The sequence below is a fragment of the Amia ocellicauda genome, chromosome 2 (genome assembly GCF_036373705.1).
Source record: "Amia ocellicauda isolate fAmiCal2 chromosome 2, fAmiCal2.hap1, whole genome shotgun sequence".
Lineage (NCBI taxonomy): Eukaryota > Metazoa > Chordata > Actinopteri > Amiiformes > Amiidae > Amia > Amia ocellicauda.
The window spans coordinates 21,844,097-21,916,185 of NC_089851.1; the positions used below are offsets into that span (position 1 = coordinate 21,844,097).

At 36.4% G+C, this 72,089-nt stretch overlaps 1 protein-coding gene across 1 annotated transcript; it reads left to right on the forward strand.

Moving 5' to 3' along the window:
* The first annotated feature begins 15,109 nt into the window (after nt 1-15,109).
* LOC136767392 (cysteine-rich secretory protein LCCL domain-containing 1) lies at nt 15,110-30,648 on the forward strand. The gene is made up of 15 exons (XM_066721155.1): nt 15,110-15,751; nt 17,263-17,579; nt 23,275-23,393; nt 23,798-23,930; nt 24,196-24,311; nt 24,609-24,709; nt 25,078-25,236; nt 25,805-25,865; nt 26,359-26,425; nt 26,685-26,815; nt 27,398-27,441; nt 27,547-27,619; nt 27,774-27,849; nt 28,487-28,620; nt 29,581-30,648. Exons 2-15 carry the CDS (start codon nt 17,322-17,324, stop codon nt 29,630-29,632), a joined length of 1,524 nt encoding a protein of 507 aa, XP_066577252.1. The 5' UTR covers nt 15,110-15,751; nt 17,263-17,321; the 3' UTR covers nt 29,633-30,648.
* The last annotated feature ends 41,441 nt before the right edge of the window (nt 30,649-72,089 follow it).

The window sequence follows — 72,089 nt, forward strand, 5'->3', positions numbered from 1 at the left end:
ACACCCACTGTGAGCCCAGGTTTGGCTCAGGTCATGTTTTCTGAGATATTCTCCATATAGATATACAACTGGCCCTCAGTCTGAAAGCTCACTTCTGTCTCTGGTAATGAATATCTGTGTTGTTAACTTGGCCATTTGTGCCTCTGCCCTGGAATTAGGTGCGATGACTTAAGAGAAGCCAAAGCGATCTTTCAGCATGACAGTAATGGCATTAAATTAAATCTAGAAGAATTTTAAATATGTTAGCAGATTGTAATTTATATCCAACACTGTTTCATTTAACAGTGACTTTTATTCATGATGCTTCTCTTCCTTGGATGTGCCAGTAGTAGGTACACATATAAAAACAAATGTTATTTTGCTTTTTAAAATCTGCCCTCTCTTAATTGCCAAATTCAGTGAATTATGAACTACACTGAACAGTCAATAACAACTTAACAATAATGATATGATGCAGTGTACTTTTTAAGCCATGTTAACCATTTGACAAGGGACTGGAAAGAGTTCCATTTGATCCATGGATTGGAAGCAATATGCTTAAAGCAGGATGTTTTAGAAACCATAGGCTAAGTACAGAAAATGATTGAAAATAACGAATGAAGAAAATACTTAAATGTAGAGGTCTATGTAATGAAGTGCTCGATTGAAATGAAAACCAGGAACAGTTAAGGCAAAAAGAGAAACATGAATGAATCAGTTCTTAAAAAAAGTCTGGTTGCCAACTGAAGTAGCAGGTAAGACCTCATGTATATGCTAAGTTACTAGAGGTGAGAGCAAGCTGGTCTCCAGTTTGTGTCAAAGGTGGCTTTTAGTAGGAGGGTGGTGTGCAATTGGCAGAGCACATCAGAGGGACGGTAGGTGAAAGCTGGCTAAGGATAACTTGGCTCTACAGTTGAGTGAGCCCTGTGGCTTCTCAGGCGCCTGCAGATTCAGGGGTTTGGTTCTGCATCAAATCTTCTGATTGGAACACTAGCTTGACTATTATTTTGATGACATGTGGGTCTAATTCCTCCTTAAGACTCACAACAGTTATTAGAATTATCATTTCGAAACTGAAGGCAGCTTCACCATCTGTCAACCAAAGTCCATCCTAAGGATCTAAGCATGCATGAGTATCACAGATGTAACTGAAAATGTAAAGAAGTGCACCCAGGAACTAATCAGAGTTGTTATCTGGATTTATTTTAATTGGAGAAACCTAAAACATTATGAAGACAGATGGATGTGCATTCCAGTGCAACCACACAACATCAGCTGAGTCTAACAACACTTAGGGATAAATGGCAACTTAATGCCTATGCCAAGTTTATCTCTAGACTGAAACAAAAATTAAACCTAGTTCTACTGTAGACGTGACTGCAAACTCCACCATTCATGTTTTGCTGGGCTAATTCCTCTTGTTGTATATTTTATGATTCTGTCCAATTTACAGCAAATATTGTTAATATTCAGTCATGGCTTTTTATGTACTGTGTGCAGTTCTGGGCTCCACACTTCAAGAAAGATATCACTGCTCTAGACACAGTTCAGTGGAGAGCAACCAGACTTATTCCAGGCCTGAAGGAAGGGAATGTCCTACTGAGAGACTGAGAAACTGAACCTTTTCACCCTGGAACAGAGGAGACTACGTGGGGACTTGATTCAAGTCTTCAAAATCATGAAAGGCATCGACCACATCAAACCAGAGGAGCTTTTCCAGATCAGCAGGGACACACGCACCCGGGGACACAAATAGAAATTGGGCTTCAAGGCATTCATGACGGAAAACAGGAGACACTTCTTCACACAGAGAGTCGTCACAATCTGAACAAACTCCCCAGCGATGTGGTAGAAGCTTAAAGTTTGGTAACATTTAAAGTCAGACTGGATAGTATCCTTGGATCACTTAGTTATTAATGGACACCAAATGAGCAAGATGGGTCGAATGGCCTCCTCTTGTTTGTTAACTTTCTTATGTTCTTATGTATAAAAAGCACCACCAGGAATTAAAACAAAATACACTTATATATACAATTTTTGAAATGAAAAACAAACAATGAAAAAGCCTGTTATTATGGACAGAAGTATTTTTCAAGCCAGTAATAGTTCTTTACCATTATTTAATTACTTTAAATGCATGGAAATGAGGGAGCCATTGTTGATGCCTCACACCAAAAAATTATAACTACTGTGCTGGTACACACTTTTTCTGAATTGAGGAAATTCAGCCTCTACCTCCATGGAAAAGAGGAAGGATGGGTTTTATTAATAAAACCTTACAGAACACAATGTACTAGGCGTCGAAAACATGTACTCCAGCCAAGTGCTATGCCACTCATGGAGAAACATAATAAAAAGGGATTCAGGTAGGCTTTAAAATGATTTGACACCAAGACAAACTAAAAAGGTTAAGGTGACAGGCTGTGTTGGCTTCAATGGGCTGATTTATTGACAGTGTCAGAATCCCACTTCTTAAACAGTTCTGACTAAATGGAGGGTGACTTAAACATAATGTCACATCCAGCATCTGGATGGCCAACCACATGATGTGGTCTGCTGAAAACAAAACAGATGAAGCTATTTAATGCAGCAAACACTTGTAACACCCCAATTAACATGATCATTAGATATTAGGAAGCTGCTTGTATGGATAGTGGTCACCAAAAGAGCAGGCATTTATGTCTTATTTCATAATTAACCCAATCATTTGACACATTGATTTTATATACCCACTTTTTACCAGGCCAGGAAGCCATTATTTAATGCCAAACGGTATAATTCAAGATTAAGGAAATATTAGGGAAGATTATGGTATTTTATTCTGACATGTTATAGAGCAACTGAATGCACCTGCATTTTTAATACACATCTGTTTGACAGATTTTTTTTTTCAGGTTAGAAACATGTTTTTGTGTTGGCCACAGGCAAGTAAATGGTAACTTTTGTAAAACGTTTCACTGCAGTAAATCTGATTGTTCTGTCAACCATTAATTAAATTTTGCTCCACACGGGACTCTTGTAAGTGCTCTATTTATAGAAAGAAAAAAATAGGCTCTAGTTAATCAAATTAATGGTTGACATAACAATCAATTATACTGCAGTCATTTTCTTTTTACAATAAATCTCCAAGGTCACAATGTTGACTTTATGACTGCAACTGTGTGATATATAAATAGTGGAAGAAAGAAAGAAACAAATTAGAATTTTCCAAACCATTAAATAAACTCCTGAGGTTAATCTTGTGTATCTATACTAATGTATACAACTTAAATGTCTAATACATAATTAATTAAAATCAACTGAAGGCTTAATTTGTCTTGTATGTTTATGATACAAGGCTCGTGGTGTATCAATTTAAGTTTATTATTGTACCCTATATACATGGAAGCGTCTCAGAGCCCTGCACAATTTAAAAACAACACAACATAAAAAGTGAACGGCATTTTAGCTGTACAACATCGTACTTACAATAGTTTTAAACTAAAAGCCTGATCAATGAGAACATTTTCAAATGAAATTTAGAGAGAGACAGGGTATGGATTGCTCTAATATCGCTTGGTAAGGAATTCCATAGAGTGACTAAAACAGCGAGATCCATAATATGAGTAACGGTGTGAAAATTCTTCACTGTAAGCAAACCTGCCTCAATGGACCACAACACCCAACTGAACAGGGGTAATGTGGAATTTGGTGCACTTCAACACTCGTGCTGGATTCTCCCGCTGTTACAACTCAAGATCACTGTATCCAGACTGTACTTCCTCTTTTGTCATTTCAACGCTTTGCTTGTGTGATTCCTAACAAGAGATTCATGCAATTATTTATTTCCCTATAACCCCCACGGTCTTACGACTGACAGTTGATGGCTGCCTCTTTCAGGGTGTGTTTTGCTGAGTTTCCTTGCAGATTCTGGAGTTTCACAGCCTATGGAGACCCAAGTAGCGGAGAGTTAAGGGCTCTGCACTCCCTGTTTTTGTCAGAGCGCACTCCAATGCCAGCCTGCGGCTGCTGGACAGATTCAAGGTGCTGTGTCTGCAAGAGGGAATGTGTTAGGTCTCTACCAGTTTCCCAAAGGCTTCTGTCTCAGCATTGTCTATCCAGTTGGATTGTGGATGACACTGCCTCATCATTTAGGTTGGCTGGCCTGCCTGTGCTGGAACGGATAGTAATGCATTCTACATGGGGGCGTGACAACTTCTTGGGCCCTTTTTCAAGATGTGCCCTTGTCCACAAGGTATGCTGTGGTGAGCTGGGCTATGCCGCACGATTTTATGAGATTCTACACGCTGACGTTTTGAGCTCAGCTCTGTGATTTGCTGTGCCTGAGTAAAGCTCTTCTTCATCTTCTGAGCTTGTTTAATTCTCTCTGCTCTTCTTGTTCTAATCTGTTGCTCATACTGGTCTCTTGGACATGGTGCTCCCACTGGTCCATCATGTGTCTCCTGTGAGTTTGTTGTTGTTTGTCCTCCCTTTTGACTTCTTGGTTATGCAGTATCCCATATTCCCATATTGGGAACTATTTTATTTTTTCATGTCACATATTGGCAAAAGAGTAAATGCAGTCTGGCAGCTTTGATTTGAAGCTTCAAACTTCCCACTCGAAGATCCACATATTGGGAACCATTTTCTCTTTCAGCAAACCAGGGCTGCATCCACAACCTAACATTATTCCATTCCCATATTTCCATTACTTTCTGTAAATATTTAGCCATAATGTGTGTTTTTCTTTACATGGTGTTCATTCTGTAGGTTTGTGATTAATAAATAATTATAGATAAGCATTGGGTACCGACTGTCATTAAGTTTTCCTTTTTTGGCAAAAAATTTACTGCAGCCTACAGTAAATATTAATTTCACTGATAATAAGAAACATGTCTAATACACACACTACATAGACTCTTGCATATGTATGAAATAAGTCCCTGAGGTACATGCAGCAGGAATAAAAACAATATTCAAAATGTTGTTTTAATATGTTATTTAAAAAATATAGAAACAATGTGTGATCCCTTGTGTTAACCTTTTCAATGTCTTTCTGCCTTCTTTGTTTTGAATTGGGTTTTTACCACTGAATTCCAAAGGGCTCTGGCTTTCATTGGGATAACATTGAACATTACCTCGTGCAAATGTACAAGCCAAGGACAATGTCAATGAAGAAATCCAATACTAAAAATATTATCTAAAACTCTGATCACTAGTTTCATGAATTTCAAAGTTGAAGAATGAATACATAATTAATAAAACATTGTCAATGATTATAATCAAGTACATTATTAAAAATGTACTCATTCGGTCTGTGATAATTTCTTCACAATATCACTTAGGAATAGAAAATATACTGTAATATATTATACCATATATACAAATGTATTGGTGTATATTCTATATGAAATATGTATGTATGTCATGTATAAAGATACCCATATAATTCAAAATATATCTAAATGTCATGGATATAATTTGGCATTTGGTGTGTTTGTGTAAGTATAGCATATAGGCATATCCATCTTGCTATCTCTATCTCTCTCTGTACTATAAATCTCTAGGAACAGGGCTGGAGACCCCTGTTGTTATAGTGGGGATTTTGAGAATAAAGAAACATTACATATATATATATATATATTTAGTCATTGATATTTTTAATTTACTTATTTCATTTTTGGATTTGTAAAACAAAAATGACTGTTAGAAATGGAGAGGCTATGATTAAAAGTTGAGGCAGCTACTGACTGAGCTACCCGGGCTATTGTGGTTTGGCTTTAGTATGTACCTCAGGCTTTAACATCTACATAGTACTGGACACAATAGCACTGAATAGTACTATAGTTAGTTCTATACAATTTGATATGTAATCAAAATAAGAGTAAAAAGTGGGATGAAGTGCATTTGGAAGAGGGCACACACACTATTGAAAGTCAATCTGCCCATTTGCCTCAAGAAAAAAGTATATGACCAATGCAACCTAACAGTGCTCACCTACGGCTTGAAAGTCTGGTCAATAAGTGCAAAAATGACACATACACTCCAAACAACACAATGTCTCAAAGAAATATGTATGCTTGGAAAAACAAGAATAGGTATTTGAGGACAAACAATGGTAAGTGACATCATTGAGAGAGTGAAGGAAAAATGGCAGCCATTGCAAGAAGAACAGATCAAGGAAGAACGAAGTTAGCTATAGAATGGATCCAAAGAAATAAAAAACAACCAAGAAGACCACATAGTAGAAGTAAAGATGAGATCAGAAGCTTTGCCCAGGGGCCGAATTTGCCCCACAGCCACACTTGGGTATGACATAAATAACCTATGCATGAAACACCTTGACAAATTATTTCCTTTAATTACTAGATTGTTAATAACATTACAACAATATATTTTCTTTCTTGAAAGTTGATAAATATATTTTAGGTGAGTGTTGTCACGGGGAGTGAGGGACACTCATCTGTGTGGATTCAACATGGACAGTGGGGCGAGAAAAGCATGTGGAGCACAGATAAGAGTAAATTTCAAGAAAAATCATGTGAACGCTGTTTTTTTAACTGAAGTTAAGGAAAGAGCCATATGCCTAATATGTCAAGAATCTATAGCACACTCAAAATATACAGATCTTATTCAGTAACCCAACATTTGTACCATGAGCTGGATATTATTTTGGCCCTCCTGTTTGAATGCAACCTGGTAATTTGCCCTCCAGGCATTACAATTCTGGCACCCCTGATCAAAACAAATGGAAACATCTTGGGGACCCAGCAATGGATCAGCAAAGGCTGCTGCTGCTGCTGCTGCTGATATATATAATCCTATAAATCACTACTTATGTGAATATCTTTGTGTATGATACCAGCTTTAGCAAGGTTGTTGTGATTCCAAAATATGTTGTACTTTATTAATATTTTCATGCATTAAAGGTATTTTATGATAAATGAATATGAAATTGTGGATTGTAATTAAAATATACGTGATTGGAATTGAAATTAACTGAAAATGCATTTGATTAGACTTTTGGTAAATTCAGGTAAAGTTTGTAAATGTACCGTATTGAATCCTTGGTTCAGAATGCTCTGAATGAATAATGCAAGGCTATTCCTCTTGGTATGTTTAGACTTTTTCATATGTCAGAAAAATGTTTTTTAGAAGAGCAAGTAAGTTATTAGTCTAACACAGAGTACAATATTACAACAATTATTAAACACTGCCATCTGCTGTTTTCATTATTGTAGAAATTTGAAATGTTTGAAGATGTATTGATATAAAGATTTTTTAATATTCTTATTTTCACAGTCCATATTAGTTCACATTTTATTTTGTAACTTTTTATAATAATTTATATATCATATTTTATATATAATTTATTTCAAACATATCTACCGGATACTGAACTAGAACATTTGTGAAGAAAATTGTCCCAATAGACTAACATTTATTTGTGAGCCATTTTAATAATAAGTTATTACAATTAGTCTCAGACTTTGACTGGAATAAAAAATAAACAAACAAACAAACAAGAAAACACTTCCCCACACATCCTCTAAACAAGATCAAAAGCTATACATATGTATTCATTTTGTATTTAATTTAATTTATATCCATTTCATTCTATGACACATTATATATATAATATATAAGTGTATATTGTATCTATACCAATTATTTGAAGATCCTCTCCTTGAAGACGATATTCCTACTGGCTATTGTGTCGGCTATGATGGTGGGGGATTTGCAAACACTTTCTGTGAATCTTTCTTGTCTGTGTTTTTCAGGTGACGGCTCAAGAGCCACCTGAGATCAAACCCTGTTTTCCTTTCAAAGGTTTTGTCTCTATTAAAAGGTCAGTGTAGTTGATGGCATTACATCCTCCCCCCTAATCTTCAGATGAGGGTCATTGTCTGCTTTTGCTTTGCCCTGTGTGGGCTTTGCAGTGCTATGTTGACAGGACATGATCTATACGCCAGAACAACCAAGTGTTTTTTGTCATGCTACATGCATCTTTGGGCCGGCCTTGTCTAAGCAACACCTGTTTAATTGGATTGCGGATGCCATTGTTTTGCATATGAGTCAGCTGGTCTCCAGGTGCCTGAGCGGCTAGTGTCTCATTCCATGCATGGTGTAGTAGCTTCTTGGGCACATTTATCTGAGGCCTATTATCTGAGGTTGTGCTGTGGTGAGTTGATTTTTTGAGTTGGATGTGCCGATCGCTGCTCCATCCCTTACTGTACCTGTATTGACTTCTGCTATGCTGTCTGAACAGGTCTGAGTTTCTCGCTGCTACCTTATGTCTGATGCTTGTTAGAGTTCCTTAGGTGTGGAGTCCAGTATCTTGTGAGTTTTCTGATGATTAGTCCTCCTTTGCAATGGTGTAGGTATACAGTAGCCCATACTCCCTTGGGGAGCTGTTTCATTGGGTTTGTAATGCAACCATAGACATCTGAAATGGAGAAACGGTTATCCTTTCAAGGTCACTCTCTTGGCCTTTATGCCTACATGCAGGCTGTAATAGGGGGTGGGCCACTGCACGCAGGGGCCTATTGGCAGATTTGCTAGGTTTCTCATATATTTTCTTATAAGGTGACTACCCACCCATACTCCCTTGGGGAACTGTTTTTCCATTTCAGATAACATCCACAACCCCATGTTTTAAAAGTGTGTGAATTGATATTATTTTGTGTTAGCTGTGTATTGGACTTTGTAGGCTATGTTCTAAAGGGCTTGTTTATTGGTAATAATCTCTCTCTATTCCGAATAAAATGACCTTGAAGGGTAAAGCTGACGATCAGTTATCAATGTACATGCTAAGTGCCTCATAGACCTACACTACATTCTAACTGTACTGATAGAAAAACACATAAACCACAGATCCAACTCTAAGGAGTTAATGTTTCGTGGCGAATGGGCTGTGCTTGCGTTGTTAGGCAACAAAATTAATTGGTTGGTAGCGTAATCATGTTTCCATGACATGTCCTTATGTTGCTTTGGGGTGTCATTTTGTGATGTAAAGTTTGACGCATTCGCTATCCTTATGCATGTGTCAGATTCCTCAATGGAGAAAAAAACCCAAAAAAAACAGTATAACTCCAGATACTAGAACAACACATAAATAATGAAGATCTTGCAAAAGAGAACAAGACTCTCTCATGCAGATGTATTACTGCTTTAGTACCAGGTACAGACAAGTTACAGAAATAAATGTTGAAACTAGGCAACAAACTCAGTATTTAAACTCTAGTGACAGCATTAACCTGATCGGGTAACAAGATAAAACTGCTGTGTAAATAACCCATTTTCTACATTTAACATTATGCATTTAATAGAAAAAATACCCAGATTTATTAAAAATTTGAAAATTAGTAAGAATTAAATTAGTATTTAATTTTTAAATTAAACAATGGTAGGATTAGATTTTCAGAAAAAATCTTAACACACTGCATTTCCACCAGAGGGTGCAGCATGACAATTTCTCAATTTATCCTTCTTTCCACCTGCCAAGTTTAATTTAGGAGTGTATAGGCTTCATGTGGGACCAGCATTTGAAATGCATACCATCTTCACTTTCTAAGCTTCTAGCAATTTTCAATTAGACAGTTAGAATTAATTTTATTGTAACTGGATAATTGAAAAATCCTGGAAGCTTATAAAGTTAAGATGGTATGCATTTCAAAGCCTATACACTATAATGTCATATGTCAGTGTGTATATAAAATGCAATTTAAATATTATTTTTTTTGTGGGGAAGGAGTTCTGTAATTAAGATCATAAACTAATAAACAAACATCTCATGTTCTTTTAAAATAATTTAGATAATCTGGCATACAAATGGGAATAAAAACAAAGCTGAAAGCTCATTTTAACAGTATTACAAAAAGCATATTTGAATCATTTAACTATCAATCTCATGGAAACAGCCATTGTCTCATTCTTATTATGTTGGGAAGTTCTGTTCAAAATGTATATCAGACTCTTCCTCTCTGTATATTTTTCCACATTGTCAGATGCAATGTACATTTATCTGGTTGTTTTATCTGGGGACACTGTATGTGACATGTGAATTCTTAAAGAAAATATATTACGTACATGTACTGTGCAAAAGCTTTAGGCAGGTGTGAAAAAATGCTGTAAAGCAGGGGTTCCCAAAGTGCAGCCAGGGGGACAAATGTGGCTCTTGAGGATGTTTGGTGCAGCCCCCCCAAAGCCAACCTTCAACCTCCCCTTTTCGGAACCTTTACTATATTTTTACACTTTCTGAAAATGTTCTGTTGCAAATTGCACATGTAATTTGGGGGAAAATAATGAAACAACAATTAAAGTTAATTAATGTTCCCTAACAGAAATGTGTAGGATATAAAAAGTTATGATTTAGGTCATATTTCGTTTTCATCTGTGGTTCATTTTCTGCTGCGGCCCCCCCATCCCATGCAACCTCCGGAAATTGGCCCTCCATCACCAGACATTGGGAACCCCTGCTATAAAGTAAGAATGCTATTCAAAAATAGATGTTAATAGATTATATTTATCAATTAACTAAATGCAAAGTGAGTGAACAGAAGTGTGACCACCCTTTGCCTTCAAAACAGCATAAATTCTTCTAGGTACACTTGCACAAAGTCAGGGATTTTCTAGGCATATAGTCAGGTGTGTGATTAAACAATAATACCAAAGAGGTGCTAATGTTCATCAATTCAATATGTAGGTTGAAACACAATCATTAACTGAAACAGAAACAGCTGTGTAGGAGGAATAAAACTGGGTGAGGAACAGCAAACTCAGCTAACAAGGTGAGGCTGCTGAAGACAGTTTACTGTCAAAAGTCATACACCATGACAAGACTGAGCACAGCAACAAGACACAAGCTAGTTATACTGCATCAGCAAGGTCTCTCCCAGGCAGACAGGGGTTTCCAGATGTGCTGTCCAAGCTCTTTTGAAGAAGCACAAAGAAACGGGCAATGTTGAGGACCATAGACGCAGTGGTCGGCCAAGGAAACTTACTGCAGCAGATGAAAGACACATCATGCTTACTTCCCTTCACAATCGGAAGATGTCCAGCAGTGCCATCATCTCAAAACTGGCAGAAAACAGTGGGACCCTGGTACACCCATCTACTGTCCGGAGAAGTCTGGTCAGAAGTGGCTTCATGGAAGACTTGCGGACAAAAAGCCATACCTCTGATGTGGAAACAAGGCCAAGAGACTCAACTATGCACGAAAACACAGGAACTGGGGTGCAGAAAAATGGCAGCAGGTGCTCTGGACTGATGAGTCAAAATGTGAAATATGTGGCTGTACCAGAAGGCAGTTTGTTGGATGAAGGGCTGGAGAGCGGTACACGAATGAGTGTCTGCAGGCAACAGTGAAGCATGGTGGCGGTTCCTTGCAAGTTTGGGGCTGAATTTCTGCAAATGGAGTTGGGGATTTGGTCAGAATTAGTGGTCTCCTCAACGCTGAAAAGTACAGGCAGATATTTATCCATCATGCAATACCATCAGGGAGGCATCTGATTGGCCCAAAATGTATTCTGCAGCATGACAATGACCCCGAAACATACAGCAAAAGTCATTAAGAACTATCTTCAGCGTGAAGAAGAACAAGGAGTCCTGGAAGTGATGGTATGGCCCCCACAGAGCCCTGATCTCAACATCATCGAGTCTGTCTGGGATTACATGAAGAGAGAGAAGCAACTGAGGCTGCCTAAATCCACAGAAGAACTGTGGTTAGTTCTCCAAGATGTTTGGGCCAACCTACCCACCAAGTTCCTTCAAAAACTGTTTGCAAGTGTACCTAGAAGAATTGATGCTGTTTTGAAGGCAAAGGGCGGTCACACCAAATATGGATTTGATGTAGATTTTTCTTCTGTTCACTCACTTTGCATTTTGTTAATTGATAAATATAATCCATTAACATCTATTTTTGAAAGCATTCTTACTTTACAACATTTTTTCACACCTGCTTTAAACTTTTGCACAGTACTATATGTATGAGAATTTTATGACTTTTACAAAATGCCTGCAAGATTATTGCATTTTTGTATGTAAATTAAATAAGATTTCTTATTAAGAGGAGACAATGCATAAGGTAAACACCCTACTGGTGCCACCAAGTACGACTTCATTCCGCTCCCTTCAGCAATCAATAACCCTTGAATAAAAACTCTCAAGATCATACCACCATGCCTAACTACAGTCATTTCTGTGCAGCAGTCTCCAGGTTGACAGAAGCACACTATATTTTTAAAGAGAAGGTGTGGGTGAGGGCAGCCCTAATTTCTACTGAAAGCATTTCCTATGAGAGGAGGGTTCAGCACGGGGAAGGCATGGCAAATGTCCACGGAGAGCTGAGGTACTGCTTGTGCTTTGAGGAAAGGATGACTACTTGGGAAAGAAGAGCAAACACTTACTGTACCACATGGCACACTCTTGCTCTGTAATGTATGCAAAGTACAAGTTCAAGCAGCAACATACATATGCAGAGAGCTTTCCTTTTCAGATGAAGCACTGTACTGTTTACGAGAGCCAGATCAGGTGCCTATGTTCTTCTTTGTAATGCCAACAACAAAAATAAAAACTGTAAATGTAGAAAAGTAAATATTTAATTGTGCTATCTATAGGATATAGCAATTTACTACATAACTTTGACCTTGTTTGTACAGGTTTTAAGTGTACTATGTGTATAATTAATCTGAAACTATCTGCTATTTTTCTCTTCTCTGTTTGATGTAAAAAGTGGTGTGCATATGTATCAATTTATAGGCATGAAGCCCACTGAACACATATGGGCTCTGCTTGATCGAACCTGCAAATGTGCTCTAGTAAACCCACTTCCACGGACTCCTTCATACAGATTCTGTGCCACAAATAGGCTGCAGTGCTGCAGAGCCGGATTGACCTCCTCTTCACATATAAGACGCATCAGGCGGATCTATAAAGTATTGACCCATTGCTCATTTTGTTAGTGCTGTGTCTGGCTTCGTTCTTTCCAAACTTGGTAATTTATTTTCTTATACCTCCTTTCTACATGAACCTAAACATGAACAGAATGTATTGTAAAGCAGTATGAAATTAAATACACACACATATATATATATATATATATATATATATAGTATTTGATTATTTTATAAACTGCTGTAAGTTGGTTATTTTATGCTGAACTGGTGAAACATCTTAACTATTATACATTCAAATTTTTGGTTAATCTTTAACTGGCTTAAAGATTTATATGAAGTATTTGTGTAATATGTAATAGGTTATATGTAGAACAGCAAAGGTAGTAAAAGTGTATGAATTACTGTATTGTGGTTATACTCCAGTGGGATTCTGGTTACATTGGTTGATGCTGTTTCAGCTGCAACACACAGTTTGCCTTCTTACCACAGAGCTACAAGCTTGATGGTTATGGTTAAGGCTTGCAGTTGGTGACCTAGAGAACAAACACTAACTCTTGGTTTATAGTTTTTTAAACGTGGTAGATCCCACTGAGCACCCAGGGCTAAAAAGTGAAAAATAAAGGTGTGTTTGGATTTGTATTAAATCAATGCTATAACTGATACTCACTTGTATTGTTAATGTCTAACACAATAAGGGGAAGAAAGATTATTGTTTGACAGAAATGTAAGAAAATACTTTTTTTATTTTGTGTCTATCTGTGGATTAATATAAGACACTGCATTTAAAAATAATGCTGTTCAATTATAGGTCAGATGTAGGAAACTGTGCAGGAGTCCAAAGTCTATACTATAATTGTTACAACTTTATAACAATTGTATAATAATTGTTGTTTATCGTTACTGTAGTGCTCTTAAAAGCACATTTCCTTTCAGATTAAATTAATTGCATCTGCAGTTTACAGGTTTTGTCTTTGACACAAACATTGCAATTAATTGTGTGTTAAGGTTGTACTGCTTTTCTTGGGGAGTAAATCTCAGTTTTCCTGAAAGCTATTATACAGCTATGTTTAAATTCCAGTGCCTTGTGAGGTGCTCCCTTGCTGGTATAAATACAAGGCTGCTGTGAAAAGTCCTAAGCTTATACTGAAGGGAATACTGCAGACCACTGTTGTTGAATTTACACATAGTGTTTAATATAGCTCATCAGCAAAGGCACACTATTCAAGATTGTTTTTCCATTTGCAGGTGGGTGATAATAGATGCATCACATGAAAAAAAAGCATGTATTGTGTTATTATTAAAGTTTGGGCTCTGGAGAAAAAATAACAACAACAAAAAAGTGTACGAATCCATGATAGAAGTGTCTAAAATGTAAACTCAGTAACTATTACAATGGTGTTTTTTCAACTATTGGGCACTTCAGACCTTCTCACAGATGTGGGGCCACAGATAACTATACTTGTATTATAATACTATATTTCTTAGCAGACACCCTTATGCATGGTGACATACAATTGTGACACTATAATACATTCACAATTAGCCATTTATACAGCTGGGTTTTTACTGGAGCAATCTAGGTTGCTTAATGGTACGTCAGTGTCCACCACCTGGGATTTAACCCATAATTCACCACTCAGGAGTCCTGAGCCCCAACCAGTACTGCTGCCCATACCACACCACCTTCTCCTTAACTCTTGGTCAAGCCATTAAAGAAAAGAAAGTGGCAAACAGCATTTATCGTAAATATTACATACAAGTACTACTATCAATTGCATGATTAAAAAATCATTCATGAACATCTGAAGTTTGAATTTCTGCTAGGGAATAAATCCCGGTTGATATTTGGTAGAGAAAGCTGAAGATTACTGTGCAGTTTTGTGGCCATGATACCAACAAGTATCAGTTTGACGTTGCGGGTGGCGCATCATCAGCTGCAACTCCTCATTACAATTATTTGTTGAAAAGGGCAAATGTGATTGATAATACATTGAAGCCATACCAGGGAACTGTTGTCAAGGCACTAACTCTGACATACATGGTACATGTAGGGATACATGTTAGGGAGTATTATTGCATAAAATTAACCTTCATGTTACTGATTTGTCTATAAAATCAGCTCAATAACTACCACAGGGAGATGCATCTGGCTTTCAAATGACAATAATTGAATGGATAAACCTGTTTGAAGTGTACATGTGACTGGCAAATACCAGCAGTTTCATTTTATTTATTTGACTACTTATCTCTAACAAGTAGGATGGGAACAATTAAACTGTTAGTTTTTTGCTAAACCTTGAAGAGGTGCTTCATATTTAGTGATGTATTTTACTTGAATGACCGTTGTCAAGCATGTGTTTTGGATAACAGGCTCTTTAAGGATTGCATATGTATAGTAAACGTTCAGAAAAAAAAAGAAAAAAGAAAAAAGAAAAAAAAAGCAAGCCTGTTGCTGCCCCTTACCACTGCAGGGACCTGGCTGCGGATAGGTTTCCCAGGTAGCACGAATAGCTGCTCACAGCCCTGAAACACGACCAGATGAGTAAACCGAACTAGAGAGGAGTGGTCTGGAGACATCACGATAAAAGTGCAAGATGTAGTTTCTGTGGTTTACTAAGGAAAGTTTAAATCACCGGAGCTCAACATGTGCTTGAAGTGATCCATGCGCTGAAGTTTTAAAGCCCCATGAAAGTCCGTTTAAAACTTCACGAGCTGCAGTAAAACAATATTACAGACGAGCCAGTGCTGCACAATAGTGTCTCCATCTAGGTCTACAAATATTGTTTTTTCCACATACTTGCAAACTATTAGCATTGTGCTACCAGCAAACTTTGGAGTTGAAAGGACTGGACGTGGTTTGATCCTTGCTGTGCGCAGTTCACGGACAGAAGCCAGAGGTAATAATTTATTCAATATGAACTAATAACTATTAGTTTGCTTACAGCGGGGAAGGGGCTGGGATGTCATTTTGTAATAATAGTTCACTGTTAATGTAGCAATATTATGTTTTCGATCTATAACAAGTGCATTGAGCATATAGATAAGAAGCCATTATGCGGTTATGTCAGCATTGCCGGCGACTTGCGGAGCGCTTGGAGGGGGGTACCGGGTGGCACGTTGTGGTACTAGAGTGCTCATCACGAAATGGTACGGACACTTTTGCGCTTGAAATTGGCCATGCACAAACACTTTCGGTATCTGAAAACAGGTGATGCTCATCATACACTTTTGTTAAGAGGGTAGATTTGAATGCAATTGATTCTCGTAATAAGGTCGTGGTTTCTATTGAGCACGTTTGAGTGTTAGAGACACTGCAGGTGTACTGACACACAGGGACATCCACATTGTGATGCATTGTAAGTGTACCACAGTCCGCAACTGTACCACTTTCTGACGTTAAACGTTTGTTTAACAGGTCGCGTTCGTTTTGCACAGATCTGCAGAATTCCACCGATCCCATTGGTGGAGCTGCGCAAATCCGCGCAAAACAGCGGAAATCTGCGCAACACGAAAGCGACTAGAGACTAATGCACCAATCCGCTGCCTGTTGTATTTTTTTGCGCGTGATTTTAAATACAACCAGAATACATGGGGTTTTTGTAGTTAATATGTAGTTTATATTATATATTTTCTATTTTATTACAATATTTGCATTCACAAATGTACCAGTAATCACAGACCTTCCTAAGTGACTGTGGCTGATGAAATAAACAAACAACAACAAGCTGTAAACCAATGACATTTAAATTACCAAGGATGATCCCTTATTATAATAATTCCATCAAACATTACTTTTTCTTTTTCTTTTATGTGATAGGTGGGAAGGTATGCATAGATATACATATTTACTGTATTTAAATGAAAGTGTGGAAAAATAACTCACGGACCAAGTCTTTCAGTTGGAAATAAATATTTATGCTGTAACAATAATATAGAAACTGCAACAACTAAGACACACAGCATAGAAACAAGACATGCAAAAAAGAAGAAATCAAATAAAGACGAAATTAAGATTATGTATTTGTCCTTTAAAATATAACATGTTCAAAATAAATACAATATCTGTGTGTAAAGATTTCAAAGCTAATTTGTCTTAGCACAGAAAGAAATGTGAGTCAACAACTATTTTCTTTATTGAAGCTTCAACATTATTTTAAAATTAGATAAATGACACAAATGATTTTCTGTTCGGTAAATCAAACAGATGATAACTTATCTTTACTGCACAGTACCTCAGTATATAGCAATGGCTGTCTATATTCACTGGCGTCTCACTCTGTCTCCCTAGAAACCACAGTGGTTCACTTTACCTCCCAACTACAATATTTACTTTAGTTATTTAGCTCATTTAATTCAGCTTGGCACTTCAACCAGTCACCATTTTCTTCTTCTTCTTCTTTGCCAACAGACTTGGAAAAAAATACTTTGTGTTGGAGTTAATCCCAGGGAGTTCTGAGAGCATTCATCATGAAGTGTTTATCTCAGGAATGGCTGAGTGGGATTGCTCTACTATTTATATCTCAAACAGTTGTCACAATGGTCATCCCAAATTCTACTCATTTGGAGGCCTTGCTGGAAAAGTACATGGATGAGGATGGAGAATGGTGGGTGTCCAAGCAGAGAGGCAAGAGAGCGATCACTGAGAGTGATATGCAGGTTATCCTTGACCTACATAACAAACTCAGGGGTCAGGTTTATCCGACTGCTGCAAATATGGAGTACATGGTAAGAACACTAAAAAATATCATGAGTGTGTATGTTATACATTGAAAATGCGAAAGTAATACAATATACATGATACGATATATCATGAGAGTACTTAGATATTAACTTGATGTACTCCATGCATTCTCAATTGTGATTTCTTATCTCTGCTTAGCCTAATACTCTAAAGGTCATTTCATGTCACAAAAAAGTGCTATTTTTTATGAAGACATTTCTCTTATAAATCTTTGGAGAAATTCATACATTTTACATTCAGAACTCTTATATGATCAGTATACTAATGATAGTATTTAAACAGGTAGCCTATTTTTCTTACCCAAAGGGATGATTGTTTCATGGGCATCTCTACTTTTGGAAATGTTTTCTCTTTCAATTAACTTTTTTCTAGTGATTATTATTATTATTATTATTATTATTATTATTATTATTATTATTATTAATAATAATAATAATAATAAAAGAGTGAAGTGTTTATTACATTTACAATATGCATCGTGTCATTGAAGTGATGTATGTATCGTCAAATATGTATTTATAGATCAATCCCTACCAGTCATTCCCATTACGCAAGTGCTCCCCTTATTGGATTATGACTTTGTTCTGTTAAGAGAGTTATTCTTCAGCAGGAGAATGGATAGTTGTGAAAAAAACAATATTCATATAATGGTGTCTGAAGGTGATTTAGTCAGTGTTTCTTTAATATATGAAATTACATTTTATGATTTTCTAATTGGCCAGTGAAACACAACCATGTTTCATTAGAATCATGTGATTTCAGCTTGAAGATTTGTCAACTCTGCAAAAGTTGTTTGCCATAAGGTTAAAATATCAAATTTCACATACAAGAAAGGTCCTATGTGACATTCAATACCATTATTTTTCCCCCTTTTAAAGTAAATACAATATATGGATATTAGAATATTATTCATTTCTACAGATCTTTTAGGCAAATAAACATTTTTTCTTTTGAAATGTAAAATTATTGCTGAGCCATATAATTATATAATTGAGTTATTTAAGTATTTCATGCAGCACAGAACGGAAATGTCTCTCGTGCTGCCGGCTCCAGTTTAGACACGCTTCAAAAAAACTGCTGAGGCAGCAAACATCTACTATAAGCAGTTCATATTACAACATGCTGGCTATTTTAGCTAGAGGGGTACCCATGGGGAAAATTTGGAAAGGTATTTAGTGTGAGAACTAGGAGAAAAATAGAGAGAAGCAAGAAGAGAGTTCATAGAAGGATAGAGATAAAACAAGGGCATAAAACAAGGGGATCTCATATTTGTGGTTAAAGTAAAGAGACAGAGCTAATTGTTATAATACAAACTGCTTCCTTTTGATTTGAGAAAGATCAGTAATGCAAGGAACATGGACCCTTAAAGGTCAGAATTATATTTTCAGAATAAGCTTAATTAGCTGCCCAATTCAATTGCCAATGGCCAGACAGTTTGGATCAGCTGCAACCCATCAAGAACCTAGGTGAAGACCACACACACACACATCTGCACAGCCAGCTCAACCATGTATTTTATCGCTGTGGTTTTGAAATCCAACAGCAGAGCTCAAGTGGCAACTGCAGGACAAAAACAACTCCAATGTAGTCTCCAGACATGCAGGCACCTGTTGACTAATGACCTCTGTTTCTACTCCACCGAGTCTCAGTAGCATTTGGCTAGTTTTGGGCTAGTCCTATAGTAGTGAGTCGCAAGAAGGGTAAATGTAACTATGCGTGGTTATGCCATGTATAATAATAGTGTTATGATGTTGTTCACGTGTTTGAGTTCCTGCACCATAAGGCTGTGCCACTGTGCAAGTCATGTTTGATATGGTCGTACATGCCCCAACGACTCTGTGAGAATTAATACTAAGATGTGTTAGAATAAAGAGCAGCATCACAAATGTCTCTGCATTCAGGGCACAGTCACTTGCCACTGTATAGCTAGAGTCAGAACTCCTTGTTTTCATTTTCATTGTTGTTTTCTGAAGATAAGAAATATGTTGTGGCTTTCAGGAAAATAAGAACAGGTACAGAAATTGTAGTCAGACTTTTGCTATATGCTCTCAATACCTCATGACAGAAAGATATTTGATGACCCCAACCACCTGGAATTTGTAACTGGCTCCTAGAGTATGGAACTGCCTTCTAGAACACAAAAACAAACACATATTCAAAGCATTTTTATATCACTCACTTTACTGCTCACTTGTAAACCACCATTTGTTGGTATGTTTGACATGAAATAATGCAAAGATCATACATCACCTGCATTTCTTTCTACTTTAGTTGATGCCATTGTTTTTAAAATGGTGTTTTGACTATAATTAATGTTTTTGTAGCTACAGGAAATACATGCACTGATGAATACACAATTTAGCACTGGGTATGTGGTGAAATAAAGCAGAAGTTCGAGCAGAGTGAGTTTGGGCACTAAGGGCTGGGACACAGACTAAAACAACATCCAAGATTTTAGGCAGCAGAAATTCCAGGGAAGTTCAAGGCTGGGCAGAAAAAGAAAAGGAGGAAGAATGGAAAACATTTAAACCTCTGCTTTGAAAAGGGTAAATGTGATCTGTTCACCATCTAAGTTAGGAAAGTAAACAATTACAAAACAAATTGTGTGTGGGTGTATATATATATACACACACACATATATATATATATATATATATATATACACACACATATATATACACACATATATATATATATATATATATATATATATATATATATACACACATATATATACACACACATATATATATATATATATATATATATACACACATATATATACACACACATATATATATATATATATATATATATATACACACACACACACACATATATATATATATATATATATATATATATATATATATATATATATAGCGAGTGAGAGAGAAAGAGAGAGAAAACAGATTTATATATCATGGAATTCACTTTTTTTAAATGTTTCATTATAAGTTGCATACATAGGTGAATTAATTAAACTATAATGAAACAAAGAAAGTTTTATGTAGAATCTCAGGAAACTTGTACCAAATAATACTGTTAGTATTCATCATATGCATGTTTTTAGTTAATTTAAATAAATAAAAAAATAGATTGTGAAGTGTGGAAAATCGATAGATTCACTGATGTAATAAAATCTTCATCTCCACACCACACCAACTTCTTTCAACCTAATTTACTCCTAACAGGAAAACTCAACTCTTGGAGGAAGTGTATCCTATTGCACCTCTTGGGAACATAGCCAGATGACAAATACAACCGCAAAATATGTGTTAAAGTAAATAAACAATTTGGTGCAAATGACATGCAGGTTTTAAGAAAGTCCCAAGCAAGAGTTTATATGGGTTAGGGTAACCCTGCTGTTATAGCAGTGTAAATACAGTTTAACTTCCGATAGGCTTTTGGAATGTGTGGTATCCAGTGTATAAAATGTGCACATGAATAGCATTTATTTAAGACTTTTGTGTCTTGAGAGGCTGTTATTTTTTGTTTTGTTTTTTATTGTATGGGGATTTTTGAGCCCATGAGCTAAACATATGAGACCACAAATATGTCTTGGTAGGTAGAATCCAGTTTTAATCAACATATTAGTTAAACTTATAAATACTGACACAGTACTACATCAAGGTGCCAGATAGGAAGAGAAAGCGCGAGAAGGTCCGTAAGAATCTGAGCCCCAGGCGACTCGCCATTCATGCGGACACGATACCTGAAAATGGCTGCTAAATAGACCTTGAGCATGGGTGGGGACCTGCCTGAGAAAGAGAATACTACCCAAAGGCAGTGAGTCCACGTGTGAGTCTTTTGGGTCCCGGCAAAAAAATAAAAAATAAAAAACACTGTGTCACTGTATATACCAAGCTGCTGGAGTGAAAGAGTACAGTGGCCTATAGTCAGCTTTCGTAGATAACTTCTGTTCACAGATTCCATGGTAACATTGGTCCCTACCCCCTTTGTAAAGCAGTGTGCTTTACAATCAATCAATCGATTTTTATTTGTATAGGTACCATTGCAGGGTAGCCAGAAAGCGCTTTACAGAGTGGTAAACATAGAACAAACATACAGCAAAATAAAATAAAAATAAATGAATTAAATCAATTAAAATAGACCTTTAACAGTTGAAATTAACTAAAATAAAATAAAGTAAAGCAACATTAAATAAACCATTAGGCAAACCATTTGTCTGTCACACCTGTTGAAATCATTCAGTTGGATATATCTTGTACTAGCCTGTCAAACCTTGTTTCCATGGATAGACTATAATGGCACCACTGTTGGTGTCTTTTTACAAGAACGCCTAATAAAAACTCATAAAAACCATGACCTGATTAGAACCAATGTTTTGGAAAATCAATTTACAGTAAAGCCAGGTATCCTGTTGCCTGGTGTGCATTTTATAGTTACAATCCAAAACAGTCATTTCTTGGGACCTCAGCTATTTTTAGAAACTTTATATGTACATATTTACAGCATGTCTGTGCTTTGGGACCAACCATGCAGAAAGTGTAAAAGGTCTGCTCCCTAGCCCTAACTTATAACACTGGTCTGGTTGCTGTAATAAATGGGCTCAGATGTTCCCAAACTTGTGATCTCCCCCTATGGATTTTGTGTTTTACAGCCAAGGTGAAGTGAAAATGTGCACAAAAGTAATAGACCCCCAAATTAATTAGAGAACTATGTTTTATTAATGTAAAAACATTTAGGTCAACTATATCAAGTAATAAATTCCAGTACGATTATGCTTGAATACATGGGGAGTGGAAATATGAAACAAACACACTGGAGCAGAGGAGTTAGTGGACTATGGTATCCTCCAGATACACATGGAAAGCATTACAGCAGTGCAGCCTGTATAACCTCTGAGGTTTTTTTGTATGTGTTTAACCTGGGTCTCCTGGGAAAATAATCAAATCCATTGGAGAAAAAGTACAAAGATATTATTCTTTAAGTGAGAGGTAGTCTATTTTACAACTTTTACAGAGCTCTTAGGCATGTATTCGTGTATATTTATATTCCTTTGTTCGAGACAAGTGATGCGTGAATAGACTCGGTGGATGAAAAATGTTTCAACTTCGTCTGACCCACATTTTAATCCTTATCTGGAGGAGAAGCTGACTTTACACATTAAGTCCCTGCATTCTCATTGCAGTAGGCTTCACACAAAGTAATACAGCCGTACATTGAAGGTTCACTGCATGAAATGTGAATTCCCAACCTTTGCTTTCATGTAGACTTTTGTTGGAAGGTGCCAGTCCTTCTTATTTTGTACTAGTGCTGACTACACCAAAAGAATACTACTTTTACTGCTTGTTTTACTACACACTTTTCATGTTAACAAGAGTAACATGCCATAGACAAAGATTGTTAACTACACAGTAACAAGCAACACAATTGCTGGGAGACCAACAGCACTGATTTATGAACATAGCATTATAGTACAAGATTAATAAAATGTGCCAGTAACTACAGGAGTCAATTTAATGAACTATACTCTACTCGTGCCTTTTAAAATATGTACATTTCATTTCACTTGCCACATGCTTTTTGAATTCTACAATTAATATGTTAAATACAAATTGGTTTGACGTGCAGGGATTGCGTACATTCTTTAATAGAAGTAGATCAAACAAATGCATTTTCATTCAACAAAAACCTTTTCATTCAATATCAAAGGTATGGGATACAGAACTGGAAAGATCTGCAGAAGCCTGGGCAGAAACATGCTTGTGGGAACATGGGCCTGCTAGCCTTCTTCCCTCTATTGGGCAAAACCTTGGAGCTCACTGGGGCAGGTCTGTATGAAAAGTTTAATTATCGTACATTTTTTAATCAAAAACATGTGTAGCAGTGGCTTTCATTCATGAGACGCATACTTAACACAGCTTAAAATACAGAATATCAACCACTATCCAAGATTTCAGATGCAAGCATACAATAAAAGACTGCTATGTAAGTCTGAATTTGATATGATTCAGTGAATGTACATATTGTTTCCGCTATATGTTTATGCTTTGAAGCTCAGATGGAGTTCTAGTTGTGAATACGAGAAACAGATATATGATAATGTGAAGATTGTAGTGTGTATAAACAGAATTCCTCTGTTAAGGAGAAGAGGTCTATTATATGTTGTGTTTTTTGGGGGGTGATCATCTTATCCTTAATGAGATTGTGGGTTATTATTATTATTATCTCCTAGATATCGACCACCAACATATCACGTTCAGGCATGGTATGATGAAGTGAGAGACTACACCTTTCCATATCCTCAGGAATGTGACCCATATTGCCCCTTCAGGTGCTCTGGGCCAGTCTGCACTCACTACACACAGGTAAATCTCAATAATTCATACTACGTTCATTATCACCCAGAAACTTTATCCAATATTGTGCAACTTTAAATTCCATTACTTCTCGTAATGCCGTGGTTATATATACGTGTTTTTGTGCAAGCATTAGATTGTAAATTAATAGAAAATTAAAGTCTGTGCTCTTAGTGTTAGTTATATTATTATTTATTTTGTGTAAAGTGTTTTGCTTCTAAATATGCATCAACAACAGCAAAGATTCACAAACAAAATGGTTTGTTTTTTAAAGGTAGTCTGGGCAACCAGTAGCCGGATTGGCTGTGCGCTGAACTTGTGCCATAACATGAATGTCTGGGGGCAGATCTGGCCCAAGGCTATTTACCTTGTTTGCAATTACTCTCCAAAGTAAGCATATTTTATTTTATTAGTCATCTGTAGCTTTTCTGATTATATACAATATTTAGCAATGACCTGTAGCTGTGAAAATATTTCAAAAGAACTGTCAACACAAATTCCTTAAAGGGATTTACAAAAAGTTACAAATTGTAGAAGTAGTTTTTAGATTGTTTTTGTTAAAAAGTTATTAGGAAATTAAAATATCTGGTATTTATCAGACAATATCAGACAATATCTGAAGCTTTACTAAAAGCACATCATTAGGCTCTCATAATGCATATTAACTCAATTTTGTTCCCTTTAAAGGGGAAACTGGTGGGGTCATGCACCTTACAAAAATGGCCGATCGTGCTCCGCTTGCCCACCCAGCTATGGCGGTGGATGCAGGGAGAATCTCTGCTATAAAGGTGTGTATTAGAAATGTTATACATTTGTATTTTCAGATTTAATGTGAATGTTATTATTTCTCAAAGCTCCATGTTTTCCTATATATATAACGGTATTTTAGAAAATATTCTAGATGGTTTAGCAGGCCTACTGAAACCCAAAGAGCATTTAAGCATAGTTTTGTTTTATATTTTAAATATGGGATATCTGGCAGCAAAATAAGCATAATTATCTGCTTTCTGTTATTAAATTAGTTCCATTACCTTGAAATGCTGTCTAAAACAGTGGTACAATGGGGCAGTCTTGTACATATACTAAGATATAGTGATACAAGGGGACTTCATTAATATGACCATTCATTTTATTTTTGTTTGGAAAATGTTTACAGATGATGGCTCAAATAGACAACAAGAACCCGAGGAAACAAATTACGTTGAGCCTGAAACACCAAGAACCCAAGTACCAAGATCCAGGCCACATACCCCCACCTCTTCTACCCCGAATGTGGATTTGGAAAGAAATGAAATAGTTAACACACTGCAGATGTGTACGTTTTTTGTTTTGTATTAACATTACAATTCTGTAAAGAACCACTTTAGTAGGATTGGAAAAATATATAGGTATTGTATAGTGCCTAAAAGGTAGATGCAGCGAAATAAAAGTGTGTGTGTGTGTGTACCTGAGCACATGTGCATGTTGCTATGTCAGTTATACCAGCAAACCAGTCATCATTATTTTTTCTATTGTTTACTTCAACATTTCCGTTCGACCTCGCACACTCTTGTTCTCAAAACTATTTGACAAATCAGTTTGTGCTATGTTGTATATTGAAAGTCACTTTCACTTATGGAGCAGGATTCTAGTTCTGTTTCTTTTTAAGTAATCTATTCAATGTATGTTTATTTTTGGGCAACCTAAAACTTGTGGATTTGAAATTGCTTCCTCTCATCAAAAGGGGCCCTCGTTGAAAATCTAACCAAGAGCCCCTGCTGTTGAGCAATATAAAGTGTGTTCTTGAAGGCTCACAAGAAAGTATTGTTCTGTATGGAACTTGAGAGTAATACTATATTTAATATGGCATCATGACAAAGGCATTTTATATTTGTGTTTCTCAGCTCAGATAGTCACATGTGAAACACGACTACGTGACAAATGCAAAGGAACAACGTGTAACAGGTAAGTACCGAGAAAACATGGCTTAGAGTGCAGCTGAAAAGAGATACTTCCATTTAATTTTGTCCTTGCATCTCAAATCATTTCCTTGCCAGGAGTTTCATTTATTTAGTATAATCAATTTTATTTTATTAGTATAATCAATCAATATACAGTGCTGTGCAAAAGTCCTAGTGTACCTAGAAGAACTGATGCTGTTTTGAAGGTAAAGGGTGGTCACACACCGAATATGGATGGATTTGGTGTAGATTTTTCTTCTGTTCACTCACTTTGCATTTTGTTAATTGATAAATATAATCTATTAACATGTCTATTTTTGAAAGCATTCTTACTTTACAGCATCTTTTCACACCTGCCTAAAACTTTGCACAGCACTGTATATTCTTTAGTTTCATTATCAAGTGATTTATTGTTCTAGTTGTACAATATAAAATTAATTCTCATCATATATCTTATTTTGTATGTATAATGAGTGGATTGTTTCCATTTTTCATAGATATGAATGCCCTGCTGGTTGCTTGTACAGTAAAGCAAAAGTTATTGGAAGTGTCTATTTTGAAATGGTAAGCAAATTCATAATTGAACATCAATTAATACTATTATTATAATCCATCTTTTGTATATAATGTCTAAATAAGTCAAACATAACACAGTTAGAGGAAATGATACATTTTGTGTCCTTATCATCTGACTGAAGATGATCTGACTGAAACTCAAGAATTACCATCAGCTCTGTAAATGCATATTTAGTACTCTCCTAACTGGCACCTGTAATGAATACTCTTTTATCTTTTATGGTAACATACTTTTTATGTTTTTCAGCAATCCAGTATTTGCAAAGCTGCTTTACATTATGGAGTGATAGATAATGAAGGTGGCTGGGTTGATGTTACTAGACAAGGCAGAAAGGAGTACTTTCTAAAATCCAACAAGCATGGGGTACAGTCTATAGGGTAGGTACAGCTGAAACTGAATTGTGTTTGAGTTAAATGTCTTTTAGTTGAATCTGTTCACTTTTAACTTCATACTGTTTTTTGTAAAACTCTCTTGTAATATGAAACAATTAAGTGTTGTTTAGTAATAGTGACGTCTCCAGTAAATCCACCACAGGATGGGAATTGTGTCCTATTTCTCTGCACAGCTTTAACTTCCTTTAACTTTAACTCGGAGGTCAGACCTCTCTGAGGTTCATATAAAGAGTGTCTCACAGTAAGACCGTGTGCAGCGGTTCATCACAGTGTGAAAGTCAAAGCACACTACATTAATTGTGGATCTAAGCTGGATTTATTCTTAAAACCTTGAGTTGTAACATCTACTTTTTGAATTATAGTCAAGATTAATACCCTTCAGTGGTATATAGGATGTGCTTTTGGAGTCTGAAGTCTCTTCTGGCCATGGAAAGGGTGTTCTGTCTTTTATCTCAACCAAACTTCAAACTGAATATATTAAACAGTATATTTATCATGTGTCATTTTGTGGTCAGTGTCAATGTGTGAGGTATCCTAATAAGAGATTCAAATGACTTATGCCCACAGGAAATACCAATCAGCAAATGCCTTCACAGTATCACCCGTCACAGGTCAGTTTTATTGATCAAACTTACTACATATAAAGCACAATCTAAGTATCTTATTTCGTTAGACATACAGTATTGTGAAAATGTACATATTTTGTTTAATTGCAGTGAAAGCCGTTAATTGTGAGACGACAGTTGCACAGCTTTGCCCATTCCAAAAACCAGTCAGGCATTGTCCAAGGTACATGATTAATATCACGTTTTTAACATTTGCCATTTTCTACATACCAATGTCATAGGTACAGAATGAATTGAACTTCTGTTTGTATATCTTACTCCTTGATTTACCTGCATGATATATATATATATTTTTTTTCTCATTTGTTTCTTTGCAGGATATACTGTCCCCACAACTGCATGCAAGAAAATCCACACATAGCTCGTGTGATTGGGACACGTTTTTATTCCGATGTAAGTATCAGCTAAATATGGATATACGTATTTAGCAGCAAAATTATTACAAATACTGTATTGAATTAAAAATCATTGTTATTTATATTTAATTACCTAGCTTTATTTTAAGACAATAATGTTTTTTTGTTAAAGCATTTTTAAATAACTGAACAATATGTTCATCATTGTCTCCATTGCAATTAAAATACAACTTTAATCCACCTGCTAATAGTAAACTAAAGAATTCGGTATTTTGGAAATACCTTTGGAAGTTAATAAAAAAAAAAGAAACCACATGCATAAGAACAGGAGTTCTTGTGAACGTATTTTGCTGTTGGGGGTCTTTCTGCCATAGCATGGGTTAAAACCTTTTTATTCTACTGTGTAGTTGAAAAAAGCTAAGCTGCTGTTTTTGTTGAAGGCCTGATTACGTTAATGAAATTGTGGCTATGTATAGATGCATACATAGTGGGGGTTTACACCACAAACCACTGTTAGGACTGTGTATACTGCATTAATGCTAAAGTTTATTTTAAAGACAGTCTCAAACACCTCTTCTATATTGTTTTTCTGATTTGCTTTGTAATACAGCATATTGGTACTACCCAAGTTGCAAAATCTGTATGGATTCATGTCTTAACTGTACTTTTAACAGAAATCCAGCATATGCCGAACTGCAGTCCATGCTGGTGTGATTAAAAACCATTTAGGAGGCTATATTGATGTGATGCCTGTGGACAAAAGGAAACAATACATTGCTTCATATCAAAATGGGATATTCTCAGAAAGGTACCAAAATCAACCGATTCAGACTAAGAACATTCACAAGTACTGTTCTAAAGTCTTAATGGAAATGCAAGTTCCCCTCATCAGAGCTCTTTTGCTGTCTAAAGCAGTAAATCAGGTTTAGTTGTATGTTTGCTTATGGGGACAGTGGAGGAGCAGTGGTGACAGAGCTGCCTGCCTCCTGTAAGCTTACACAATCATAACTCCAAAAAAGCTGATTAGAAAAAGCAGTAGCACACAAGAGTTGTTTTATAGTCATTTCAGGATAGAAAGTAGCACTTTAAACTGGCAAACCTGCAAAGAGCTACAAGCATAGTAGGCAGATTTATAAAATGCAGCTTGAATTTGGATATTTCACACAGCCTAAAAGCTTTTCCCCTTTGTGTGGATGCGATTGTGTTAGTATTTGTTCAACTTTAAATAAGCATTTCCAAGGATAATCTGAAGCCTCTAGTGCAAAAAAGGTACTCTAAGTAACACATTAGAAAACCAATTGACTGTCTTTGTCTACCCCAGATTTAGGGTAGACAATGGGTGCCATTTAACTTTTTACTGCACACAAACATTCCTCTGTCTCTTTCTTGGGAATGAGGATAATTGACAGAGCAAATGTATCACATGTAATTCAATTAAGTAATTAGGAAAATAAAATGATAGCTTTTTCTCTATCCTACAATGGTGTTACACACCATTTCCCTTGATGAGAGTAATCTTGTAATTTTTAGTTTAAAATGCTACAATTATTGTGTGAAGTCAAGTGCAAGAACTGTATATTTTATGTTACGCTTCTCTCATGAGTAATATCAAGTTGCTGTCATATCCTTAAGATATCAGATTGGCTTCAAATGTGAGGAATGGTTGTATTTTGCAAAATAAAACATTGATGTTGCTTAATATTGATATTTTTCTATGTTAATTCTGTGCTGAACATTAACTGATCTTGATTTGTATTCCCCCATGCAGCCTGCAAAATCCACCTGGAGGGAAAACATTCAGAATATTTGCAGTTATTTGAATGACTGATGTTTGGACAATTGGAAAAAATAGCACTTGGCATTAAGCTTCCTGTTACTTCTGACTGTGCTGCACTGAAGTCAGGATCTGTATCCAGTGTATTGAAAACCTTTCTTGAGACTTACGGACTTTGATCATTTTATATATATATATATATATATATATATATATATTTTTTTTTTTGGGGGGGGTCCATAAATGTCACGCCTTAATTTGCTAAATAATCATTCTTTGTGGATTTATGTATTTTATGTATTTACCATTCCATGTTGGAAATATGTTATAATGCGTATTACAGGTGCTCATTACATTTGGAATATGTTTTGATAGCAATCATCTCCTCTGTACTTAATGAAATAAAAACGGTAGAATGTAGAAATCTTCAAAAAGCACTTAAAGGTCCATATGCATCAAGCTTATTTAAACTGTTCTTTTCAATGATTCTTTATTAGCATCACAAATACTTTTTGGGGCAGATACTGTTTAGTGCTCTTGACGTGGTTTAAAAGATTTGAAGTGTTTGTGATTTTTGTTTCTACAAATTTAACAAATGTACAATATAATGCTTTATTTTTTGTATGGTTTTAAGTATTATTCAGTAAGATGATGCTGCTAACTCTGGTTGTATATCATAACACATTTCACTGCTATAGAATCTGATTTTGTTACAGCCTGGCTAATAATCCTGCAGGCCAGGATATAAAATGTAATTTGAAGGTGTGGTCATATAAAACATTTGCTTTCACCATTGTATGAGATTATCAAGAGTGATGAAAAGTTATATTTATATAAGAGGATATTACAGTGGTGAAATATTTGTATTTCTATGAAAATTGTATTTTGCTTGAAAAATGGAAAGCAGTTTAAAACTTTATTTATATTACAGCATTTGGCTGTTTTGAGATGCTGTGTCATTAAACCATATGAAATTTCACAATCTTTTACTCTTGTGGTTGCCTCTATGTTAGCGATATGTACTACCTCACATGCTTAGATGAGCTTTGCAATGTGTTTTATCTGAAATAAAGGTATTGCTAAAAAGATCACTGTTTACATTTGTTACTTTCATCATTATTTTATATTAATAGAAATGGGGGCTACATTTGAAAATGTAAGCAAAGGTATTACAAAAGAAAGTCTGACAATATTCAGAAGGTAAAATAGTGTTCAGGTAAATGTCATCCTCAATGAGAAATATAAAAAAAGCATTACAATCCCAGAATCAACACTACGGGTTTCAGTTTATTTTCTGTTAATCAACTTAAGAAGAAAAACATAAAATGTATCCTATAGATATCAGACTTCACTTTACATCATGCGCCAAATATGCCAAGAATTAATAGCTGTAATGAAGGAGTATGATGTCAGAGGACATTATGAAACGAAACATGACTCAACACACTCCAAATATACAGGGCTCATTCGGTTACTCTGTGCTAGTTCCATGAGCTGGAAATTATTTTGGCCCTCCTGTTTGAATATAACCTCGTAATTAAGTAATTGGTTGCTTGGTTAGAACAAAAAACAGCAGGGCAGGGGGTCCTCAGGACCAGGTTTGAGAACCACTGGTCTACTGCATTTGCACAGCAAGGTCAGACCTTTGGTCCAACTGCCAGCGAGATTTTTATAAACATTCAGGCTGCGTTTTTTTGTTAATGCAGACTTTCCTGCTTCTAAGCAGATTCTGCTCAAACTTTATGGTAAACCTGTTCAAGTTAGTCTTCTGCATGAACTCGGGTATAAGAAACGTCACAAAGGTCATGCAGACTTTTGGTTTAAAATGCTGGTACTCAGTGAGGGACATCAGCTCTGTTGATGGTCTCTGCTATCTCAACGCACTGGCAGATGCTCTTGTTGAGCTCTCTGTTCTCATCAACCTCAGACAAGATCAATCTCTCCTTCAGATTATGCTGGCTAGCTTCTTGACTTTGGACCTTGAGAATGAAGAAGCTGTGGACATTCTTCCTAGTGGGGAATCTTTGGGGGAGTGAAGGAGCTCTATAAGTGGAATTGGAGTGGACAATGTAGAGACCAGAACCAGGAGTTTGATATTGGCGGGTGCAGGGTATCTCCTTGTCTGAAGAAACACCAATAGAAATTGCAGAAGAGTCTATGGATAGATCTGATGCAGGACTTACTGACCAGCCCTCTGATGCAGGAGAGTCAGAAAGCATGAGATAATGGTCATTTTAAATCTGCCTCTGATGGCTAATTCAAAGGTCATATCCATTAATGCTCCCCAGTTTTTGCAAAGTTCGATAGACAATATTGAAACACCTCTGAGTATTTAAATGTTTTAGATGACACCAAATGGCCAGCTTGTCCAAGCATTCGCCATGGAGAGTGTGCAGGAGATTTAGTTTATGCACAGATACTGCACTCAGTGGGATGAGAGATCTCATAGAGAACCGAAACAGTGAGCCAGACAATTTAAAACCACTATTGTTTTGCATGAAGACGCTCCCTTGCAGTACAGCAGAATGTAAAAGAGGCTTCAGCCTTATGAATAATACTTGTACGACAAATTTGATCCTGGCAGTTTAAATGCTCAACCGGCTCAATTTCCATCATGCACTTGTTTTAGAGGTAGGCAGCAAATAAACAACCTTCACATCAGAGAGAACACTTCCCTACTTCCCGTATTATAAATAAAATATTGTTAAAACTAACACTAAATGGCTTTTTATTTTATTTGAGCAAAAATATACAATCTAAAAATATATAAAAGGTTTTGTGTAAAGACTTTCCAGGCTTGCTCAGCTCTTTACAGACCCAAGAAATAAACCGTCAGAACTTAGAATCCTACTTGTGTTTGTCCTCTTCATTAGAGAGCAGAAGATTTCTTGTTAAGTGCATACATGCAACACAATCACAACACAGAGTGGGAGGAGAGGGTTACACTGACAGAGGGGTGTAGGGTATAAGATACAATCTTCACTGCACGTGCCACTGCCACCAGGTCTGGGGGTGAAAATAACACCATCTTCGAGTCCTATAATTTTATAATTTTTTTCCCCCTGTGAATGATATACTAGATATGATCATGTATTAAAACAAAAATAAAATGTTTGTTTATTAATTTTTATTTCTCTTTGTTACTGGATAATTTATTGATACATGAAAAACTGCAATCAATTATAATGTTAATTGATTTGATGTTTGTTGTATGTATTCAAAGTCCTTTTGAGATGAATAATTAGAATTTCTCTCAATGCTGCCTCCATACTTGATAAGTCTGCTCTGCAGTTTCTATACCGGCGCTGTCCACGCTTTGACTAATTAGAAAAGTGAAAACTAAGAAATGGTAATTAAACAAATTGATGTATTAATAGAAGCATTGAGATGAACAAACCTGGAGTCCATATCTACACCAAATTGCTGATTTGCACAAGAAGAAAAACTGGCAAAGATGTCTACAGATGCAAAAGTCTACAGATGCTAAAGATCAGTATGTTTTCCACATTGTGTTTGTTGTTCAAGGATTATGGAATACCCTGGACTTAAAATAATATCTGCACTATACAGTTAATACCCGAATCACTCATTGGTTGCATGGTGTTGTGACATATTCAAATTGATTTTAAGGTAATTTTAATATGTGACTGGATTGATCTCCAATAAAACCAGTTACATGATCAAGGCATACAATGGCTAAATACATTTGTCAGTGTGACTAATTCTTTAGATGTTGAAATAAGTCAAGTTAGGGCCAAGTTATTACAGAACAACGTCTATCTCTATGGCAAGCCAAATTATCATTTAGAGATATCTGTAATTCATTTAAAGATATCTTCAAATATTTAGAGATATCTCTAAATAATTTCAAGATATCTGCAAATATTTCAAGATATCTTCAAATAATTCCAGATATCTTCAAATATTTCAAGATATCTGTAAATCATTTAGAGATATATGCAAATCATTTAGAGATATCTTCAAATCACTTCCTGTGGGTTAATGACAATTCGCCGTCCCCATCATTATATATAGGAAAGGTGAAACAACTGACGATGCTTATGTTTAGGCTAATAAGAAAATTTAATGAATGCAACACTATCTGATGAAACTTAAGTGACACTTAATATGATGCTTGCAAAGAACATTATATTATTATGATGTTATCTTTGTAGTATATGTTACAGCATGTTATGAATTCAATATTTTACATTAATTGTTCTTGGAGTATTATTTATTTGTACTGTTTTGTTGACAAATTATGATTTCCTACCAGTAAATTTAAATAATTTGTTTACACATTGTAACAAATAATATTTAATAAGACATATCAGTAGTAAATGGTTTCATGTATGAGGGGCAGTTCAATTAAAAAATAACAGAAGAAATAAATAATATACCACAGAAGATATGTCATATAGCAGAAAAAAATATTAATATAACAAAAAAGATATATCTTATAGCAGAAATAATTAATCATATACCAAAGTGGATATATCATATATCAGAAATAATACGTCACTCTGCAAAAAAAATTATATACCAGAAAAAATGTCACGTTGCACAAAAAATATATACCAAAGTCACGTGGTGGAGATGTTGGGTTGGACATGCGCATTGAGTGTTGCCAGTTAGTGAGATGAGAGTACATTCTCCTACGAGGTACGATAATTTTTATGAGGTTAAATGGCTAACTCGGTAACTTATAGATAGTCTAATTGGAGACAGACAACTATTAACCACGCTTGTAAAGGCAATCGAAAACAGTGGAGGTACACATTTACAAGGTGCAATATTGGAAAGGCCAAGACATCTAAGCAACAGCGTGAGCTTGCCTCTTATTCCTTCGATGCACGAAGGTGTGGAAAACAAAGTCAGAAGAATTTCCCACAGAACGAATACCATGTCCAGCAACAACAGTGCTGCACCTAATGCCAGTGAAGACACTGGACATGTTTGTTCTTATTTCACAAAGTCTAGAATTAGACCCCCACAAAGGGTCAATTTTGAACCTCAAAAATAAGAACGAAACGTACCCAACTGTATAAAACAATGTAAGGGTAGGGCTTGAAATACAACAATGTTGTATTGTACATTTGAAGAAGATAACATTCATGTGATACAGTTGTAAAAATACACGTGTATGAAGCCGTCAATCATATGTTTTACATGTAGGGATTTTCATTTCATTGTGCCAAATGTGCTTTTTTGTGAAGTAGTATGGATAGTGTGTGTGTGTGTATATATATATATATATATATATATATATATATATATATATATATACACAGTGAGGGAAAAAAGTATTTGATCCCCTGCTGATTTTGTACGTTTGCCCACTGACAAAGAAATGATCAGTCTATAATTTTAATGGTAGGTGTATTTTAGCAGTGAGAGACAGAATAACAACAAAAAAATCCAGAAAAACACATTTCAAAAAAGTTATAAATTGATTTGCATGTTAATGAGGGAAATAAGTTTTTGACCCCTTCGACTTAGTACTTGGTGGCAAGACCCTTGTTGGTAATCACAGAGGTCAGACGTTTCTTGTAGTTGGCCACCAGGTTTGCACACATCTCAGGAGGGATTTTGTCCCACTCCTCTTTGCAGATCCTCTCCAAGTCATTAAGGTTTCGAGGCTGACGTTTGGCAACTCGAACCTTCAGCTCCCTCCACAGATTTTCTATGGGATTAAGGTCTGGAGACTGGATTTTTTTTTTGTTATTCTGTCTCTCACTGTCACTCTAAAATACACCTACCATTAAAATTATAGACTGATCATTTCTTTGTCAGTGGGCAAACGTACAAAATCAGCAGGGGATCAAATACTTTTTTCCCTCACTGTACACACACATATAAATACATACATACATACATACATACATACATACATACACCTTCTTTTGCCTTTTCTTTTATTCAGCTATGGAAGTGGAGTGGTACGATTGTGTTAAAAATCATGGTACACAGTTACATTTTCAAACAAACTTCACAAAGACAATTACATTATAGTACATAATTTCACTGAACTTTGTTTACATTTCAAAATGTTTAAAATTAAAGCTCTATTAGATTGTATTTAAGTTTAGTTCACACCTTTGTAACAAACATGATAGCTAGATAAATCTGTACACACCCAGACTGGTAGATGCATTTTTCCATCATTACATTTGTTTAATCGCTTTCTTATATCTAATATGTTAATCACACATTATTTATATAGCAAATGAATTTGTCAGTTTTCTGCCTTTTTATTCCCTCTGTATGCCTCTCAAACTGTTTTCAACACCATGCTTTAAAGCGTATTGCCGGTGCTGTTATACCATTTGTTTGTGCATTGAAAGCCACACAATAACAATTGCCATTAATTTGTGTGTTGCTTTTTTTGAGTTTTTTGGAATCGTTTGTTTTTAAGGGAATTTCAATACTCATGATGATAGAGTGAATATTTATGCCCTGAAGCAAGTGTTTGGATCATTTCTTAGGCCTCTAAATCTGTCTGTCCAGTGGAGAGACAGTAAGGTAACACTTCTTAGATACATTTTCTGTACAATTATTATTGGAATTATTCCTAATTAATTGTTGTTGTTTTTTTTGTTTATTTTAGATGGCGAGTACCTAAAGGACCAAAAACTTTAATAAAAAAAGTTGTTCTGCTGAGTGGACCTGATGACGTCATTGTAACAAAGTGTGCAAGAAAGCAAATTCTTCATGATAATGGGCATGTCTTAGCTGCTTTACATTTATTTTACATAAAATACAAATTCATTTAACTGTTTTTCCAGGAGGATGTTTCTGGTTGCAATTTAGTTAGCACTTAACCAGGCACCACCCCCTTGTTAGAAATAACACAATGTGTGTTACTTTTCTGTCATGTTATTTATAAGGGCTTCAATTGATATTTTGTAGGAATTAAACGGCACTGCATTCTGATTACATACAGCTTGATTCAAGTGAGGAGAAATTATTTGTAGAGCATCAGTCTTCTCCCATACACAGTGGGTATGTTTATTTTACTAATCAATAAATAACTGTTTTCATTATTGCTATTTTGGTAATGCTCTGACCACAGGTCAGTCCTCTCAGATTCTATAGCCCTTTTTTTCACCTGCCTGCTTTTACAATACTGTAAAACACTTGTCCCTTGTTCATGGCTCCTAACTCTCATGCCAGTTCTGCCCCAACTCCCACCTAAAACGTGTCAAACCACTAATTCAAGTCTGCTTTTGAAAATATGTTTAAAAACAGTTTATGGTGGTAAAATTTGCTTTTATTATTTTCTTTTTATTCTTTATCTTATTAATGGTTTCATGTTGTAGATCATTCATTTGAATTTACCCCTCTCTGGGAGCTACTTTAAATATTAGTTTGTTAAAGCATTTTGATTTGTAGTTTCGTACCAAACTCAGGATGCTACAGAAATCTACCGAAGTTATGTTACCCAGTGTCTGCCTTTAGGTTAATCATTTCTTGAATTGTATACAACTACTGTTTTTTTGGAAACTTAAAGGACTACTGTCTGAGAGGGTACTTTAACCAACCATTGCTTCTGTTTATTCAGTATACCATTGTCTTTTGTATACTTTATCAACGACTGTATTATGGATGTGGTAAACTGAACTTGTACAACTATTTAAATTAGATGTTTCACTTCCCATAGATAAGATTGTAACTTATTGTTTAATCTGAAGATACAAAAAGGCTTCTTTTAGCTCACATCTCTAGAAGTATATATATTTTGCCACAAACAGACACAGGAGAGTACAGGTGAGAGGCAGCCATCTTGTTGTTTTCCGAGTTTCAGACCAGTCTTAGCATTCCTCATTTTGTTTTAACTTTGCCTTAATTGAAGTTAATCTTGTCTGTAGTTTGCCTTAATTGAAGTCAATTCAGTTCAGGTGCTGAGTTGGCGAATGTAAATAGGTTGTAGAAAGGAGATTTAGTCAAGAACTAGCAGGAATTCTGTTCCAGGTGGAGCCAGTTAGGTATGAATTAGAGGCAGGTAGACAAAAGCTACTTAAAACAGCTGTTGAGAAAGATCTGCGCTGTTTATCGGTCACAAAAAGTTAAGTAGTTGACTAGGGAACAGGAACCAAGAGACTAAAAAACTAACATTTAGAAGCATGTGGCCACTACAGTGTCAGGTTTGCAGAATGATTGCCTTCCTGGATTAACTCATGCAAGAAGATTTAATTTGTGAACGTTGTCGGCATGTTGAAATCCTAGAGATCAAGGTCCTTGATCTTGAGGATCAGCTTGTTGATCTGTGCTGTATTAGCGATAGAGAAGAATTGGTCAATCAGCCCACAGGACAGCGTAGAGAACTGCTGGGTTACAGTAGGTCGTAACCTCAGAAAAGGGCGCGCACAACCCTTAGAGACATCCCAATAGTTCAACAGGTTGGAACAACAGGTTCCAACTGCTGGACACCGAGTTGGACAGTGACAACTCAGAGGGTGATGGGAGGGCAGTTGAGCACCAAAACACCATGGGGCCCACTCACCCCCCAGAAGAGGGAGGTAGTTATAGTAGGAGGTGTAGATCGCACAGTGTGTTCTAGTGATAAGGAGACCCGCATGGTATCTTGCCTGCCTGGTGCTCAGGTTGCAGATCTCCCTAAACTAGTAGACGGGCTACTGGCCAAAGCCGGGGGGAATCCACTGGTCATGGTCCACATTGGAACCAATGACATAGGAAAAGGTAGGGCAGAGATTCTGCAAGACAAATTTAGAGTTTTGAGGCATACTTTCAAAAAACAAGGACCAAGTCTAAAACAATGGTCTACAATTTTAGAAAAGCAAACCTTGACGGTATGAGGCGGCATTTAGAAGAGGTAGACTGGAGCACATTGGATACAGATTCAGTTGAAAATGGATGGGTATATTTTAAGAATTGAATTGAGGAAATTGAGGACCAAAAAACATTGGCCAAAATGGTTTAACAGAAATATGCAAAAAAATATCAAGAGAACGAAAATGTTGTATAGCGCATACAAAAGGGATAGAGATTAAACAAAATACAAAGAATATGTTGAGCTGCAAAGAGATCTTAAGAAAGGGATCAGGAAAGCAAATTGGGAAATAGAAAGAAACGGCTCTTGGAGCTAAAACTAATGCAAAGAGCTTTTTTCAATACTACAAGAGGTCAATAAAGGAGGAAGTGCAAACATGGAAGTATCTTGGAAAATGAACAAGATGTGGCAAATGTTCTAAATAAATATTTCACAGAGGTTTTTACCAAAGAAAAAACAAATAACATGCCACAGGTTAACAACCAGTCCAGTCAAACCCTAAGAGAGATCAGGATACAAGAGGAGGAGGTACTAAAGGGACTAGCAGAATTAAAAACAAACAAATCACCTGGGCAACTGCAGCTGTAGATCATGTGAAAGCATATGATATGATATACTTAGATTTTCAGAAAGCTTTTGATAAGGTTCCAGACCAAAGACTGAACCTCAGATTGGAAGCTGTAGGCATTCAGGGTAATGTATGAATGATAACATTCAGTTGTGGGCTGACACCTGGCAGATGAAATTCAATGTGGACAAGTGCAAGGTATTACATGCAGGTAACAGAAATGTCCACTATAATTATGCTATGGGAGGAATAGAACTAGATGAAGTAACGCATGAGAAAGACCTAGGAGTCTATGTGGACTCCTCACTTCCATATTCAAACAATGTGGGGAAGCAATAAAAAAGGCAGACACAATGTTAGGGTATATTGTCAAAAGTGTAGAATTGAGAACAAGGGCAGTAATGTTCAGACTGTACAATGCACTAGTTAGAGCTCATCTGGATACTGTGTACAGTTCTGGGCTCCACACTTCAAGAAAGATATCGCTGCTCTAGAGGCAGTTCAGAGGAGAGCAACCAGACGTATTCCAGGTCTGAAGGCAATGTCCTACTGAGAGACTGAGGAACTGAACCTTTTCACCCTGGAACAGAGGAGACTACGTGGGGACTTGATTCAAGTCTTCAAAATCATGAAAGGCATCGACCACATCAAACCAGAGGAGCTTTTCCAGATCAGCAGGGACACACACACCCGGGGACACAAATGGAAATTGGGCTTCAAGGCATCCAAGATGAAAAACAGGAGACACTTCTTTACACAGAGAGTTGTTACAATCTGAACAAACTCCCCAGCGATGTGGTTGAAGCTGAAAATTTGGGAACATTTAAAAATAGACTGGATAGGATCCTTGGATCACTCAGTTATTAATGGACGCCAAATGAGCAAGATGGGTCGAATGGCCTCCTCTTGTTTGTAAACTTTATGTTCTTATGTTCATTTCTTCACTTCATGTGAGAGGAGAGCTCCGGGTTAACCTGTATTTATGTTTTCTGTAATAAACTTGCTACTTCTCAATCGGTGTATCCAGAGAATTTAGAAAACCACTACAAGGTCAAAGAATATACATATAAGTTTCGAGGGTGATGATATTCATTTCAAAGAACACGAAATGTTTGTGATGGTGCCTATCGAGGATTTAAACACAAAAATTATAGAATTACCAACAAAATGTGTGTAATGTTTATGGATTCTGTGAAAAACTCAGAAGGGGCAGTTGATCAAGGAGGGCCCACTAGAGAATTCCTAACATTAACAATGCAGTGTCTAAAGAACAGCAAACCGTTTGAGGGCTCTGACAATTCCAAGAACTTGACCTGTGACTCTCAAGGTAATGAGCTTATTTGTATTGATTTTCAAAACATTCAATAATTTTCTTACCATAGGTAATGTTGAAGTGATATGAAAATACACATTTGAAGATGTACATTAGAACTTCACATTTGAAGACATGAGTCTAATATAGGAGAATAGGCATTTATCATTTATGACATTCCACTGAAAAATAATGTTTAATTAATTGATATGTATGAATTCTTGTAATTACAAAATTATATATATATAAAATTTATTTTAAATATAGCATTGAGAGATGATGAGTACCATTCTTGCAGGAAGAATGATTGCTGTCTCTGTCTCCATGGTGGACCAGCGCCTAACTTCATTTCTATCGGTCTGTATGACTGTCTTGCGTAAGGTCTTCATCATGCCAAGCCGTCAATTAAAGACATTGGTGATACTGAAATAATACAGCTTATAAAGGAGGTTTGTATTTTACTACTGTATGTAAAACAAAAAACATAATAATATTGCTCACATCGTGTATATACATTCACCTAAAGGATTATTAGGAACACCTGTTCAATTTCTCATTAATGCAATTATGTAACCAACCAATCACATGGCAGTTGCTTCAATGCATTTAGGGGTGTGGTCCTGGTCAAGACAATCTCCTGAACTCCAAACTGAATGTCTGAATGGGAAAGAAAGGTGATTTAAGCAATTTTGAGCGTGGCATGGTTGTTGGTGCCAGACGGGCCGGTCTGAGTATTTCACAATCTGCTCAGTTACTGGGATTTTCACGCACAACCATTTCTAGGGTTTACAAAGAATGGTGTGAAAAGGGAAAAACATCCAGTATGGGGCAGTCCTGTCGGCGAAAATGCGTTGTTGATGCTAGAGGTCAGAGGAGAATGGTCCGACTGATTCAAGCTGATAGAAGAGCAACTTTGACTGAAATAACCACTCGTTACAACCGAGGTATGCAGCAAAGCATTTGTGAAGCCACAACACGTACAACCTTGAGGCGGATGGGCTACAACAGCAGAAGACCTCACCGGGTACCACTCATCTCCACTACAAATAGGAAAAAGAGGCTACAATTTGCACAAGCTCACCAAAATTGGACAGTTGAAGACTGGAAAAATGTTGCCTGGTCTGATGAGTCTCGATTTCTGTTGAGTCAGAATTTGGCGTAAACAGAATGAGAACATGGATCCATCATGCCTTGTTACCACTGTGCAGGCTGGTGGTGGTGGTGTAATGGTGTGGGGGATGTTTTCTTGGCACACTTTAGGCCCCTTAGTGCCAATTGGGCATCGTTTAAATGCCACGGCCTACCTGAGCATTGTTTCTGACCATGTCCATCCCTTTATGACCACCATGTACCCATCCTCTGATGGCTACTTCCAGCAGGATAATGCACCATGTCACAAAGGTCGAATCATTTCAAATTGGTTTCTTGAACATGACAATGAGTTCACTGTACTAAACTGGCCCCCACAGTCACCAGATCTCAACCCAATAGAGCATCTTTGGGATGTGGTGGAACGGGAACTTCGTGCCCTGGATGTGCATCCCACAAATCTCCATCAACTGCAAGATGCTATCCTATCAATATGGGCCAACATTTCTAAAGAATGCTTTCAGCACCTTGTTGAATCAATGCCACGTAGAATTAAGGCAGTTCTGAAGGCGAAAGGGGGTCAAACACAGTATTAGTATGGTGTTCCTAATAATCCTTTAGGTGAGTGTATAATTCAAGAGTGACTGACATTTTGAAAAATAAATGCTACCATTTGGGGCACTTTCCCTGCCCAGACAAGGGAGACGTTTGCACCTCTGCAGCAGTACACAGATGGATTGCGCAATTAGTTTTGTTTTTTCAGTAAATATTTATCAGTGCTTGTTTTTACTTTTTATAATCTTTTTTTCCGCTGGAGAATGTGGCAACACTTGAAAGTCTGCAGGATGTGACAGTGAGGCATTGTAACATCCTACATCTTGCAGGCTGCCTGTGCCTTGTCAGACGTGTTGAGGACAGCCACATGATTGTCCAAGACTTTGTAAATTGGTATGTGTTTGGATATACAAGAAATTCACTGGAAAGGTAATTTGGATTAATCAGAGTTGTTTTTAACTAAAATAGCTGATTGAGAACTACTTTCTATACAAACATTTATACAAATGTGATGTCATCTGTTTTGTTTACTACCTCTGAGCACCCGAAAATCTAAGCTTACATTTCTGCTTCTGCCATTTGTCCTCTTCAAAATAAAAAAAACATCTAGTGCTCTTAAGGTTATCTGCGTGTCTTCTATAATGCAGCCCTTTATTTTGCATTATACACTCCCTATCAAAACTGTTACCAAATTTAAGATCCTTGTCCTCACCCACCACACTCTTCATCATTCTGTTCCTTCCTCTGAAGCTCTACTTTAATTGTCAATGTTGTAAATCCTCTAGATAATGGTTCCTAAATGTCTACAACAACAGCTAAAATAACCTGACAATTCAATGTTGTCTAAAACAGCAACAAAAGTAGTTGCATCGACTAATTCAATATATGCAGATGTTACTGAAGTTGATTTGCTTTGTTTTTCTATTCAGATTTAAGGAAGGTCTAAAATCCCTTAGAGTGCTAGATGCTGTCGTTGCTCATCCTCTACTGTTCAAATATTCCTTTTGCTGGAAGGAAGAACCCTTAACCTCTGAATCACTATCAAAATTGTTTGTGATATATAAGGTAATTATATATATATATATATATATATATATACACACACACACAATTTTTTTTTTTTTTTTCTGTGAAGAAAACAGCATTTTGAATCCTGGTTTCTTTTAGCTAATGATAAAGCTATAGTTTTTACCTAAAAGTTCTATAGTGTTTACCCATTGTTTACCCATTTAAGTGGTATGCAACAGTTTTGTATGCAGACATAAACAACTGCGCAGAAGGTAACATTCCAGATAAACAATCCTCTTTCTCTATTGCCCTGTGTTTTCTACCATGTTGTTGACATGCTGACCTTCTTAATACTTTTATGAACCACCAAATTACTTAATTTAAATTCTTTGTTTGACCTTTAACCATCAATTTTATTTTAGAAGAGTCTACTGTGTCATTCCCACACATCCTGTCACTTGTTACCAGAGCTGACAAGAAGCCACCACTTGGTTTTCAGCCACAACCAAGCATTGTTTTTTTGCATGAGACATCTGTGTCCATGTATCCTGAGACAAATACATGCTGCAACATTTTGAAGCTTCCAGTATTTAATTCATATGTGGAGTTAAAAAACAAAAAACATGGACTTTGGCATCCTGAATTCTCCATGATTTGGACAAGCATGATTTTTCCTATTGATCACTATTTTGATTTTGTTTTATGCCAGGGTACAAGTTTCAATTTGAATGTTCGTATCATTAACAAAAGCAAAATGTAGGTTTATTACTTCCTATGTTTTTTTTTTCCTTTTCAAATATGTTGAACATATGCCCAAAACCTGCCCACAATAAGGGGCATTTATTTTGGTTGTGTTCTTGAATTGGGTCTCCTCTGCTTTGTCTATAGTTGTTGTTATATTGATTTATTGTTCTCAAAAAACGTTATTGGTAAAGTATTCTTTACTTTAACTGTCTTCACAGCAGAAATGGATATGGTTGACTGGACTTAAAAAAAAAAAAAAGTAAAATAATTAAAAAGTCTTGAGTCAAGAACTTGATCTTGATTGCTTATTTTGTTATCTTCTGACCATACTAGTGTTATTTTGAAATAGTTTTTTGTACACTTTGAACTTTTTCACACAACTTTTTTACATACAATTCCATATTTTATTCATACTAGTTATTTGAAATGGCATTATGAAAATAGCCATTGTTCTGGACTCTCAAACAGGTACTTTTTTAGATATCGAATTGTCATAGCCAAAAACTGTAAAATATTACATTAACAAAATGGTGTATTCCATAGTTGCAATCATCAGTTTCTGGGTTTACCATTGACTGAAGGTAGTTAATTTGCTGTTCAGTAAGGGGCAAAATATTTTCTGGAACAATAGCATTGTTTTCTGGATGATTGGCATACATCCAGACCCTGGAGGAATATGCACAGCAGGGTCATTTAACAGAATTCCTTCAGTCCATAACTGATAAGGGTATCGGTGCCTTTCAGTACTTAATGAATGATTATTCTATTGGTTCATACATTTCTGGACAGAAGTGTTAATTTTTCCTAAACACAAATAATGTAGAGAAAAATATGGTAGTCTTTAAGGGAATCTAGTATGTCCTCATTTTCCAACCACCTGAATACATCTTTATAATAGTAAATTACTACTCTATTTAACTCTGCCCATAAACGTTCGATTCGCTGAATGTGAACACTTCTTCCTCCTATAAATTTACCTCTGTTTGAACCTCTCCTTGTTATCATGAAATGGGCAACTTCTACATTCTCTCCTCCACAATCTCCCCTGCCTCTGTAAGGTAGCCCAAATTGTTGTACTCCTCCTCTAAATAAAGATAATACAGTCTGTGAATAATTGTCTGTACAACATTTAAGATAGATGATGAGTCTGCTAAACCCATCAAGACATCCATGAATAATGAAGTGCCATGACATCAACTTATGGTTTCCATAAATGTGCCTGTAAAATAATAATACAAGATTTTTTATTTAATATATATGTAGTGTGTGTGTATGTAGGCTTACTACATGTAACAAACTTAATACAATTCTGAAAATATACATACATTAAAAGAAGGCCTACAATAAATGGTTTGGTCCATGTACATCAATGTACCCGAAATGGCGGCCCGCGAGCCAGGTCTGTTCCCCAAGGGCCAAATGTCTGGCCTGCTCCAACCCACTGGCAAACATAAAGCGCACGTAAATGGCAGATTACTTGCACGCTCCCTAGAGTCCTCCACTAGCTTACTAAAGCTGCCTGTCGCCTAGCTGTCATCTCCTCCTGTTATTACCAGTAAGTCCCATATAATTGATAACTGCCCTAAACCAAGAACAACATGGCCTGCATGAAAAAGCACAAAGTCGACCAGGAAAACTGTCAGTTCAAATCTGACTGGATTGATCAGTTTTGTTTTATATTACCAGACTATGCGAATGCTAAACCGACATGCTTGATATGCATGCAGACCGTAGCTGTCTTCAAAGCAGATAATATGAAGTGGAACTTCAAAACTATGCATGCTGCCAGTTTTAATGCCAACTACCCGACAAATTCAGATCACCACAAACAGAAAATAGCAAATATGATAACACCATACAAGCACTCTGTTTCTACTATTTGTAAATCAACATCAGCACAAGAGAGTGCAACAGCTGCATCAAGGTGCCATTGTCAGCTAACACGACAACAAGAAGAGTAGAAGTTTTATTGGAGAAGTGTTTTTGTCGTCTACTCAATGATTTGAAGAAAGCAGAAGCCATATCACTCACCACAGACTCGTCCTGTAACCGAACCGATATGGAACAGCTATCTGTGTTCGCAAGATTTTTTGATGGGAAAACATTTCGGGAAGAGCTACTTTGTTTGCTTCCTCTGCCTGGGGGCACAACTGGGGAAATCACCTTTAATGAGTTGACACAGTTCTTTGAGAAGAATGGCTTGGATGTAAGCAAAATTGTGTCCATTGTCAGTGATGGGGCTCCATCTATGGTGGGACAACACAAGGGCTTGGTAAGCAGGCTTTCCGACCTTAACCCAGCGCTCTTGGCATTTCATTGCATTATTCACAAATCAGTGTTGTGCACTAAACTGTGTGAAAATGAAAGAGGTGATGGATACTGTGACGAAACTAGTCAATTTAGTTTGGGAGAGTTCAAGTCTTCAACATCGCCTTTTCAGAGGATTGCTGGAGGAAATGTCAGCGGAACACAGGGATCTTTTGCTGCATAATGATGTTCGCTGGCTGAGCAAACGCTGTGTTGAGAGGGTGTGTGACCTGCATGTTGAGCTTGTATCATTTGTTTCCAGCCTACAGAGCCAAAAAGCCCAGGGCTTTCAGAGGTTTTTAAATGACAAGAAGGTGATGGCATATGTTTTTTTTTTTGTGACATTATGTCTCTAAATCACCTTAATCTGCAATTACAAGGAAAGAACCACACTCTTGCGGATATGTACGAGGTGGTTGAAGCTTTCTAGTAAAAGCTGAGCCTAAAAGCTGCACTTCCCACATCTGCGGGAGCATTGTGAGAAGAACGAAATGTGGGAGGATGCAGCAATGAAGGATTTCATGATGAGCCTGTCAGAAAACTTTAAGGAACGATTTGAAAGCTCCCCTAAACTCTCAGGTAACATCCTCCTCTTCCTGAGACAGCAGTTCTCTGTTTCGGCTGATGGCCAGTGGACTGCAGAGGCCAAAAAGCTGCTGCCTTCCATAGATGAGGCAACTCTTCAGATGGAGGTCTTGGAAATGGGAACTTCTGATTTGATTAAAGCACAACACAAGGACGTTGGGGTGAGTGACTTTTGGATCAACATGGTCCCTCAAGCTTGATTCAAAAACATGAGAGCGTTGCAATGCTCATACTCACAATGTTCCCCTCCATGTACATATGTGAGTCATTGTTTTCTACAATGAACTCTATCAAGAACCACGAAAGAAACATGATCATTAAAGGCATGATCAATACAGTAATTTAAACAGATCACAAGGTTGTTACATAAACACAGCACATTTCATTGCGTAAAGATGCGTTTCTATTAATTAAGAGAGGTAAAAAGAAATGCATTGTATCAATGATTCACTAAGCAGGATTCAAACCGGGGTCTCTCAGAAAGTGAGTGCAGTGACCCTTACCACACATCTAAGACCCACTCCTTATTTAAATGAAGATTGACTGGATTAGCGGGTGAGCTGTGATTTCGTAACATAAAACAAAAACAAAAACAAAAACAAAACAAAAAAACAGCAGTGAGGCGTGAGGTGTAGACCTGATGCCTGATGCTCGATACCCGATACCTGATGCCTGATGCCTGACACCTGATGCGTGATGCCTGACACCTGATACCTGACACCTGATGCGTGATGCCTGATACCTGACGCCTGATGTGTGATGCCTGACACCTGATGCCTGACACCTGATGCTTGATGCCTGATACCTGATGCGTGATGCCTGATACCTCATGCGTGATGCCTGATACCTGATACCTGATGTGTGATGCCTGATACCTGACACCTGATGCGTGATACCTAATACCTGACACTTGATGCGTGATACCTGATACCTGATGCCTGATGCGGGATAATTGATGCCTGATCCCTGAGCAGGAGACTTGATGTCGGAGCACTGAGGCTGAAGAGGAGAAGGCATGAGGAGAAGCAATGACGATTGACTGAGGGAGGGGTGAGTAATGATCCTGATACCGGAGACTTGAGTGGGTGTGGGGGAATAATCTAAAGGTAAAGCCCTACAAACTGACTTTGAATGCTTCACACACAAAACGTGTAACAGAAGCATGTGGATTCGGGAGAGGAGACATAGACCGAGATTCTGGAGGTATTTGTAAAAGTTAGATAATTTCCTCATTTTGCCAGTTTCCTTCCATTGTATTTACTGGGCTATTGGTTTTAAGCAGGGCACCAGTTTGGTTCATACTCAGGACCAAGCCTCCTGAAAAAAACAAGAGAAATGCAAACGATTTGTTAATCTTGGGTGCGTTTTTTGCACTATAACCAGGCCATTATGTTGTATGGTTGTGTGTTTTTGCGATGTGGTCACTGGACCCAGTGGTCACATATCATTTGAACCAGTGTACCAAGTATGAGTCTCGGTTCTCGGTTCATGGTCACATAACGAGAGACATTATGGAATAGAGTGGGGTCTTCATATATACTAGCAAAGTTAAATCAATGAAATTAAATGAGAAAAAAAAAGCATAACAATACATTGTGTGAATATCAATATCTATACAGTCTGGGTGTGCAGATCTGCAATTGATCGATTGGTCAAAACAACTTATTTAATTATTGATTTTTAAAAGTTGACATTACTGCCTTGAAATGAAATGAAATAACTCAAAACAAACTACAGTTAGTGTACAATGTAATTCAGTCTAACATGTTTGCCTATGTAGAAATATATTTTGCTTTATTTATCTCCACTCCCCTTCCTCCAGACCCTGCTCCTTTTCATCCCTGGCCCCTATGTGGTGAAACAACCTTCCCACTGAAGTTAAGACAGCAGAGTCCCTGACCTCCTTCCAGCGATTACTCAAGACACATTTTTTCAGACTGTACTTGTAATTTAGTCTTTCATTCTCCTGCAAGATTGCACTTATATAATGTTTTGTCATACTTTTGCCTTTGCATTAATAGCACTTTTATTGTTTATCTTGATTACCCCTATGCTCCCTCTCCCTTAGCTCTTAACTTTGACTTAACATCTTGTCTGCACTTATCAGCTTTTACAATCTAGGATTGTAAGACCTTATATATTGTGTACTGTATCTCCTATACACTTGTGTAAATTCTAAATTTGTAAAATGCATTATGCCTGAACTGCACTGTATTATTGCATTGTATTGCTCTGATAGTTTGTAAGTCACCCTGGACAAGGACATCTGCTAATAAATAAATAAATAAATACATACATACATACATACATACATACATACATACATACATAAATAAAAATAATATAACTGACATACAGTTAGGTCCATAAATATTTGAACAGTGACACAATTGTCGTAATTTTGTAGACTTTCATCTTTGACAGTAGTTACATCCAAATTGGGTGAACGGTGTAGGAATTACACCCATTTTTATATGTAGTCCCCCCAATTTTAGGGGCTCAAAAGTAATTGGCTGCTCAGCTGTCTCAGCTGTTCCATGGCCAGGTGTGTGTTATTCCCTTATTGGTTAAATTTCAGGTAAGCAGATAAAAGGTCTAGATTTGATTTCAAGTGTGGCATTTGCATTTGGAATCTGTTGCTGTTAACCCTCAATAGGAAGTACAAAGAGCTGCCACTGCGAGTGAAGCAAGCCATCATTAGGCTGAGAAATCAAAACAAACCATTCAGAGAGAGAGCAAAAACATTAGGTGTGGCCAAATCATCTATTTGGTACATTCCTAAAAGAAAGAACCCACTGGTGAGCTCAGGAACACCTAAAGGCCCGGAAGACCACGGGAAACAACTGTGGTGGATGAAAAAAATGTCTTAAGAACCCTGTACAGTTCTGGAAAAACATCCTATGGGCAGATGAGACAAAGATCAACTTGTACCAGAATGATGGGAAGAGAAGAGTATGGAGAAGGGAAGGAACTGGTCATGATCCGAAGCATACCACCTCATCTATGAAACATGGTGGAGGTAGTGCTATGGCATGGGTATGTATGGCTGTAATTAATTGGTGTGACTGCTGACCAAAGCAGCAGGATGAATTCTGGAGTGTTTAGGGCTATATTATCTACTCAGATCCCAATACTTTTTTAAGATGAAGTGGAATGTTCTGCAATGGCCAAGTCAATCACCTGACCTGAATCCAACTGAGCAGGCATTTCACTTGCTGAGGGCAAAACTGAAGGCAAAACACCCAAAGAACAAGCAGGAACTAAAGACAGCTGCAGTACAGGACTGGCAGAGCATCACCCAACATCTGGTGATGTCTATGGGTTCCAGACTTCAGGCAGTCATTGACTGCAAAGGATTTGCAACCAAGTATTGAAACTCACAATTGAATTAATGATTATGTTAGTTTGTCCGATTACTTTTAAGCCCCTAAAACTGGGGGGATCACATATAAACCTTGCCAGAAACAAAATGCCATGAAGAAAGGCTGCAAAAGTTTCTGTGTGAATTCAAGTTCAGTCAAGTTCCACAGAAAAAGCAGTGATAGACATTTGTATTTAGTTTAACTATGAAATTGTCTTTTCCTTCAAACATATAAATAAACATATACATTATATATACATTATACTATATTTTAATTTATATATATACTTAACAAGTGTGGGTAAGTGTTGGGTAAGAAAAAAAAAAAAAAAAACATGGGACAGGAGCTTTGTCTAAAAGTCGCTTTAATCATAACACTGCTGTGACTGTTGCAACAGATCGTTGTGTTTAGCTGCCAAAGTTACTGGCCCCAAAAGTATGAGTGAATCGGTTTCACTGCCTTTTATAATAATCTGGCATGGTGTTTAAATTTAGTCACAATAACTTATTGAATGACAATTGTATTTTGTATGTTTTCACTATACCATAAGCTAGATGTTTTCTACATTTCCATTTTAGGATATTGTTCACACAAAATAAGATTCTGATCTGGTTCAATAAAGATGTGTTACATCTTGCATTAAAAAATAAACAAAACAGATTTAACAAAAAATATTAATAATAACTGTTTATGAAATATATGTATTTAATACATTAGGCTGATTATAACACTTGACTACCTTGATAATTATTATATACAATAATATTTTGTTACACTATTGTTTATATCATAGCACAATATTGTGGAATGTAATATTCTATTGAATAGTTTGTGCAGAATTTAAAGTATTACATACCTGCTTTTGTAATAGTCCAATCTGCAAATCAGTGAAAACTGAATTTCTAAGGGTAAGCAACTATTTGAATCTATTTTATGTTAAGTCAATTATTAATTTGAACTAAAATGTCAGAGGCACTTGTATCTTAGTCTTGATGAGCCAACAGCATGAAAGTAAAAAGGCACTTGTTTTATTTTAGTTGCATGCATTGTGTATATCCAGTTTTATCACTAAAGCACCCTAAAAGGATGAGAAGAATAAGTTCTGCTCTCATGGAGTTTTAAGTATAGCAACAGAGCAAACCTTATATGCTAAACTACTTAGTCCAGATATTGGCTTTGCACCAAGTAGCCAGACAAAGACTGACATTGTGTGTGTTGATTTAAATCTTGCTTTTCTGGATGCAGTGTGCCCCTAGCCTGGCACAGATGAAGCTTGGTAGCAGAAGAAACAGCTCTGTCTAACACCATGATCCTTTCACATGCATCCACCTGGTTTGTGAGGTCTGAAGCACTCTTTGCATGTGAGCTACCACATTTTATGAATAGATAAGGTTTAAACAACTTTTAACATACATGCCAACACAAACACCAACACACACATATCTCACACACAGATATACAGAAGAGGTTGAGAGAAGACGCTGGAGCATTTAGTTTCCACTTCTGCAATGAGATTTGTTTTTCGACTTTAAAATCTTTGTATATTGTTTTTGGTTTTTATTATGGTTGTTTTTTTTACCTGGATCTGAAGATTTGTAGTTCACTTATTTTAAAGATAATTGTAGTGGAACACCATACTACTACATTTATTGAACTTGTCCCCAACAAGATCATCCACTACTGCTAGGCTTGGAGAGAGGGTTGTCTGTACAATTTCACACTGGGAGTTTACTCGGCCTGTGCTGTGCTGCTTCTGAGATCTGGTGCTTTCTGTCTGAAAGAGGGCTGCTGAGAGAGGACTGCCTGCCTATTCTTGATCCAGTTTCTCCTCGGTCTGAGGACTGTGCCATGAATTGCTGCTGCTCTGCTTGTCTGTGGGCTGTTGGTTTGGTTTGCGCTTCTGACTCCCTCCACTGAACTGGGCTGTGGCTGCTGTGCTGTGAGAAGACTGCCTGTTTACTCCAGCTCGGGTTTATGGTAAAACTGTTATGTTTTTTACTCCTGGATTATTTGGCTTTTGAGGTACGTTTACTTTGTCAAACTATGTAATTACCACTTGCAATGATCTTGGACTCCGACCCAAAGTAGTTTGGGGCACCGATTTACAATATCCTATATGTTTCTACTATTTGGTCTCATCGTCGTAGTTTCTGTGTCTCGTATTGGTATTGATGTGAGCTGTCTTTTCCACTTAGGGAATAAATTTGACATTTTCAAACATTGGTCATCCACCTCCTTGCAGTTCCTTTAAAATGGCTTTATTCAAATTCAACCATTCTTTAACTCCATAGAGTTACATTGATAAGGGGTTGCCTTGGGAGATAAGGTTTTACTATATAACAACAAATTACCTACTATCCTTAACAACTATCCTTATCCTCCTGAAATAACTCATACTGTCTCCTACACTCCCTATTCACCCTGGTATAATGATCAGCTGTGCTCCATGAAGGCTGATTGCCTGAAGCTTGAGCGTAAATGGAAGGACTCTGGACTAACTATCCATGCCCAAGCCTGGAAACAACAGTTGTTAGAGTACAGGGATGCCATGTCTCTGCTTATTTTTCCAAATCTTACTGAGAATGGTCATGACAGTTCTTTGCTAGAGTCAAGTAGCTCCTCAGCTTTACCTGCTGCTAAAGGTATTTGCCAGGAGTTCATGGAATTTGTTACTACTGAGATTCACATAATCTGTCGTAAATTCCATGCCTCACCTATTTCCACAATGCCTTTATGTTTTCATTGGAACTCCACATGTTAGCTTTTACTGTCACTGGGATTACTAAAGTGGTTTCTACAATGAAGCCAACTACTTACCTGGTTGACCCCATTCCTACCTTCCTCGTTCATTCCTGTGTCCAGACTCTCTGTCCATTTGTGACCAAAATTATTGAGTCTTTGAGTTCTGTAGTTCTGCTATCACACCAGTTTTAAAAGAAAATAATCTTCCCACCGACAATCTGGGTAGTTACAGGCCTATATCAAATCTCCAATAGTTCTGGAACATGTTGTGGCATAACAACTAAATATTCATCTTCTGCTAAACAATCTTCTTGAACTTGAAACAGTCAGGCTTTCAACAGTTTCATAGCACTGAAACAGCCCTAGTCAAGGCTGTCAATGACTTGTTGATGTCTTCTGATTCTGAGGCCATTTCCAACTAGGTCCTACTTGACCTTAGTGCTGCTTTTGATACTGTGAATCACAGTATCCTTGCTTGATTGAAAAACATGCTTGGCATATCTAGTACTGTACTTGGTTGGTTTACCTAATTTCTCTTGGAAAGAAAGGATTTTGTATCTCTCGGTGGCTTCATATCTTCTACTGGTCCTGTTTCTTCTGGTGTTCCTCAGAGGTCCATATTGAGACCTATCCTATTTAGCATTTATATGCTTCCTATTTTTTAGAAATCATGGTGTAAACTTCCACATTTACTCTGATGATACTCAGATCTATCTACCAATCACACATGACACTGACCTGGCCATTTCTGTGGTCACAAATTGTATTGATGACATCAAGCTCTGGATGCAAGAAAATTGCCTGCCGTGACAAGACTGAAGTCATGTTTTTTGGGAACTCCACGACAATTGTGTAAGTCCAGCTGTCTAAACATGACCGTTGATGGGGTGGTAACTGAGTTTTATTCTAAAATGAGAAACTTGGGGGTTATTTTTTACCCTAACTTAAATTTTAAGCCGCACTTTCGGAATATCACCAAACTGTCCTTAATCCACCTTAAGAACATGTCCTGGCTGCATCCAGTCTTGTCGCCATTTGCTGCATAAAAGCTTCTTCACACATTTGTATCCTCCTGACAGTAGGTTTCATTTCAGAATTGATTGGGGGGATGCTGTCAATATTGATACCAGCACACATTCAGTTCAAGACACTGACCCTCACCTACCGCTGTCTCGACCACACTGCATCGAGTTACCTGTAGACCCTCGTCTCTCCATACATCCCCTACAGACCGCTGCGGTCTTCCGGTGCCAGAAGACTGACCCTACCTTCTCTCCAATCCCCTTCCTCCAGAGCCCGCTCCTTTTTATACCTGGCCCCTAAGTGGTGGAATGACATTCCAATCGACAGTCAAAACAGCCCTGACCTTCTTCCGGCAATTACTCAAGACGCGCCCCCCCTAAACCTAAGCCCATGATACTGAGAATATATTAGAAAGGTCATGAAAAAATATTTTTGGACAGGATCTTCAACATATTTCTGATAATATAAAATCCCAATGTCCTTTACAAATCAAAGTTTTGTCAAAACAGTTCACTTTTCATAGCCATGGCCAATGGGGTTTTCAGGCCCCGGCCTCCTGCACTGCACTGCAGCGAACTTACTTCATCACTAGCGAGGCTTCAGAATTGCTACTATATATTCTTCAACATGATAATTTGCTTGCACCCCCACAAACATATATTTTTGCAGAGGCAAGTCCATAACAATATTTCTGCTTAACCTCTATCACGGGTTTACAGATGATTGTTTTTCTAGTGGTATCTAGTGCATTTGTGAGATCTTCTTTGGCTAGTGATGGAAAAGTTGTTTTTCTGTGAACTTGTATTAAGGCATAGGGAAGGATTTTCCCTTCCACAAAAAAGAAAGAACAGTTGTGTACTACCCTTTTATACTGAAGCAACGCAATGTAGCTTTGGCACTTTTCTTGATTCGCAAACAGCAATGATTGGACAAAAGTCTGCACATGAGCACTCATCTGTTTTTGTTGTATTAAAAAGCATCCAGTTAACTAAAAACTGAAATAATCATTATCTAATCAGAATCCACTCTCTGTATACACATCATTAAATTAAAAACTGGATTTGATTTTGAAAAGCCAGTGGTGGTTTGAATTATCGTTTCTTCCTTTCAAAAACAATGTCAAAATATGCTTTGGCTGAATTACAACAAGAAGACAAGAAGGAAGTATCTCCATAGGACAACTCTTCTGAAAAACTCTGGCCTGAAAGATTTAAAGAAGATGTATCTTCTCAGGTGAGTAAATAATATAATATCCTTAGCAATATGATTCCTAAAAAGGTAAATTAGTATATTCTGTTATTTTAAACTAGCTAATTATTTTTAATAAGAAATATTAATTAGAAGAAGTAATGGCAAGCTGCCAAATTTTATGAACTTTCTTAGTAGCTAACCTAGTGATATTAATTGCAGATAAAGAAAGGGTCCTAATGGCACCTGAGAAGAACAAAAACTACATTGATATTTGCTTAATTATGAAAAGAATTGCAGCAAATAATTGCAGGACACTGACACCAGATCAGAGAGTACATCTGATGTGAGTGTTAAATTTGGACATGCCTTTCAAACATTAATTTCTGATTCTATGGATATGGTAAGTATTGTAGCATTTCGGGGGCTACACCATTGTCTAGCACTATGTGCGGTGTTGTAGGGCAAACCGTACATGACTGGTCCTGTTGGGGACTAGTTCCTCTTGCATATCAGTGTAGGAATACGCCATATGCAACAGGAGTGCAAGGGCAATGTGCATGTGATTGTGGCAGAGTGAATGCTAAATAGAGTCCCTACTGTGCATTTGTGTTGATGGAAACAATGACAATTGCTTAATTGGTAATAGTTACATAGGGTGAATGTGTGGGGATAGGTGTGCTACTGGCAGGTGGTTGGACCTGCAGGGTAGTCATGCATAGCAGAGAGTATTTGTAGTGGGGTTAGAGCCGGGTGAGTCAGGTTGGCGCCCTGGGTATGTGGAGTCAGTAGCGAACCAAGACTATTAGAGCTAGGCCCTCACTTGCGGAAAAAGATCTGATGTCATATATATAGATAGAGAACTTGGATGCCTGTGTATACAGAGCATGACTTGAGACCTTTCTTTTGCAGACCTATGTAGGAGAAGCAATTCTTTGACAGTCAAAAGGTCCTAAGCCACGCTCACAGAGGCAGCACACATGGCAGCACAATGGTTCAAATATCGATAGCAGGAACCACGTTAGAAGAAAATACGGTTTCGTCATTTCAAAGAAACATTTATCATAACAAACAGTCACTCAAATAGTTGCAGAATAAATTAAACCACACAACTACATTGTTTTAAGACACACTGAAGGAATTTCCTGACGCGGTGCTTCCAAGCCGGCTTGATTAAAGTTCTATTTGCTTTATCTCAACGACTTTTCCAGTTATTTCAGAGACGGGTTCTACACACCACAACACGAAATGTCATGTACCCAGTACTTCCAATTGCAACGTCATTACCTTTGTTTTTACCACACAATCAGTGATCTAAATAATATTTTACACATTGTATTCAAAATTATATGAAAGAGATAGCAACAAAAAGCAAGCTGTAGATGAAAACAAGTCCACCATTATGATTATCATTTAAATACAAAGTCCATTCTCCTGTCCTTCTTTATGAATGGGCAATGGCAGGTTCATATAGCTTGTCTTTTGATTTTAAATCCGAAAGAAGTTCTCTGCAGTTGCCATCACCATCATTACATACACTCACCACAAAAGCTAGCCAGCTATCTAGGCTCAAGCGTGAGAAAACAAGATAAGGCTCACTATTGGCTCTGAATTAGAGGGCCTTAAGGCATCATACAATTGTCCCACATATTACAAGACAGTTTGTGATTGGTTGATTCTACTGTCATTCCAAAATGCTGCTCTAACTGAAGTCAATGTCAATGATGTTGGCTGGTGCTTTCTATTCAAAGCCTGAGGGCCTAGCCAATGAGTGTTGAGCCCAGCCAGATTATTTCTACCAAGAGACTAACAAAGAAAAATTCTGATTGGATATTTTTTTCTCTTGGATATTAACCCTTCTTTTTTAACACAAACTGAAGAAATTAAATAGGAAGATCATTACAATTAAGACAAAAAAAGATGAAATCAGTGGAAACAAAATTACAAATTATAATATATAAAAATATATACAGATTTGTATCTATCCTTAGGCATTATCTGAGGGCGTAGAGGGCTCTGACAGTTCCCCACTGTGTGGAGCTATGTGCCATAAGGCATGTTCAAAGTTGAAGTATTCGTGTGTCAGAGGTGTTTTTTCAACCCTGCCATTCGCTACAGTATTTTATTGTTACACATTAAAACATTTAAGTGTTTCTGTACAATTTTAAGATTTGATCAAAACAGGGTGCATTCACAGGTCATAACAGTAAGTTAAAATTTGATTGTATAATTACTATTCTTATTGTTTAGTCTACGTGCTCTTATTTTATGTGTATATTGTGATTACTCTAAGTTGTCCTGGTTAAGGGTGTCTGCTAAGACATAAATACCTATCCTAGTCATGTAGAGCTTTGTCTCCATAATTATTTCTTTTGAAGTGCGATTGAAACCTGAGGTAAATCTTTGTGATTGTATTTCTCAGGTCGAGATTGTAACAGGAAGCAAAGGCTATGTTTCCAAAAATGCATGGGCAGCTGCCAAGTCTCAGAGATCCTGCTCATGTTTTGCATGGGTTCTGCTTACTGCTGTCTTTCCTGAATCTGTCCTGCTTCAATCAAATCTGAAGGAGGAGGAGGAGAAAATAAAGTACAGAAGGGAGCTGAAAAGAGAGAGACTTTGGCTAAGCACAAAGTTGAGGCAATAATCGGTAAGCTGAAGAACACATTCCCCCCTCTCTAGAAATATAAATATATATTCATACAGATTATTGTGTCCGTGTTTTTTTTTTAAATAAATGTTTAGCCTATTGCAATTATATTATTTCAGCAGTACCCATTCACTCTGTATAAGGCAGGGCTTCTTAAGCAAATAAATAATACTACTAATAAATCGAGCAAGTACTATTAAAGCTTGCAGGTAAAGTTTGTTTTTTGTCTAATTAATGTATATTTTCAATATGTTTATATATATATTTTTTAACCTGCTACCCAGACATTGTTCCCTGGAACTAATAAGCCAGAAATTTGGAGAACAATTAATGAAAACTCAATGTCTAAACTTAAAGTCTTGCAGAGCAACCCAGCTGCAAATAGTGTTTCCTCACAAATAGACCTTTTTTGTTTTGAATTAATATTTATATCTGTAATACAAGTTATTTCAAGAAAAATACATATTACAGTTGAGGACTTATTTTTTTATAGAACTGTTCAAAGAACAATACATGATCTGCAATACAAATCTCAATAAGCTGTGTAGAAGACTTTTATTACCCCCTTTGTTCAGAGTTGTTTCTTTGGACTGCTTGGTTCTCAGTGTAACTTTTAAACCAGGCAGTATTCTGCTTAAAGTGATGTTTTAGATCATTAAAGTCAAACATGAATAAAAAAAATTGTACATCGCATTTTCTGTTCATCTAAATGTAAAATGTATTGAAGCTTAAGTATCCCAATGTTTTAAGCTATGCTTCCATTGAAAGTATACAAGTTTATCCAAATATATTTTACCAGTATATTTTGAATATAACATATTTTTGCAGTGTAATTAAATATATTTGCAGTATACTATACATACACTATGAAATATATTGTTATATATTTATCAGTATACTTAATGTATATGTGGATATATACTTAGTATACAATACATACATGTGTAAATATGTTATAGTATATAACTTATATATATGTTTAGACAATATATTTCAAAATCTATAAATATAATGTAAGTCTAAATATATTTTTCTTATATAGTATATTTTACTATATATTTCATTATAAAATGATATACTAAAGCAGCAATAATTGATATTAAACTATATTTTCTCCATATATTATGAAATATATATTTAATAAATATTTAATGTATTACATTAAATACATATTTCAGAAAATATATTTTAAATGTTATGTTTGGAAGGGTTCACACGTGAGTCCTAAACACCATGCTGTGGCACCGTAAGTGAGTATTTTTCAGGCACTTTTCTCTGCATATTATTATTAACATTGCAGAAATTTATTTTGCAGCCTATCTACATGCATATAACTGTAGAATCTAATAATGAGGTGCTTGCTCATATTTTTATGAATATACACAATCATTGGGAAACATCCTTGAACACCAAAAAAACTAAATACAAAATAAACATTTATTGATTACAATTACATTCCTAGAACAATAGATGCATAGATGCACAGCAATAAACACACTGGAAGAAAAAGTGCAACTGAGAGAGAGCAACTGGTCCCTTCGCAGTGTAATTCAGCATATCTGCCAATTACTCTAAACGCTGATTTGTTCTGCAACCCAGAGAGATACACAGATAAAAAAAGCATATTTTATCAATCTTTCTAGTAATGTAACTAATCAATACATGTTTATTTTGTCTGCATTTCATTCATGTAACTCGATACAGAAGTAAAGTTTATTTTGATTAGTTGAACACCTTATTACATGAGCTGTAGTAGGAGAGGCCATGTGGGCAGGTTGTAAAAACAAAAAAAACTGCAGACGGCAGCGCATAGTATTGCAAAGTGAATCGTTTCCAATGGTAACTATAGCTTTCCTTGGTCCTGTACAGGCTTTCTGATTAATGTTCAAAGTTCTGGACATACCGGTTCAGCAGTACCCATATGTTGTAAAGGGTTTACTTTTTTTGTGTGGCTTTTTATGATTTCCTGTTGTTGTGTGGTTGTCTTGTTTACGGTTTCATGACAGTAAACTTTGTATTTTTTTTGTCATTTTATTGTCAATGTTTAATGATTGTGTTACTGTTAATTGATTTTCTTTCTCCTTTGTAAAGTGCTAAGTGATATTCAGTTATGAAAGGTGCTATATATAATAAAGATTATATATATAATGTGTGTGTGTGATAAATATACATTGCCTATAGAAAGTCTACCACCCTTTCAAAATGATCACCTTTTGTTGGCTTATGGCCTGGAATTAAAATGCATTACAAGAGTTGCAAGTGAAAAACACATTCTATAAGTGTGTAGGAAACAAATTAAAAATAAAAACTGAAATAGCTTGATTGGATAAGTGTCCACCTCCTTGTAATAGCAATCCTAAATTAGCTCAAGTGAGCTGGTCTCCACTTGTGTTAAACTGTAGTCATTCACATGATTCTGGGTAGGTACATTCTGCTGAGTAGTGCATTTCAAAGCAAAGACTCAACCATGAGCATCAAGGAGTTTTCAAAAGAACTCTGGGACAGAGTTGTTGAAAGGCATAGATCAGGGGATAGGTATAAACAAATATAAAAGGCCTTGAATATCCCTTAGAGCTCGGTCAAGATTATTAAGAAGTGGAAGTTGCATGGTACCACCAAGACCCGGCCTAGATCAGGCCGTCCCTCCAAACTGGATGACCAAGCAAGAAGGAGACTGATTAGGGAAGCCAATGGCAACTTTGCAATCTACAGGCTTTTATGGCCAATATTGGTCAAATTGTGCATGGGATTTAATATCCCAAGCACTCCACAAATCTGGCTTGCATGGTAGGGTGGAAAGAAGGAAATCATTACTTAAGTAAGCCCACCCAAACACTCAGGAGCTTTTTTGTATGCATGTTGCAAAAAGAGTGACACTCCATTAGATAGGGGCGGGTAAGTCAATTTTGTGGCCCCAATCAAAAATACCAACATGACTGTCTGGCTTTAATGATGATCACATCAAATCTGCAATGTACACTATCCGTTTTAAAAGTAATTCTTAAATGGAGCCTAAGGTACCTGTCAGTTTGCCATGCACTTTTCATCAAGAGTTTTTAATCACAGACAATAAGGTCACCGACAAAAGATTGTCATCAACAAGTTTTATTTTGGAAATCACTACTTAAGCTGTGCTAAAATGGCTTAACGTATATTCCTGTTTAATATGCTATGAGGATTCTTATAATGACACTATATTCTCACAGCACTTGCTCATGGAATGACAACATTATTTTTCATCTGAAAAAATAAGGAATTAGGTGCAACTGCTACTAAGCATCAGGTGGGCCCGTAGCAAATTGTGTCGTTTGCGTGTTGGGAAACAATACCACTGCCCTCAGTAATGGAGGTCTCATCGCAGGTGCATCAGCTTTGTTTGAAAATGCATTCATGAGTTCTCATGTTAATGACAATATCCCATCCCCCTTTGGGTAGTATTCTCCACTCAAGAAATAAGTAAACCTACTAACAGAATAAACAAAATACATGAGTACTTTTGGCAGCTCATTATCTCAGTGTAATAGTTTTGTATACTGATTGTTAGATTACTTATACTTTTATTGTATTGAATATTCCTTAAGTTTACTAGTTATGTAGCAACACAAACACTTTTGTCTTTGACTGCACCTGAAAAAGCTGACTTTGCTCAGTGCTGTAGGTGGCAACAGAGATGATTGAGTGGGGACAGAAGGAGCTGAGAGATAAGTCACAGATAGTGGAGCACCATGGTGCCACTCATATTTCCAAACTGTCACTTTGAATAAGTTTAGTCATTAATAACGTGCCCTGCTTTAATGTGGTGTTGCAAGCTGAAAGAAACAGCAAAGGAAAAGCAGAACCAATATGAGATTAGGGAACCACAAAATCACAAAAAATATTTAAAACTTTTCAGTGCCATAGTTAATTAAATCAGCAGCAGCCTGGAAAGAAAACACCATAATATTACTATGACTATTTCATTTTGTCTGTCTTCTTACTTATACAGTTTTATCCAAAAATAACACAAAAGCTGTATTTAATACAATGTAGGAACTTTTTCCAAAGAACCCAAAATGAATCTATGTATGGGTGTATTTTGTCATGGGCACAGTCCTCATTTAAACTCCAGTTTGAAACACATTTCCTCACTAGAAAAATGACTCATTTGTTACTACTTTTGCCACATTAAATATTACAATTGGTTCTGAAATGTTTTACTATTCTCTAATTGAGAATATCTTGACCTTTTTTATGTTTTGATATAAGTTGTCGCATGTTTTTACATGTGTGTTTGGTTCAGAATTTCACAACACTGGTGGAAGTAGGAATATGTGAATATGTTTTACTTGAGAGAGTAATGTAGACTGAAAAAGGTACCAAATTAAAAAAAATAAGTTCCTTCTGGAGAAACTGACATCACCATTTCTTTGTTTTTTATTATTTATTTGACCAATTTTAAGTACCCAAATTATTTTTTTGAAACACTTTATTCTCAATTAAACAATGTTGCTATTTAACCATACCCAAAGAAACCTTTGCTTTGGAACAGTCTAACACATAAATCAAACTTGGTTTGAAAGGCAGCTTGAGGTAAGCTTTGTAAGGTAAGGCACCGGGATCTTTATTGTAAAAGAGTCTTAGATGTGTTCTAATTTTAATAAATTCTGTCAAAAACATATATCAGACATATTTGAAATTCTGGATAAGCTGGATTCCATTTACAACTTCAGCTTCTTATACTGTACTTTGATTACCTGATAAACAATCCAGCATGAGTTTTGCAATTTCTCTTACATATAAACCATAAAACACTGACCTATATTTGTACTAATTTAGATAAATAAGTAGAAGGATTTCCATGCAACAATCATTTTAATATATCATAAAACTTCAATTAAACGCCCCTGGCGTTTATTCCAAATAACTGCAAGAAGCCCCAGCGTCAATTGGAGACCGTTGTTCGTATTAAACATTCGTATATAAAAAGACATCGTGGACTCTTGCAGGGTAAGAAGAGCCTGGAAACATTGTAGAAGTAGGCTAATAGGCCAGGCTTTTATTTTATTTTATTATTATTATTATTATTATTATTATTATTATTTTTTTTTTAATAATTTGCTTTCCAAAGATGCAAACAAATCACATTCAATGTATGGTGAACTATACACTGGATTGAAAACAAGATACCGGTAATTCTGTTATCAGTTTATGATTCAATATACTGTGAACTCTCGCTCCAAATCATCAGCATTATTCTTCATGAATGCATTGTTTATGTCGCAATTGACAGTTAGTTCACTCACTACAATTAACAGTAATACAAATATTCAACAATATATTCAGCTCTGGAAAAAAATAAGATCTTAATTTTTTCCAGAGCTATATATAGTTAAAGTGAGAAATAAATTAAAAACACGTGATTTTTTAAATTATTATTAATATACAGTGTATATATATATATATATATATATATATATATATATATATGAAAACAAGAAAGATGCAAAAACTAGAAATAAAAGTTTATGTAAATATGTTGTGGAAGGTTCTTTCAAATGTGTTAATGCATCTTTAGAAACTGTATCGATTTCCCTTTTGTTTATTTATAAAACACTGTCAAGTAACCCGACATTTATTAGAGACCGGCTTTTGTTTATATGATTATTCAAATCAACCCGGTGACTATTGGAAACCAGCTGCTATTTGAGACCCAGCGAGTATTGGAGGTTTTATGGTAAATCCTTGTTTGAGGAGTTACATCCTATTTTACAATAATTTTATGAAGGACAAATTGGCACAGTTAAGATACACATACATGACTTGCAAATATATTAGTGACTGAAAAACAAATGTAATCTGAGACTCTAATTTTAGATCCATTCATTCAACTAACAGTTTGTGTTAAATATCTTGTTAGATTGTTTTATTCATAGAAAAAACAACAACAGTTGCCTATTCAAGTGCAATTTTTGTAACATAAGAACATAAGAAAGTTTACAAACGAGAAGAGGCCATTCGACCCATTGTGCTTGTGGATCCTATCCAGTCTATTTTTAAATGTTCCCAATGTAACCGTGCACCTAAACTTTGCTGGCAGCGTTTCCACTCATTGTCCAGCTGCCCTAGGAAGTGAGTGTGAGACACAAAAGGTCAAAACACAGTCTGGGACACTCGGCATTCTGAGATTTAGTGTTTTAAACTGGAGGCTGAAATACATCTAACATTAAAGTGCAATAAACTTTGCGCTGAAAAGTTTTCATGATATCTAACACAGTCTTATAGTATAAGTTATACAAGATATTCAAAAGTAGAAACCGGGACACATTGGAACAATATATAAAACAAATGACATCACTTAAAAGTACGATTGAGTTTGTTAGAAATGTAAGTGTTAATTTCAACGAATCTTTTCCCGCTTCATCAAGTTTATTTTAATAAACAATAAATCTAAAAAAAAAATAACCGTATTACTTCTCCCTGTATCATGATCCGATTAACATTGACAATATAGCTTAATTTAAGTATCCTAGATATTGTCCCTTATTATTTATCTGTGGGAGAATGAACTGCATTGCATTATTAAATACAGTGTGCGTTGGTTTAAATCTGTTCCGTGTAGCCGTGTATTTCATCAGGGCACATTGTATTGCAGTCCGATGCAGTCCTTTCTCCGGTAGGATTTTCGCGATCTTTTCAAACACTCTTAAATGTCTTTCTGCTCCTAACAATTAATCCTGTGTGGCACTTTTCCACCGTACATTAATAACTGCTCCAGATTAATCGTTTTCACAAGGTAAACACACATATTCCTTCTTTGGAAAAGTTTCTACCGCGTCTCTCGCATCGAGAGTAGCCACCATTATTGTATTTACAATTTCCAAATGCAGTGGCGTTGCGTAAGGGACGTCACAGTACATGGCCGATATGATGTATGAAACTGTGCCTCCTGAAACTAGTTTGGGCACAGGCGGAGGAGCAGCTGAGCCCTAGTGGAAACGCCCTGGAGTGGCACAGCAACGCTGAAGTACAGCTAAACATGGCTAGTGGAAACAGGGCATAAGTCCCTTTGAATAACCTGTGCTGCTGAGATTGTATCTGCTGAGCCACTTATTTTAGTATCATCTGCAAATTTGACAAGTTTGCTAACTATCCCAGAGTCCAGATCATTAATATAGATTAGAAAAAGCAAAGGCCCTAGTACTGATCCCTGTGGAACTCCACTAACAACCTCATTTCAGTTAGAAGCAACTCCTCTAATCGACACCCTCTGTTTCCTATACATCAACCAGTTCATAATCCATCTACTTACATTACCCTGAATGCCTACAGCTTCCAGTTTGAGGATCAGTCTTTGGTGTGGAACCTTATCTAAAGCTTTTTGAAAATCTAAGTATATCATATCATATGCTTTCACATGATCTACAGCTGCAGTTGCATGTTCAAAACATTCTAATAAATTAGTAAGACATGATCTGCCTCGTCTAAACCCATGTTGACTATCTCCAAGAATATGGTTTTCATTAAGATGCTCCTCTATTTTCTGTCTAATCACTTTTTCCAACATTTTACAGGTGATGCAGGTGAGACTGATTGGTCTGTAATTTCCTGGCTCAGTTTTGTCCCCTTTCTTGTGGATTGGTATGACATTTGCCGTCTTCCAGTCAGTCGGCACATCCCCTGTCCTAAGTGTCATTTGGAATATTTTAGTTAGTGACCTATAAATAATTTCCCTAATTTCTTTAAGTACTGTTGGAAATATACCATCTGGCCCAGGTGATTTGTTTGATTTTAATTCTGCTAGTCCGTTTAGTACCTCCTCCTCATTTATCCTGATCTCTCTTAGGATTTGACTGGATTGTTTGTTAACCTGTGGCATGTCATCTGTTTTTTCTTTTGTAAAAATCTCTGTGAAATACTAATTTAGAACATTTGCCACATCTTGTTCATTTTCCAAGATACTTCATGACTGCCCTTTATCTGTTTCACTTTTAACTCCTTTATTGACCTCTTGTAGTATTGAAGCTCTTTGCATTAGTTTTAGCTCCATTAGCTCTTTGCTTTCCTGATCCCTTTCTTAAGATCTCTTTGCAGCTCAACATATTCTTTGTATTTTGTTTGGTCTCTATCCATTTTGTATGTGCTATACAACATTTTCTTTCTCTTGATATTTTTTTGCATACTTCTGTTAAACCATTTTGGCCAGTGTTATTGGTCCTCAGTTTGCTAAGTTTTAGTACAAATTGCTCCTGAGCCTCAAGTAGTATATTCTTAAAATATAACCATCCATTTTCAACTGAAACTGTATCCAGTGTGCTCCAGTCTAACTCTTCTAAGTGCCGCCTCATACCTTCAAGGTTTGCTTTTCTAAAATTGTACACCATCGTTTTAAACTTGGTCCTTGTTTTTTGAAAGAATGCCTAGACCATATTGTGATCACAGTATAACCTGCCTCATAGACACATACAATTAAGACAGTTCAAAAAGTCATGTGGTCTTGTTTTGAAACATTAAACACATCCTCTGCAGAGTCATGACCTATCTGACTTGCAAATCATGGAATGTCCCCTAGCTGAGTACTAGATATAGGAGTCCATATTACGTATGTGGTTTCCTCATTTAAAAAGTAAATAATAATAATCAAGATCTAGGAAAATATACACATTAATATTATCATTTGTTACAAAAAATTCCAGCACCAATGATGTCAAACAAACTTCTAAACTGCTCCCTTCCACACCATAGACTTAAGCAGTCTTCTTTTTGAGTAGCAGACACACATCTTTCTTCAGCTCTACATAAATAAGTTTAAATCATATGGGAAGACTCAAGAAGAGACTTTGTAAAAAGTCACATCCAGAACTGCAAGCTCAGACCAAACCCATGTTTTTATTGAAACCTCCACTATTTGTTTTTCTTTTGGCAGTAAACGTAAACCCCATTAATCATGTATGCACATAATGTGACGAATGATACTTCCATGCCAGGGAAACTCTTCCTGAGGTTTCCACTGTTGTGTTTAGTCCTCCCTTTCAGCAGAAAAGAAACACTAGCATGCCCCCAGCATGTGTCATACCTAAATGACAAGACCAGAAAGTCTGGGGTTTTGCGAATCAAAGTAAAAAGTAGTTTGGCTTCAGTAACATTTTATGGTGATGGTCTAGATTAAGACATTAAAGGGTTCATGTAAACCCCTGTAGCATTAATAAAACAGTCAATATCACATGTCAAGATCCCTAAATGATTTAATATAATTTTATATGTATTTAATATATTAATAGCTGTATATCAAGTCTGTTAATTTGTTAGCAAACAAATCACTTATGAAGAACCTCCATACATTAACAAAAGCGACAGATATGAAAAATGGAAGAAGGTGGTCTTAAAAAAAAAAAAAAAAAAAAAAAAAGGCCAACCATATACAATATGTTAGTAAGGGAATCTAGGGATATATTTGTTTCACCTCCTAGAATAGAGCCTAATTTAATATTTTGTTTTAATTTAATGTTTGTTCTGTACAATATATGGGTCGTATGTCTTTTCATCAAGGGGTACATTTCATCACCAGTGTCAGTTCATCACAAATTTGCATATTCATCAGCACTTTATATATTCAGTTACAAACTACACTCACACACTGTCTCTTTTGATTTAGATTGAATATTCTTTAATGACCTGTGACTACGAAGGTTTTTCAACTCCCCAAGAACAAGCAGGAACTAAAGACAGCTGCATTTTACAGGCCTGGCAGAGCATCACCAGGGAAGAAACCCAGCCTCTGGTGATGTCTATGGGTTCCAGACTTCAGGCAGTCAATGACTGCAAAGGATTTGCAACCAAGTATTGAAACTCACAATTTAATTCATGATTATGTTCGTTTGTCCAAATACGTTTGAGACCCTAAAATTGGGAAAAAAAAATCGGAGTAATTCCTACACCGTTCACCCAATTTGGATGTAACTACCCTCAAATTAATGATGAAAGCCTAAACTTAAAGCATATCTTGATTGTTTCCTTTCAAATCCAAATATTTATGTGCCTAACTGTATATATATCTGCTATTAAAATAAATAATAATAATAATAATAATAATAATAATAATAATAATAATAATAATAATATATGAATGATGTATAGAAAATCACGTGTTTCAGGAATCAACACTATTATAACTCTTTCACAATAACTAAAATTATTACAATGCCCAAATTGTCGGCTATATTGTATTCAGTATAGCCTACCGCCTAAACTGCAGGTCTGGCGGTTAGATGAGAAAGTATTTTTAAATCATACATTTTTACAGCTGAAACACCTTAATTCAAATAATTATTAACATATAATTATGGATATGTGGGAGAAATTCACAAATGCAGAAATATTTACTGTTAAATGGGAAAAGCCACACAAAAAGTGCTTATGGTGGTTCTAGTGTTAAATGGTTTTTAATGTTATTTTCTGCTCCTTTTATCTGACGTATTTATGTACTTGAATATGTAATAAAAACTGACTACAACATGCCGGTCTAAAATCTGTGTGTTATTTGTAACTGAATATGCAAATTGCTGATGCATATGCAAATTGCTATTGGACTGACGCCGGTGATGACATGTTCATGATAAGTGCAAGACGAAAAGACAGGATCCCACAACATCCATACGCTACCGTTCAAAAGTTTTAGAACACCTCAAATTTTCCAGTTTTTATTGAAATTTATGCAGTTTAATGTCTCAGTGTACTCTGAAATTAAAACATAGAACAAATAAACAATTGTAGATAAAAAATTAATTATGCAATTGTTTTGTTTAACAAAATTTAACCCCTTAAGCTGACAAACCAAATCCATGTGCTTCTCTATAATCTTTAATCTTTTTCTATTTTTATTTTTTTGTATACCCCCCACAGCCAAGTCCATTGAGGGAAAAATACCGGAAGTAACAATTAGGAGGGATTTTAAAAAGTTGTCGTATACACATTTGGTGCATCAAATGGATACAAAGAAGAGGGTGTATGTCTGATCTCTACCACAGATTAGTCAACATTTCTCATTTCTTCAAATGAGAAAGGGGCAGAAGAACAGTTGTAGCGTTAAGTGGGGGTGTATTTTGATAAGAGCATTCAGAGCTTTAGCTGAAGCTCTGATCTGAAGAAGACCTCTACCCCAAAGTTATCAGATTTCCTGAGCTCATCGGCACATCAACTGTTCTATATCAAAGTGACAGTCTTGGGAGGATGGAACCGAGAATGGGCCCAATGGCTTAGAATCCCTGCTGTGAAAATGTCTGGGGAATATGGCGTGGAGGTCATAAAACTCTTTGAAGTTTGACTTGTATTTGTAGAACAACCCTAAATATCTACACTAACTAAAATATCTAAACCTGACAACTAATACAAACATATATCCCTACGTGTAAATGTGTAAACCCATGGGTATCTCACCTATCTACCCATTTTCCCCTGAACAAAAAGCAATAACAGATTACAATTTTATGAGAACAAAAACAGAGAAGAATACACAAGGTAATTACACAAGAAAAAAAAAACAATCAATCACAAAGGTAATTTTAACACAAAACAAACAGGGTAGCAACACGAAATGGCATTGTGATCTGTCGGCTCTCTCGAAATGGAGAAATGATGGGGTATTGAAACTGTTGTTAGAGACATCGGATTGGAAAGGAACACGGGCACGTAACACTTGGAGAGAAAGAATGTCTTATACTTATCAGATTGTGTCAAAATCAGCAAGACAAGGAAGTAAGAGGGGCAAAGCCTACAATGACCGGAAAACCCATGGTGCTGAACTGCTTCCAGGGAACAAAGTACCTATTCGAAATCTGACACAGAGAGGTGGACCAGGGAAGATACGATCTCACTGGGAAGACCAAGTTTATATACAGGTCAAGAGGAAACACAGTGACAGACCAATGTACGAATTGAAACCAGAGACTGGTAATGGCAGAGTAAGAATTTTGCATCGAAACCTGTTACTGCCCTGTGACTTCCTCCTGCCCGATCAGTCTTCATGCAAGCCACTAAAACAGAAACAAAGACAGAAGGAAGTGGACAAGAAGCAACCACTGCAACCTGGGAGTGAGTCAGATGACGAGGACAACCAATGGGGCTACTTCACATGAACAACACCAACAGAACCTGAGGTTAGTACTGTATTGAATCCTGAGGCAAAGGCTTTTCAACCACAGACTAGAGTGGAGAACCCAGAAGAGGTTGGAGAAATGTATAATTCTTCATTGGAGAGCTCAGTTGATTGACCAGAACTGCATGACATAGAGGAGATAGATCTACAAGACTAAGCAGGGGACAATAGAAGTGAATATGGTGATAGCAGTGAAGGTGAACCGGTCTCATCACCAAGACGAACCTACCTCACACGTTCCAGACAATAACCTTAGACACTGACGTATGGCACCTTAGGTCAACCCACGATGGTGTCAAGAGACTTTGCTTCGCAAGCTGTGTGTTCTAGATCAGGATCCTTTTAAAATATTGCATGGACTGTAATGTTTTAATAGACAGTTTAAAAAATAATTAAATCATTAAAAAAAGATGGTTCAAAAACAGAATAGCTGTAAAAGAAACCAAAATAGTTAAAAACTGTACCAAAAGATCAATTGGACAAGGAAGTTGATAATATAAGTAGTAGGCCGGAATAAACATTAAGTCGTAATCACAGTTCAAGTGATTCTTAATGTAGATTGTGGGTAAAAGTGTTTGTAAGTAACCCACCTGAGTCCAGTTGATTAATCTAAAGTGGAAAACACAAAATCAGAGTGGGCAAAAGGTCCTGAAACGTCCTGAGACAATTAGGTACATAGTGCACGATGGACCTAGTTGTGTACATTAGCAATCAATAAGAAAAGAGAGAATTGTTGTGGAAAGACCTTCTGTAGTGATACAATACACTACAGTAATTGTTCATCTCTGACTCCCAAACACAGGTTAACATTAATGGTAGTACGTACATTACTGGTATAGTGTGCACTGAGAAATGTCAGAACATTATTTTCGAGGGGGAGAGTGTGGGACAAGTGCTTTAAATCACAAGAGAATAAGAGACCCCCCCTTAAATTCTAAATATCAATATAATGTTTCTTTTCTCTTGCTGGGAAATGCAAACTTCAATATTCAGTGTCAGCCAGTAGGTATCAGTAAGGACACCATTGAACTGGTTCTTAGATGCATCACTTCACGTAGTTGTGTCAGTGGTGAAAAACATGGAGGACACCATAGTGCATGAACAGCAACTACACTAAATAAAAGTCAACCTTTTCTTTATTTGCAGGTAAGCTAGCTACTCCGTCTTAACATATATTAAGTATAAGTATTTTAGGAACTAATACGTTATTTTTACATTGTGTTTAGTTTGTGAGAATAAAAACGATTATTTACCTTTATTTTAAACAAGTAATGGGAGTTGCAGTTTCTAATGTGCCTCTGCTATATTTATGTATCGAATTGGTAATGCAAATAATCACAGCATGTGTATTTGTTAGGCAATGTGGCGTCCTGAATAGTATCCTGAAGCTATAGGGAATATGTATTCTATAACAAAAAGGGATATGGATGCTAGATTTATATGTGTATGGCATTTATATACTTATGAATGTATGTTTAATTGAATATAGATTAAACTGATGTTATTAGTTGTAATTGAAACAAAAGAGTAAACAAAGGGAATGTGATTATATTTGTTTAAATGTTTAAATGTTAGTCTTAAGTATATTAATGTCAGTTCAAGGATGAAGGTGAAAAACATGTAGGACACCATAGTGCATGAACGGCAATTACAATAAATATAAATATAGTCCACATCCCCCCAGGATGTCACAATAGGTTTTTTTAGGGGGGGTTTGGTCCTTTTTTCTCAACGTTCATGAATTTGTTTGGCCATATGGCAAATATACCAGCAGGAAACCATTAAATAATATATATGAATCACAGGAAAAAAAAACACAATTTCGACTAACTAATAAGGTGTAACTAATATTTACCTTTAATTTAGTCTTGTTTCTTTAACACATTTCTATCTAGTACAGTCAGGCTAGGCGTTTCTGCATGAAAACATCCTAACTGGATGGCTTAGCCTAGGCTACTTCATGAACAGTTACAACTATGAAGAATGCAGGTCAGAAGAAGCATGACTTCAAAAGAGAAACCATCGGGCACTCTAATTTGCCCCATTATCATTAAAAAAAAATACAAAGAGACAGAATTCGGTGAGTTTGGGCAGCATTGGGATATCTGTGTTTTATTATGATCTGTATTAAACATTTGTGTAAAACCATATATTTTTCAATATAATCAATTTAATGTAATTCTAAATGGAAAACATCACATACCAAACAGGCTCGAAGTTGGGTGATTACAGCAGCCTACTTGCAAGGCCAGGCTAATTTTCATTACGCTACTCGGCTGATCTAAATACAGTGAATGAGGATGTGATGCGATTGAGTGACAATACTGGTTTCAGCAGACATACAGGGCTTATAAACCATGTTGATCATACCATAAAGTTCAAAACATGTACTTGTTCTGAGTTTGTTAAACTATTTTAAGAAGGAATTCACCACCATTTCTAAAATGCATGT

Coding starts and splice junctions, on each gene's coding strand:
- LOC136767392 (XM_066721155.1), top strand. CDS start 17,322: ATGAAGTGTTTATCTCAGGAATGGCTGAGTGGGATTGCTCTACTATTT. Junction 24,312..24,608: donor GTTTGCAATTACTCTCCAAA/GTAAGCATATTT, acceptor TTCCCTTTAAAG/GGGAAACTGGTGGGGTCATG. Junction 24,710..25,077: donor GGAGAATCTCTGCTATAAAG/GTGTGTATTAGA, acceptor AAATGTTTACAG/ATGATGGCTCAAATAGACAA.